This window comes from Triticum aestivum, chromosome 4D, assembly GCF_018294505.1.
Source record: "Triticum aestivum cultivar Chinese Spring chromosome 4D, IWGSC CS RefSeq v2.1, whole genome shotgun sequence".
NCBI classification, from domain to species: domain Eukaryota; kingdom Viridiplantae; phylum Streptophyta; class Magnoliopsida; order Poales; family Poaceae; genus Triticum; species Triticum aestivum.
This window is the reverse complement of record NC_057805.1, coordinates 415152100-415224188: the sequence shown is the minus strand read 5'-3', so window position 1 is coordinate 415224188 and position 72089 is coordinate 415152100. Positions and strand designations below refer to the sequence as shown.

At 45.3% G+C, this 72089-nt stretch overlaps 2 protein-coding genes across 4 annotated transcripts; both read left to right on the top strand.

Moving 5' to 3' along the window:
- Nucleotides 1–46576: 46576 nt before the first annotated feature.
- LOC123098252 (protein RIK) lies at nt 46577–53303 on the top strand. Of its 3 annotated transcripts, XM_044520193.1 has the most exons (12): nt 46577–46773; nt 46970–47186; nt 47289–47387; nt 47488–47522; nt 47603–47678; nt 48412–48540; nt 49577–49660; nt 49865–49958; nt 50032–50149; nt 50483–50942; nt 52489–52888; nt 52982–53303. In XM_044520193.1, the coding sequence occupies exons 1-12, from the start codon at nt 46715–46717 to the stop codon at nt 53035–53037; spliced, it is 1827 nt and encodes a 608-aa protein (XP_044376128.1). In that variant the 5' UTR covers nt 46577–46714; the 3' UTR covers nt 53038–53303. The 3 variants fall into 3 exon arrangements, with proteins under 3 accessions (XP_044376128.1, XP_044376130.1, XP_044376129.1); XM_044520195.1 differs by lacking the exon at nt 52982–53303 and having other exon boundaries at nt 51802–52547; XM_044520194.1 differs by lacking the exon at nt 52982–53303 and having other exon boundaries at nt 51732–52547.
- Nucleotides 53304–53828: 525 nt separating this feature from the next.
- On the top strand, nt 53829–58748 carry LOC123098251 (probable inactive purple acid phosphatase 1). The gene is made up of 12 exons (XM_044520192.1): nt 53829–54155; nt 54425–54516; nt 54675–54741; nt 54831–54953; nt 55274–55366; nt 55837–55966; nt 56171–56252; nt 56364–56496; nt 57342–57547; nt 57653–57778; nt 57908–58217; nt 58300–58748. Exons 1-12 carry the CDS (start codon nt 53994–53996, stop codon nt 58603–58605), a joined length of 1830 nt encoding a protein of 609 aa, XP_044376127.1. The 5' UTR covers nt 53829–53993; the 3' UTR covers nt 58606–58748.
- The last annotated feature ends 13341 nt before the right edge of the window (nt 58749–72089 follow it).

The window sequence follows — 72089 nt, the reverse complement described above, 5'->3', positions numbered from 1 at the left end:
GGATACCCATGTTGGCTCCCACATGTTCCACGATGATCTCATCGGATGAACCACGATGTCGAGGATTCAGTCAATCCCGTATACAATTCCCTTTGTCAATCGGTATGTTACTTGCCCGAGATTCGATCGTCGGTATCCCAATACCTTGTTCAATCTCGTTACCGGCAAGTCTCTTTACTCGTACCGCAATGCATGATCACGTGACTAACGCCTTAGTCACATTGAGCTCATTATGATGATGCATTACCGAGTGGGCCCAGAGATACCTCTCCGTCACACGGAGTGACAAATCCCAGTCTCGATCCGTGCCAACCCAACAGACACTTTCGGAGATACCCGTAGTGCACCTTTATAGTCACCCAGTTACGTTGTGACGTTTGGCACACCCAAAGCACTCCTACGGTATCCGGGAGTTGCACGATCTCATGGTCTAAGGAAAAGATACTTGACATTGGAAAAGCTCTAGCAAACGAAACTACACGATCTTTTATGCTATGCTTAGGATTGGGTCTTGTCCATCACATCATTCTCCTAATGATGTGATCCCGTTATCAATGACATCCAATGTCCATAGTCAGGAAACCATGACTATCTGTTGATCAACGAGCTAGTCAACTAGAGGCTTACTAGGGACACGTTGTGGTCTATGTATTCACACATGTATTACGATTTCCGGACAATACAATTATAGCATGAACAATAGACGATTACCATGAACAAAGAAATATAATAATAACCATTTATTATTGCCTCTAGGGCATATTTCCAACAGGTGAAACCCGTGGAGAAACCTCGGCATCCGCCAGGCCAGCCCACTTAGACATTAACAAAGTAGACTAAGTCGCTCAAGTAATGTCGAGCCTTAGTATTCCTACGCTTTGTAACTGTGTGGTCCTGTATCGCTTTTATTAAATGCTGTCTGCTTGAGCGCCCCTATTTCTGGAGTAGTAGCTATGCATATGTACGTTGGCGTACAGTTGCATTTTTTTTAAATTTCGGGCGCAGCTACCAAGACCAACCTCGACGGCACCCACAGTAACGCGTCACTTTTATGAGAGATGTATATCTGTGGCTTTGACCCAAGAACAGGATCGACAACCAGTTACCCTTCACCACGGTAGATAACCCAGCCCCAATGCTATATAAAAGGCCACCTCGTGACCTTGCCAAGTACCCCTCTCCTTGTGCGCAACACTCACAGCCATTTCTTTGCCATGCCGACCCCCCAGTATTTATCTGAGAACCCCAGACGCAACCCCGGGTAGTTTTGTTAAATTATTGTGGGACTTTACCTGCAGTACCATGAGTGCCATCCATCCACCCCAGTACGAGTTGCTCAAATCGAGGATCACCCCATCCACCTCGAAGTATTGGGCAGTAGTGCACATCCCTCCCTCAAACCCAAACCAAGACCCAACGGAGGTTTCCTTCGTGGGAAAATCCATGCCGACTCCGCATATGGCCATAGAAGCTGCTGCGTACGAGGCGCTCGCTCGTCTTCGATTCGCGGTACCCTATGCCAGCGAACGAGGATACTATTATTTTTCGAGTCGTGCAGCACCCGGAGAACTAGCATCTTTTCCCGGTGGACGTATTGAGAGAGATCCAGTACTGGCCAACCTTGCCCAGTACGTTATCGCTCAGGAGCGTTTGACTCAGCGAGTAATGGGTTATCTCCAGAGCCTCGCTGATTTAAATCCTCGGATCGCTATTGGCAGACCACTGAGGCCTGACCAGGAGAGGCGCATCCATCGACTGGTCAACCGGTTCCCCCGATAGAAGAAGACTGCGCCCCAGTACCAGAGGCGTTTTCTCGGGACCCGGTCCTTTTGCCGTTTTCTTTGTAAATGTCACCGCTGTGTTTATTATCCCAGTATTGATTTATGTGTTGTAACTTGTGCGTGGTATCCAAAAATTTGTGCGGTGGATCCGATTTTTGTTTTTCAATTATGTGAGCAATTTTACTGCTGTTAATTTTGTTTTAACTAATTTGCACTCACGATAAATTTTGTAATGAGATTTCTTTCCCCGAGTTACTGCAGCGTACATATCTTCACGGCATAGATTTTTATTCGCGCAGCACCATAACAGCAGACTCACAACCACAACCACTCGACTTCGTGCACTAATTACAAATCCTCGTACACATTTTTCCGCACACCCGAGGACACCACAGTCCCAGTAAGAGAGATTTGTGAGTAATCCTTCGGGCGCGAGTTGCCCCAGCACACCGACAGCAGTTAGCACTCGATGCCGCACCTAATCCTCGTGATCGCCGCCGCCGCGGAGAGCTAACACTCGAGCGGCAGCATTGCGACGATCATCCAGGATCATCGCGCACAAGAGCACGGACAACCCCAGCAGCATCGCCAAACCTCCACACACCAGGACCACGTACCAGTCCGGCATCGCCTCCGCCATTAGAGCCTCGTCTCGAGCTCCTGCTAACAGCAATGGAGGAGAAGGAAGGAGAAGTAGAAGCGAGGCCAGGTGTGAGGAAGAAGAGAGGAGCACCGCGATCATTTTATAGCTCGAGATCGGTGTACGGTGGGCGAGGTCCACCAGCGCCACCCGTCGCTCGATCGTCGGTGTTCGGAGGCGAGTCCGCGAGCAGTGCCGACAGTGCACTGGCCCGCGAGGTGAGTGCACGCTGCACCGGCAGCTAGCACGCCGCGCACTACCGCAGTACGGCCTAGATGCCCTACGCGCTAGGCGTCGCCGGTGGAGGAAGCGCGGGAGAGCACGCGAGAGAGAAGAGAGAGCCAGAGGTAGAAGAAGAGGCCAACAGTGGGCCCTGGGTCCACTTGTCAGCCAGAGGGAGCACTGTGCTCTCGGGTACGACCAGCGTATTTTAGTAATTTATAATTTATTCTAAATTACTGTATCCGCGTAGAAATATCTCGTTTTCCCCAACCATGGATTTTTCCACGCAATGCCAGTAGACCACACTGTGGTTTTACACCACTAATTGCCCTCTCACTGTAGCCACATTTGTATTGCACAGTAGAATGTTTTCTTTTGATAAAAGCAAGGTTTGTTCAAAACATATTTTAACAAATCTCGAGGACGAGATTTTTCTTAAGGGGGGTAGTGTTGTGACACCCCAAAATTTTGACCTTGTTTTATTAATTAAAATTTTTGCCAGGAAATTAAACTTTTCCATTTGTCAAGATTTGCCCTTTTTATATTGTGGGTTTTACCTCAAGTGGAAACTTTCCAAAGGTATTATTGGATTTGTATACTCTCTCTGTAAAACAATTCTTTATCAGTGGATTAAATTGCAAGGTTTGCCTTTTCTTGAGCTTTACTCTTTTAAGATGATCTTTCATAAATTTGGAGCCTGTTTTGCACTGCAACCATTTGACAAATGCTTTTAAAATTTTCACCAAAATTTGGGGATGTCATGTGATGTTTCCACACCACTTTTATGCAAAAATATCTTTTGGTTATTGGAGATTTTGAGCTCTACATCAACTTTTCAAATCTGGTCCAGTAGGCATTTTTGCACTACAACCTAGTTAAATATTCTTTTAAAAATTCTTCCAAGTGTTTGGAGATGTCAGTAGATGCATATAATTAAACTTTATGCTAAAAACCAGTGTTGTCCTTTGAAACATTTGAGTGAATCAACCTCTTTTTCATTCTGGTCCAGTTTGGTGATTTGTACTGCAACCCTATTTTATTTTGCTCTAGTGCCCATGAGCCTTTTCCTGCTTGTAGCCCTCCCTGCAAAACCTTTAAGTCCAGGAGAGTGGACCCATTGGAGGATTTTAAGTGCATGCAATGAGACCTTTTTCTTTCTGTCCAAAACTGAAGTTTTGCAAAACTTGGACTGGCAAGTTTCTGGTTTTGCCCAGATGATCTTGCCATCATCACCTACACCCAGAGAGACCCTGATCTGGAGATTTTCGCCACTCCAAGAGTTGCCTAAATGCACTTGGCATTCTGTCGAACACTTGGTGTGCACAGTCAGTTTTGGCATGTTTTCTAGTTTGCATTATGATCTTGATCCTCTGACCCAGCAACCTTGTCCACTAAGCTCCTGGCTATCCATAACCCTGCCCTGTTAGTTGCCAGCCTCCCTCTCGCACTCTAGGCTGCCCTGGCATTTCGTCGAGCACGTCCCGTGCGTGCTCTGGGCGCGCCCAGAGCGCACGTTTTGCACGCGCGCGCACCGAGTCGCCGCGTCGCACTGCCGCCCTCGCCGCGTCCCGCCCCTGGCCCTTGCTCACCTGCAGAGCCGCGCACTACGCTCGCCCACTGTCCACGCCACCCCTGGCGCCATACAGCGCCACCGTCAGAGCTTTTGGCGGCACGCCGGCGTCGGCAGCGAGCTCCTGCCATGGACGGCGCCGCCCAAGCCACCCGCGCGCGCCAGCTGCCCCTGTGAACAGCTCGAGCTTATCCTGGAGCCCGTCGGCATGCGCTCGTCGCCGCCACGTCGCCCTGCAGCTACAGCACCGCAGTCGCCGGCGTTCTTATCCACGGCCGCCGCGGGACCAGCCTCGAGCGCCTATAAAAGGAGGCCCCGAGCCCCTCCGAGCGCTCAGGCGACCTCAAGCCTTCCCCCTAGAGTTGCCCAAGCAGTGGATTGACCGGAGGAGGCCATCTCCCCCACCTCCGGTCGGTTCGGCCGCCGCTGTCGTCCGGTGCCAATCGTCGCAACCAGGCTATCCCCCGCCCATCCAGCGCCACCAACCGCTTCCCTTCGTTCTTGCGGAGCTGCCCAGCGCCTCAGCCTCGATCGGAAACCACCGGAGCCCAAAACCCACTTCACTCCCGTAGCCCCCTCCGCCGCGGAGCTCGCCACCGGCGACTCCTCCCACCACCGTCGACCCAACGACCACCGAGAGGACCGCCCTGGTCTGGCGGGTCCATCCCTGCCCTCAGGTGCCCTCGAGGAGCCGCCGTTCGTCGACGGCGACCGCCGGAGTCCCGCTCCCGTTCGGGCAGAGAAGAGGAGGAAGGGGGGAATGGTCAAACCTGACCAGTGGGCCCCCTGGACCCATTGTCAGTGACCCCCGCGCCGCCCACGCTGGCTTAAGTGGTCGCGTAAACGCCTGAGTACGTTTCCTCTGCTTCGAAAGCATATTCTGTATCGAAGCGTTTTCTTTTTCTGGTTTTATTTAAAAACAGAACTTTGACTGGATATATCTTTTAAAATAAAACTCCAAATGAGTTGATTCTTTTTCCTACCTCTCTCAAATTTCATCTAGTTTATTTTAAGATTTATTTCAAAAATATTTGGGACAACTTTTTGTACTGTGTTTGAAATATTTGTTATTTGAATATTTTTCAAAATAGGAAATGGAGAGGGAGGAAAACTTTCAAAAAGTGCACCCCCTTGCATACTCTTGAAGGCAAGCATTCTGAACTCTGGCATAATATTTTCGTGAGGTGTTTTGATACGGTTATAACACCACTTGACTTGGAGCATACGTTATTTTTATGTAACGGTAAAAATCACACGCATGAGTACATAATGGAGATTTCCTTGCTGTTATAAATGGATGTGCTGGTGTTAGTGATCATCCTCGTGAGCTTCTCATGCATACTGGAAGGAAGCCGGGAAAGTCGTGGTCTTGGGTAGACACGAGCTTGTCCATAGTTCCTCGTTGAGACGAGTATGTCCGGTATGGCATGGTGAGGCTTGATGAGTGGTGAGTTTATCTGTTAAATGGAAATATATTGGTTATGCAAATCATTCGGAGAATACTTGGACCCCTGAGTCGGTCATAGGTCGAGTCTTGATTAGTAACTTCCACTACTTGTTTTGTACTACCACTTGTCCCTACCGCAGGTAGGGTACGGTTCAGTAAGTTGTCAACCCCTTACCAAGGCACACACCATACAGAGAGGCCATGGTGGAAGATACCGGATGCATCCGGTAGGCATGACACCTGGTCCGGGGGCATGGGTGTTTCCGGTTGGGACCGAGAGGGGGGCACCCCTTAGAGCGCGCGATATAAATTTGATCCCATGCTACGTCGAGGTTGTAGCCTCCCCACTTAGAGTTTTGCTTGACAGGTGTCGTGGGTTATTCCAGACACCGGTAAGCTAAGTTGGTGTGTGCAGGTCAGGCGTGTTTTCAATTAAAAGGCCGTAGGCGGAATTAGTCCCGATGGGCTAAATAAACCCGTTACTCGTGGGTAAAGAGTACACCCTCTGCAGAGGTTATATCTATTCGGATAGCCATGTTCATGGGTAAGGACTTCAGTCTGAGATGGGTCTAGTGACGGTATTCGGATGGAGACACGGCTAAACTGGACCATAGTAACGGTATTCGGATGGTGACACGGCTAAACTAGAATCTAGTGACGGTCTTCGGATGGAGAAACGGCTAGACTAGATATTGTTTATTGACCTGTAACATATGAGGATTATGTTTATTATTATTATGGACTAACCATTTACATTATTTGAATTATTGAGTATCCCTGGGACAGTTCTACCTCCTGGATATTCACTGTGATTATTCTTATATAAGCCCTCTCTGTGGTGTCGCTCAGACGCCCGACTGTGGCATGTTTGTTATTTAATTATTCTTTATAAGCCCTCTCTGTGGTGTCGCTCAGATGCCCGACTGTGGCATGTTTGTTATTTAATTATTCTTTATAAGCCCTCTCTGTGGTGTCGCTCAGACGCCCGACTGCGGCTTGTTTGTTATTTAATTATTCTTTATAAGCCCTTTATGTGGTGTCGCTCAGACGCCCGACTGCGGCATGCTTGTTATTTATTTATTCTTTATAAGCCCTTTATGTGGTGTCGCTCAGACGCCCAACTGAGGCGTGATTTATCTTATTATCCTTTCGAGGCGTCGCTTCAGACACTCGATCGGTGCATCCTATTTCTACTCCCGTAATGCATTTTACACGAATCTACCTGCATGCGTGCATCATGAAAATTTTGTTTATTTCGTGACTGACGTTATGATCATAAATATTTCGGAGCATGATTGTCTCTTATTATATTATACCCGTGTTCTTAATGTTTGCGAGTACATTCAAACGTACTCACTGGCTTGTCCCTGGCTATTATCTTGGCCAGATTTCGCGCATGGAGATAAGCATCGCGATGACAGCCCCGGAACCTACGCATTGACGATAGCATCCTCGCAAAGATAGGAGTTATCCTGGTCAGCTGTTCTTGTGGGAAATGGAGTCTCATAGACGCAGATGTACCACAAACCGCTTCCGCCATCAACCACTAGAAACCAAGTGTTGTACTCATAGGCCACAATGGTCTTGTACTACATATTTTGTTCTTTGCTCGGAATTCTTGTATCAAGTTGGTGCCTCATCAGCTAACAGTAATCCTGGGGCTGGTGAGCACAAAGGCCGTTCTCTGGGAAATTAATATCCCGGAAATCCGGTCCTGACATCCTCCCTCCGCCAAGCGCCGCCGCCGCCAGATGCCTCACGGTGTCGACTTGTTGCCAGCGCCCTGCGTCCTCTGCTTCATCCAGGACGAGGCGCCCACCTCGCCCGCACCTCGCCTCCACACCATCCCCGTCGCCCTCCTTGCCTTGCTTCGGCCCCTCTTCTGTATGACCCATAGGACCCCGCTGCCTCCTGCATCTCCTCGTCACACGCTGCGACCACCAGGAGCTCTGCCGCGCCTCGAGCCTCCTCTGCTCGAGCTCCTCCTCCTGGCACCCCCGATGGCACTGCTGCCATCTCTGCTGCTTTGTGCCATTGGCCTCCTGCTTGCCTTGGGCCCCGGTGTAGCCTCCCCATGTACCTGCGGTCACCGCTGACCTCCCGAGGATCAGGACCCGAGACCCGGGCGCTCCGCTGCTAGTTCCGTGGACGTCAAGTACATCTACGATGACCCTAGATGTCTACGACCGTGTACCACTACCGTCGCAAGAAGCGAGACCGGCAAGTCCAAAGACCCCAAGTACCACGACACCGATGACTTGAACATCTTCGAACATGTACAACTACTGTTGCCAAGACCGGGCCAACAAGTACCCCGACTACCGTCGACCCCGTGGACGTCAAGTTCCTCGCCGAGACCCCGATCCTCTACGGAGTGTGTACGACTACGAAATGTGAACCACTACTTCCACTATCATCGCCGTGTGCCACTACTTCCACGACGACCGTCCCGAGAACGTCTACTTCCTCTACATCGCACCAACGCGTTCTGCCCCGAATGCACGCTTCAAAGGTATAACCAACGAGACGATCACCCTTGGATCGAATGCTTTGTTGTATGAGATGCTCGCATTTGCACCATGTCCCAGTTGTCGCTTGCGCGTTCCTTGTTTCCATGCCACCGACATGTGGGACACCCGGTAATCGGGATCACCCGGTAATCGGGATCACCCCACCATCTTTTGCATGTTTCGCACATCCGCACACTTGCTCTTTTGCACCGGTATCTCAATGAGTTATCGGATCATCGGAATGTTGCCGTGGCACCATTTTCGTTGTCGTTGCCGTGGCACCCCTTTCGTTCCACCACGGTAACAAATGCTTCATAACATGCGCATGTCAACGTTTTCATAAAATTGCATAAAACTTGCATATGTCATCCGCATCATGATAACAACAATTAAAATGTTTAAAATTGTTGTTTGCGTTACATTGCTAAATAACATATGGGGATTTCCGAAATTGTTGTTTGTTGTTCCGGCCCCATTTAAACTTGCCTAGATAGGTAGATTAATTATGTTTCACCTCTTGCCCATGTTTAACAACATTTGATATTGTTGAGTAGCTTAAATGGGAGTGAACTAAATAATCCGAATGTGGTGTTTCGTCAATATGCAACTCGTTGCATATTGAGCTCCACTTGATTTGTAGTATTGTTTGTGCACTTTGCCATGCCATGCCTCATTAAACAGGACATGCATCATATTTGTTTGTGCATCATTCCATGTTTATGTGATGGTTGTTTACCATGTTGTTTGCTTCTTTCCGGTTTGCTTCTCTCGATAGCTTCGGTTTCGTTCCGGAGTTGTGAGGATTCATTCGACTACGTCCGTTGGTCTTCTTCTTGGACTCGTTCTTCTTCCTTGCGGAATCTCAAGCAAGATGACCATACCCTCGAAATCACTTCTATCTTTGCTTGCTAGTTGTTCGCTCTATTGCTATGCCGCGCTACCTACCACTTGCTATATCATGCCTCCCATATTGCCATGTCAAGCCTCTAACCCACCTTTCCCAGCAAACCGTTGTTTGGCTGTGTTACCGCTTTTGCTCAGCCCCTCTTATAGCGTTGCTAGTTGCAGGTGAAGATGAAGTTTGTTCCATGTTGGAACATGGATATGTTGGGATATCACAATATCTCTTATTTAATTAATGCATCTATATACTTGGTAAAGGGTGGAAGGCTCGGCCTTATGCCTGGCGTTTTGTTCCACTCTTGCCGCCCTAGTTTCCGTCATACCGGTGTTATGTTCCTTGATTTTGCGTTCCTTACGCGGTTGGGTGATTTATGGTACCCCCTTGGCAGTTCGCTTTGAATAAATCTCCTCCATCAAGGCCCAACCTTGGTTTTACCATTTGCCTACCTATGCCTTTTTCCCTTGGGTTCTGCAGACTCAAGGGTCATCTTTATTTACCCCCCGGGCCAGTGCTCCTTCGAGTGCTGGTCCAAACCGAGCGATGTCCGGCGCCCCCTGGGCAACCAGGGTCTATGCCAACCCGACGTCTGGCTCATCCGGTGTGCCCTGAGAACGAGATATTTGCAGCTCCTATCGGGATTTGTCGGCACAGCGGGTGGTCTTACTGGTCTTGTTTTACCATTGTCGAAATGTCTTGTAAACCGGGATTCCGAGTCTGATCGGGTCTTCCCGGGAGAAGGAATATCCTTCGTTGACCGTGAGAGCTTATAATGGGCTAAGTTGGGACACCCCTGCAGGGTTTGAACTTTCGAGAGTCGTGCCCGCGGTTATGTGGCAGATGGGAATTTGTTAATATCCGGTTGTAGAGAACTTGACACTTGACTTAATTAAAATACATCAACCACGTGTGTAGCCGTGATGGTCTCTTTTCGGCGGAGTCCGGGAAGTGAACACGGTTCTTGTGTTATGTATGAACGTAAGTAGTTTCAGGATCACTTCTTGATCACTTCTAGCTTCTCGACCGTTGCGTTGCTTCTCTTCTCGCTCTTATTTGCGTATGTTAGCCACCATACATGCTAGTGCTTGCTGCAGCTCCACCTCACTACCCTTTCCTACCCATAAGCTTAAATAGTCTTGATCTCGCGAGTGTGAGCTTGCTGAGTCCTCATGACTCACAGATACTTCCAAAACAGTTGAAGGTGTCGACGATACCAGTGCAGGTGATGCAACCGAGCTCAAGTGGGAGTTCGACGAGGACCTTGGTCGTTACTATGTTTCGTTTCCTGATGATCAGTAGTGGAGCCCAGTTGGGACGATCGGGGATCTAGCATTTGGGGTTGTCTTCTTTTATTTTGGTTCTGTAGTCGGACCTATGTGTGTACTCTGTTTGATGTATGATTTATTTATGTATTGTGTGAAGTGGCGATTGTAAGCCAACTCTTTATCCCATTCTTGTTCATTACATGGGATTGTGTGAAGATGACCCTTCTTGCGACAAAACCACAATGCGGTTATGCCTCTAAGTCGTGCCTCGACACGTGGGAGATATAGCCGCATCGTGGGTGTTACAAGTTGGTAATCAGAGCCATCCCCGACTTAGGAGCCCCCTACTTGATCGAATCGCTGATGTTGTTGAGTCTAGAAAAAAATGTTTTGAGTCTTAGGATTATATATATCGGAGAGTAGGATTCTTTTTACTCCTCTGCCCCTTCGTCGCTCTGGTGAGGCCTCCCGACGTATATGTTTTGACTTTCCTCTCCTCAAATTTCACTAAAAAAAATTAGGATCACGCGGGTATGTTGGAATCGTTCCGATGGTTTTGTGACGAGAACATTGTTCTTGGTGCCTCCTGACATTTAGGGGTTGTGGCAGTGTCCCGGGGAGTTGAGCTCCGAGGTGTTGTCGTCACAATTTTATCGTTGCAGTTCTGGAATACCTGAGTTTCTTTTCGCCGACATCGAAAATCTCTTTTATGCAGTTGTTGGTGAGATCACCTCGACGCCACCCAGTACTGGGGCGGGAGTTCGGGAGTATTGCCATAACTCGTATAACGGATGCTTTCCGAAGGTTGAGGTAAATGATTTCTGAAGGTTTCTTGGTTATGTGTTGAAGGATGGATACAGCTGGATCTAGGTATTGTTAGTTTGGGTGAGATATATTGCGTCCCCTGTATCCCCAACACCAGATTGCATAACCAGAAAGTTTTGGGAGTTTATAAGTGGGAATTCAAGTATCTCGTAGGATATCTTTCCAACACACACATGATACGATATGGGATCTATCATATGTTTGTTTCCGGCTTATTTCCTAAGTCAATCCTTTGTTTTGTTTTGGTTTGTGGTATTCGAGTTGCTTCAAAGTCAAGTGTTGATTCCATACCTTTCCTAAGCGGTGTTCTCATACTTCTATGTGAATACCAATCCTTCTTGATCATCGAGATCGTCATGCAAATTCTTTTCCAACCGACGTGCTCTTTTTCAAGTGGATCCGATCATTTCAACATTCGCGAGATAAATTCTCAGTTCTTTGCAACGGTGTTTTCTTCATCCGTCCCAAGTTGTATTTGTTTTCCCGCCCTCCCACCCTCTTTCTACAAGGACTCAGATTTCTTAATCATGTATCCATCTTTGGTAATCAGAGCCATCCCCGACTTAGGAGCCCCCTGCTTGATCGAATCGCTGATGTTGTTGAGTCTAGAAAAAAATGTTTTGAGTCTTAGGATTATATATATCGGAGAGTAGGATTCTTTTTACTCCTCTGCCCCTTCGTCGCTCTGGTGAGGCCTCCTGACGTAGATGTTTTGACTTTCCTCTCCTCAAATTTCACTAAAAAAAATTTAGGATCACGCGGGTATCTTGGAATCGTTTCGATGGTTTTGTGACGAGAACATTGTTCTTGGTGCCTCCTGACATTTAGGGGTTGTGGCAGTGTCCCGGGGAGTTGAGCTCCGAGGTGTTGTCGTCACAATTTTATCGTTGCAGTTCTGGAATACCTGAGTTTTTTTTCGCCGACATCGAAAATCTCTTTTATGCAGTTGTTGGTGAGATCACCTCGACGCCACCAGTACTGGGGCGGGAGTTCGGGAGTATTGCCATAACTCGTATAACAGATGCTTTTCGAAGGTTGAGGTAAATGATTTCCGAAGGTTTCTTGGTTATGTGTTGAAGGATGGATACAGCTGGATCTAGGTATTGTTAGTTTGGGTGAGATATATTGCGTCCCCTGTATCCCCAACACCAGATTGCATAACCAGAAAGTTTCGGGAGTTTATAAGTGGGAATTCAAGTATCTCATAGGATATCTTTCCAACACACACATGATACGATATGGGATCTATCATATGTTTGTTTCCGGCTTATTTCCTAAGCCAATCCTTTGTTTTGTTTTGGTTTGTGGTATTCGAGTTGCTTCGAAGTCAAGTGTTGATTCCATACCTTTCCTAAGCGGTGTTCTCATACTTCTATGTGAATACCAATCCTTCTTGATCATCGAGATCGTCATGCAAATTCTTTTCCAACCGACGTGCTCTTTTTCAAGTGGATCCGATCATTTCAACATTCGCGAGATAAATTCTCAGTTCTTTGCAACGGTGTTTGCTTCATCCGTCCCAAGTTGTCTTTGTTTTCCCGCCCTCCCACCCTCTTTCTTCAAGGACTCAGATTTCTTAATCATGTATCCACCTTATGGATGTGAAGTTTCTCCATTCTTTTCCATCAATGTTCTTATCTGGTGATTCTCAGGAAGATGCTCAGGAAGCTTCAAGGTTATCATTCTTCATTCTCGTATTCTTTTCCGGTGGATTCAATTGAAGCTTTTAGTGTTGATTATAGCCCTTTCCTCCTTTCAAATGCTTTCTCATGCCGGTATATCTCTTAATCATTCCCCGCTTGCTATTCAATTGTTCCGGAGTGTCTCAATAATTTTGGTGGTATTTCTCGTCGTCATTCTCGGATGTTGAAGACCGAAGAAGAGTTTTCCTCTAAAGCATTCCTCTAAATCATATCCGTTCTCTTAAAGTTTCATGGATCTAACTTCTTGTCATCCTCATAATTGTTCTCGATTGTGAGAATTCTTCTCATACCCATCCGGAGCATTTCATGAGTTGTTTTCATTTCTTGATCATCCAAAGGCCATCATTTCAGAAGATTTCTTCGTTCTAAGTTTTCAGCTTCGTTCTCCAATTATTCTAAATTGATGTCTCTTCGTTCATATCCATATTCTCCTGGTGCATCGTTCAAGTATCCTCTAGTCAGCTCGTGATCTATTCGTTCTCATGTATCTAAATTCCCTCAAGTATCAACGTCGTTTTCTAATTCCTCCCGGTGATTCGTTCTCTTTTCTTCATTCATTTTCAATTCTTACGGTGGTTCGTTCAAGATTCCTTTTCCTATGTCCTCATATTAATGTATTCGTTGTTTCAATCCTACCGGTGGTTCGTTGAAGACCTTCCCAAGTTGAGCAATATCTCTTTTCAATCCTTTCTACGAGAATAAGTAGTATGACAAATCCATTGCTTGTCATCAATTTATATTGGTGAAGGATACGCATAACATAATTCTTGTTCTTGTTTCATCCAAGTGATTAATTCCTTCTTCCGGAGTTCCAAGTTTTTCCGCATTATCTCGTCGCGAAGCTCCATCTAAATCATCGCAAGGCTTCGCCTTGTGTTTTCAACTTCTCTTCCTTTTATCATCATTTTATTACCGGAGTTCTTCATGGAGGCTCTACATGGTGGTTCGTCAAGGATTCTTTTCATTCTTCAATTGTTCTTCAAGATTTTTCTCGGAGTTAAGATCCGTCAAGCTATACTCTAAAATAAACATGGTGCTCAACACATGTTTGTCTTGAGGAGTTCAAGCATTCTTCATCTCGCATTCCGAAGTGCAATTCTTTCTACCTTATCTTTTCAGGTGGTGCTATGTCATTCTGGATAATTTCCCTTCGGGTTCATGATTCACAAAGTTTTCAAGAGTGACATATTTAAATCCATCATTTTATCTTCGTTCAAGAGATCTTTTCAACCAATCAATCTTTTTGTTGGAGTTATCTTGGGTTATATTTCACCTAAAGCTTGCCCTAAGGATTTTGCTATTTATGGTGCTAATAAATGACCCAAGTTCTTCATTTATCCTCTTGGTGAAATAAATTTCTCGTCTCCTTGTTCATATCCATCCAATCTATTGTTTTCGTTAGTGGCAGGATTTAACCTCATAATTTTGAGAAGTTTTCCATAAGCCCACTACAAGCTTGTTCGTTTCGTTGTTGGTTTTCCAACTACTCCGTTCTTACCTCCATGGAAGGGTATTTTCCAAGCGCATTTGTGGTAGAAGTTGGCATTTTCTTCTCCATTCTGTTATTCCAATGATCTATCTTCTATTCTTTCTTCCGGAGGCATTATGATGTTGCTCTCTTCACCCATCATCTCTAATTGTGAGGATCGTGTTTTTTTCATGCTTATCCATTTAACCGGAGTGTCGTGCCCTCTTTTCAAGTTCTTCTCATCTTATCAAGTCATGCGTCTCTTTTCAACCAGAGTGCTGCCCGAATTCTTTATTCTTATTCCTTGTCCAGCTAATTTTAACCGGAGTGGCTTCAAAATCTACCTTGTCCCCTAAGCTCTTGGTTCTCATCATATTCCTTGTTCCTCTTGTCCAACGGACCGTTTGCAATCTTGGTCATCTCCGTTGTTTTGTTTCTTTCAATTTGTTCAACCTCTCAAGGTTCGTGGTTTCACTCATTTGTCGAAGAAGCAACTTAGTTTTACCTCTTCTCTTCCTCTTTCGTTTCTCTCCGGTGCCATCCTAGATCTTGGGACGAGATCCTCTTATAGTGGTGGAGTGTTGTAACACCCCGGATGTAACTTTCCATAATTATAACTCCAACTCTTGCCATTTCCGGCTATGTGATATGTTATTTCCTTCGTGGTTGGATTTTTGTCTTTCGTTTTGAATTTTGTTCATTTCATACATTTCATCTCATGTCATCATGCAACCCTTTTTAAAAACTCAGATAAATAAATTGTATGGATCTTCGGTCCATTTAAATTGAGGGAAATGCACATGGTGATTTCTCTTTAGAACATATAAAAGTCTCCCAATATTATTAGGGAGCTATATTAAAATATTCCATTAACTTTGGAATCACCATAACACACCTGCAGTTTAAGTTACATGCATTTTCTATCTCAATTCCTTGCCTCAAACTTTGTCAACAATTCTTATCTCTTTTATTGAGGCTCCTCAAGTCTCAATATTTTTGGCCACTCCTAAACCTTGTCCTAGTTCAAACCATTTGAATATAATTCAAATGAGTTTGAATTTTGATCTTGCATTTGTGCCACTTCTATTTTTCCTGGATCAAGCGCATTTTTATAAGTCCGGGAAAATAATCCCCATGCGCAAAATCTTTCCCTAACCCTCTCTTTCTTTTCCTCTCTCTATTTCTTTTCTGCTAGAAAATTAGAGGGAGAGAGACGAGAGCCAGCCCAGCCGTCCTCTTAGGCCCGACCAACTAAGCCGGCCCATTAGCCCAGCCAGCCCACCTAAACCTATAACCCTAGCCTCAACACGATCCATCTCCTCCTCCTCCTCATTCCCACGCGCGCCGCCATCCCTCTCTCGCTCATGCCCGATCCGCTCTCCCCATCGTCCTCCTCCTGCGCTGCGACACGCAGAGAGGAGCAGAGCCCCGCGCCGTCCTCCGCCCGATGGTGTGCCCGCGAGTTCCCCTCCACCGCAGCGCCATCTTGCCTCCTCCTCCTGCGCCCAGGCCGACCCTCCTTCGCCCGGACCTGGTCTGGATCGGCTGCCCGTGACCTCCTCCGCCTTCGATCCGGATGCTCGCCACTGCCTCCTCCCTCCGCCAAGCGCCGCCGCCGCCAGATGCCTCACGGCGTCGACTTGTTGCCAGCGCCCTGCGTCCTCTGCTTCATCCAGGACGAAGCGCCCTGCTCGCCCGCACCTTGCCTCCACGCCGTCCTCGTCGCCCTCCTTGCCTTGCTTCGGCCCCTCTTCTGCATGACCCGTAGGACCCCGCTGCCTCCCGCATCTCCTCGTCGCACGCTGCGACCACCAGGAGCTCCGCCGCGCCTCGAGCCTCCTCTGCTCGAGCTCCTCCTCCTGGCACCCCCGATGGCACTGCTGCCATCTCTGATGCTTTGTGCCATTGGCCGCTTGCTTGCCTTGGGCCCCGGTGCAGCCTCCCCGTGTACCTGCGGTCACCGCTGACCTCCTGAAGATCAGGACCCGAGACCCGGGCGCTCCGCTGCTAGTTCCGTGGACGTCAAGTACATCTATGATGACCCTGGATGTCTACGACCGTGTACCACTACCGTCGCAAGATGACCGTGTACCACTACCGTCGCAAGATGCGAGATCGGCAAGTCCAAAGACCCCAAGTACAACGACACCGATGACTTGAACATCTTCGAACATGTACAACTACTGTTGCCAAGACCAGACCAACAAGTACCCCGACAACGTGTGTACCTCTACCATCGACCCCGTGGACGTCAAGTTCCTCACCGAGACCCCGATCCTCTACGGAGTGTGTACGACTACGAAATGTGAACCACTACCATCGCCGTGTGCCACTACTTCCACGACGACAGTCCCGAGAACGTCTACTTCCTCTACATCGCACCGACGTGTTCTGCCCCGAATGCACGCTTCAAAGGTATAACCAACGAGACGATCACCCGTGGATCGAATGCTTTGTTGTATGAGATGCTCGCGTTTGCACCGTGTCCCAGTTGTCGCTTGTGCGTTCCTTGTTTCCATGCCACCGACATGTGGGACACCCGGTAATCGGGATCACCCCACCATCTTTTGCATGTTTCGCACATCCGCACACTTGCTCTTTTGCACCGGTATCTCAATGAGTTATCGGATCATCGGAATGTTGTCGTGGCACCATTTTCGTTGTCGTTGCCGTGGCACCCCTTTCGTTCCACCACGGTAACAAATGCTTCATAACATGCTCATGTCAACGTTTTCATAAAATTGCATAAAACTTGCATATGTCATCCGCATCATGATAAAAACAATTAAAATGTTTAAAATTGTTGTTTGCGTTACATTGCTAAATAACATATGGGGATTTCCGAAATTGTTGTTTGTTGTTTCGGCCCCATTTAAACTTGCCTAGATAGGTAGATTAATTATGTTTCACCTCTTGCCCATGTTTAACAACATTTAATATTGTTGAGTAGCTTAAATGGGAGTGAACTAAATAATCCGAATGTGGTGTTTCGTCAATATGCAACTCGTTGCATATTGAGCTCCACTTGATTTGTAGTATTGTTTGTGCACTTTGCCATGCCATGCCTCATTAAACCGGACATGCATCATATTTGTTTGTGCATCATGCCATGTTTATGTGATGGTTGTTTACCATGTTGTTTGCTTCTTTCCGGTTTGCTTCTCTCGATAGCTTCAGTTTCGTTCTGGAGTTGTGAGGATTCGTTCGACTACGTCCGTTTGTCTTCTTCTTGGACTCGTTCTTCTTCCTTGCGGAATCTAAGGCAAGATGACCATACCCTCGAAATCACTTCTATCTTTGCTTGCTAGTTGTTCGCTCTATTTCTATGTCGCGCTACCTACCACTTGCTATATCATGCCTCCCATATTGCCATGTCAAGCCTCTAACCCACCTTTCCCAGCAAACCATTGTTTGGCTATGTTACCGCTTTTGCTCAGCCCCTCTTATAGCGTTGCTAGTTGCAGGTGAAGATGAAGTTTGTTCCATGTTGGAACATGGATATGTTGGGATATCACAATATCTCTTATTTAATTAATGCATCTATATACTTGGTAAAGGGTGGAAGGCTCGGCCTTATGCCTGGCATTTTGTTCCACTCTTGCCGCCCTAGTTTCCGAAATACCGGTGTTATGTTCCTTGATTTTGCGTTCCTTACGCGGTTGGGTGATTTATGGGACCCCTTGACAGTTCGCTTTGAATAAAACTCCTCCAGCAAGGCCCAACCTTGGTTTTACCATTTGCCTACCTAAGCCTTTTTCCCTTGGGTTCTACAGACTCAAGGGTCATCTTTATTTACCCCCCCCCCCCCCCGGGCCAGTGCTCCTTCGAGTGCTGGTCCAAACCGAGCGATGTCCGGCGCCCCCTGGGCAACCAGGGTCTATGCCAACCCGACGTTTGGCTCATCCAGTGTGCCCTGAGAACGAGATATGTGCAGCTCCTATCGGGATTTGTTGGCACAGCGGGTGGTCTTGCTGGTCTTGTTTTACCATTGTCGAAATGTCTTGTAAACCGGGATTCCGAGTCTGATCGGGTCTTCCCGGGAGAAGGAATATCCTTCGTTGACCGTGAGAGCTTATAATGGGCTAAGTTGGGACAACCCTGCAGGGTTTGAACTTTCGAGAGCCGTGCCCGCGGTTATGTGGCAGATGGGAATTTGTTAATATCCGGTTGTAGAGAACTTGACACTTGACTTAATTAAAATACATCAACCGTGTATGTAGCTGTGATGGTCTCTTTTCGGCGGAGTCCGGGAAGTGAACACGGTTCTTGTGTTATGTATGAACGTAAGTAGTTTCAGGATCACTTCTTGATCACTTCTAGCTTCTCGACCGTTGCGTTGCTTCTCTTCTCGCTCTTATTTGCATATGTTAGCCACCATACATGCTAGTGCTTGCTGCAGCTCCACCTCACTACCCTTTCCTACCCATAAGCTTAAATAGTCTTGATCTCGCGGGTGTGAGATTGCTGAGTCCTCGTGACTCATAGATACTTCGAAAACAGTTGCAGGTGTCGACGATACTAGTGCAGGTGATGCAACCGAACTCAATTGGGAGTTCGACGAGGACCTTGGTCGTTACTATGTTTCGTTTCCTGATGATCAGTAGTGGAGCCCAGTTGGGACGATCGGGGATCTAGCATTTGGGGTTGTCTTCTTTTATTTTGGTTCCGTAGTCGGACCTATGTGTGTACTCTGTTTGATGTATGATTTATTTATGTATTGTGTGAAGTGGCGATTGTAAGCCAACTCTTTATCCCATTCTTGTTCATTACATGGGATTGTGTGAAGATGACCCTTCTTGCGACAAAACCATAATGCGGTTATGCCTCTAAGTCGTGCCTCGACACGTGGGAGATATAGCCGCATCGTGGGTGTTATAGTTTGCAAGTGCCCTCAAATGTCCTCACAAACACTCGGGCCAACTCTTCCCAACTGAATATACTACCAGGGGCCCATTGATTCAACCAAGCTCTGGCCGAACCCTCCAACATCAGGGGGAGATGTTTCATGGCTACATCATCATTGCCACCGCCAATCTGCACAGCCACTCGGTAATCCTCCAGCCAAGTGTCAGGCTTCGACTCAGCGGTGAACTTGCTCACTCCCGTTGCCAACCTGAAGTTGGGAGGGATCTCAGCAGCTCTGATGGCTCTGCTGAAGCATTCAGGTCCGGAGACATGTACTCTGCTACCAATCGGACGATCTCTGTCCAGTCCTTCTCTATGTGCTTGGTTTCTGTCGACCAGACCTTGTACAAGAATTGACCTCGCACCAAACCCGGGCTCTCTTAGGTCGACTGGGACCCTTCGCTCATCGCTATACGGGCGCCTATCATCATATTGCCGGGGCATGTACGATCCGCCCCTTGGAGGGGGCGTAGGTAGTCGACGGCGGTCATCACGGCCGAGTCGATGATCATACTGCTCGTGGTTCCGACCCAGGTACTGCTCCTGGCGGTGCCCACGACCTTCACGCCGCAGAGGCAATCTTGGGCTGTGAGCCGACTGGACTGTGTCCGCCACCATGGACCTGCTATGGCTCCTGTTGCGAGACTGAGAAACGGCTGTGTTTTGCTCTCCTGCTGCCCGGAGTAGTGCTCGGATCTGCATCAAACCTCTTCCAGCCTCTGATTGGGACGGCTGAATCGACTCTGCTATATGGGCTGCAGCTGTAAGATTCTAGATCGGAGTGCGGTATACCTGGGGTTCAGGCGGAAACAACTGTCATTGTCATCGACTGGATTCGGGGATCTGTCTTCGAGCGCGTCCGTCGAGTGAATGTTGAAGGTTCTCCAGACGTGCGCGCTCAGCCAAAGTGGCCAGGCGCGCAGCCTCCAAGGCCCGAGCCTCGGAGGTCTCTCCAATGATGGGAGTGTGAAGCGCCTCCACATTGCGATGGTGCAGCTCATCCCTCCGCTGCGAAGTGAGGGCTTCGGGACGATATTCCTCATGACCATGCGACGAGCCGCCATCGCCATCGCCGCCGCCACCGCGACAGAAACCAGGAGGGCTGCATGGCATGTCAACCATCAAAACTTCTGCCGCAGGGTCACTGCTGTCGCACTCGGACAGAGTCTCGGTGGAACCAGTCGATAGATCGAATAGTCCATAGAGATATTCGTCGGGATTGATTGCCACGACTTGAGGGGTGGCCAACTGACGGGCCACCGCATGCTTTACCCACCGCTGGAGCCGCGATCGACCAGACCGCTTGCAACGGCGAGCGGTGGGGAGCGAAGATGCTGTGGGAGATGACCGATACTAGGTCGACGTCTGCCGCAGAAGAACGCCGCAGACACATGTGCGAAAGTGCGTCACCCTGCAGACGGGGAGCATCTCGACATCGAGAGGGGCCTCCTGGAGCCAGGCGGAGTCATCGACGATGAACACGAGTGCACCGAGACGGATCTCGCGGCCCTCAGCCAAACCGCCGCCAGAAACCATGATGATGGAGATTGGAGAAATTGCAACCTCACCGGAAGTCGCTAAGACACCTGCCCCACGGTGGGCGCCAACTGTCGTGGTACTAAGTCTGACAGTAAGAGTAGGGGGTACGTATGAGGAGGCAAGATCCTAGCTACGGCAAGGTTGTGCACGCAAGATTTACGAGTTCAGGCCCTTCTCGGAGGAAGTAACAGCCCTACGTCTCGGTGCCCGGAGGCTTGGTCGACTGGATTATGCGTGAGAGTTACAGGGGGTGCGAACCCTTGTACCAGTGGAGGGGGGTGGCTTATATAAAGTGCGCTAGAACCCCAGCAAGCCCATGTTACAAAGTGTTCAATGTACATTAAGGTAGGGCGTTACTGGTAACGCCGGTAATAAAGAGATATAAATGATCTTTAAGGTTACAGAGTGAGTGTCCGACCGTTGCCATCCTGAGTGACGTTAGGTCTTCTATACTCCGAGTGGTTTCTTGTATCGTCGAATGACTTCATATTGGTCGAATGGAATTGGGGTATCTGAGTGAGGTTGAAGGTCGAGTGGATTGCACTCCTCGATGAACTCAGTCGGTTTCTCTTGTGCTTTGAATGTCTTTGAGTCTAGGGCAGTGTCCTTGGGTAGGGCGTCTAGGTCAGGCCTATGACCCTACCCTAGGTACATGTCATCGTCACAAATCCCCTATCTTCTCACCACCACCATTACCATCTACTTCACCATCATCTTCTTCACCACCAAAGGAGAACTGAGTATCGGGTATGGGCACTCCCCTTGGCTTCCGCCAAGCTTGGGGGAGGTGCCCCGGTATCGTATCATCCCACTATCTTTTTGCTTTTATTTATCTTAGTTCAATATTTTGCTTTAGATGAAATAAAGTTTAGTTCGATCCTTTCCTCTTTGAGAGTTTGCTTAGTGATCTATCATTGTAATCGTGTGCAAGTTATATAATAAAGTTTAGTTTGAGTTTTTGCTTTCTTTACTTTCATGTTGCAAATAAAGAAAAGAAATAAGAAAGAAAATGAGAAAGGAAATAAATAAAACAAAGAAAGAAAGAAATAAGATTATATACTAATCCTATGGTAGGTGATAGCACTGAAGGAAATATGCCCTAGAGGCAATAATAAAGTTATTATTTATTACCTTATATCATGATAAATGTTTATTATTCATGATAGAATTGTATTAACCGGAAACATAATACTTGTGTGAATACATAGACAAACAGAGTGTCACTAGTATGCCTCTACTTGACTAGCTCGTTGATCAAAGATGGTTATGTTTCCTAGCCATTGACATGAGTTGTCATTTGATTAACGGGATCACATCATTAGGAGAATGATGTGATTGACTTGACCCATTCTGTTAGCTTAGCACACGATCGTTTAGTATTCTTCTATTGCTTTCTTCATGACTTATACATGTTCCTATGACTATGAGATTATGCAACTCCCGTTTACCGGAGGAACACTTTGTGTGCTAACAAACGTCACAACGTAACTGGGTGATTATAACGGTGCTCTACAGGTGTCTCCGAAGGTACTTGTTGGGTTGGCGTATTTCGAGATTAGGATTTGTCACTTCAATTGTCGGAGAGGTATCTCTGGGCCCACTCGGTAATGCACATCACTATAAGCCTTGCAAGCATTACAACTAATGAGTTAGTTGCGGGATGATGTATTACAGAACGAGTAAAGAGACTTGCCGGTAATGAGATTGAACTAGGTATTGAGATACCGACGATCGAATCTCGAGCAAGTAACATACTGTCACATCCCTAGCTTCTCGTATTGCACTAGGCTAGCTTCATGTGTGCATCATGTTTGAATTTTGCAGAAACTTGAAATGGGGATGACAGAACCCCCAGCACCCCCCCTGAAACCAACTAGGGTTTACTAAAATTGGTTTCAATGAACCCAAAATGCCCTTCACAAAATGTTCATCATTTCTGGATTGGGCTAAAACCCCTGGCAAAAATGGTGCACACTTTTCTAGGACATTCTGGATTTTTGAATTAAATCATAAGTATTTGAATTTGGACATTACATTCTATAAAATATTTTAAATGTCCAAATAATCTTGAAAGCATTTGAGGGCTGTTGGAAATAGTTTCAAAAGTGCCCACAATTATTTTCAGGATCTTACAAAATGAATTAGTATTTTTACTAATTCAAAATAGAGAAATAAAATAGAAAACAGAAACAATTAAGTAAGAGAGAGAGAGAAGGCCACTGGGCCCCTCACCTGGACTTACCAGGCGCCCACCACGGCCCAGGAGCTGGCCCAGCCCACCAGAGCCGCCACCGTCTCCCACCTCGCGCCAGAAGGACGCTAGAGGGACGCCGGGAGTGTGGTCGCCGCGCGCGAGGCCACCTCCTGCTTCCGCCGCTTCTGGACGCCTCCACGAGTGCCACGGCACCTCCCCGACCCCCTCTCACTTCTCCCTCGCTCTCTGGACCCCTCCTCCTCCTCTGCTCTCCCTTCCTCTCGTCACCGAACGCACCTGAGAGCGCCGCTCGCCGTAGCCATGACCACCGGCCACCCCTTGTCCCGTGATCGTGCCCAGCAGCTCCGCAATCGAGCACCACATCCCCAAGCCGAAGGAAACGAGCCGGAGGACTTTGCTTCGTCGCCAACGTCCTCGTCTTCACCGCTGGCGCCCGGAGATCGTCTCTGTCGATTCGTCGGTTTCCGTCCGTCCCCGAGGCCGCTGACCCTCTCTACCGCATCGCTGTGAGCTCCTGCTCCTCCCCCCTTTCTCACCCCCTCCGTTCTCGCCCGTTAGCCGCCGCCCCCGCGAAACCGAGCTCCGGCCATCGCCATGGCCAGCGAGCCCCGCGCTCCCGAGCTCCTCCGCTCGCCCCAGTAGCACCCGCCTGCTAACCATGCTCTCAGGAGCCGAACGCACGCACCAGCTCCTTCTCCCGTGCACCGCAGCGTCGTCCTCACCGACGCCGAACTCCGGCCGCCGCCTTGCTCGCCGCCGGCGCTGCTCCCGGCCACCCCGCTGCCTCCCGTCCGGTCCTTTGGATGCGGACGAGCAAGAGCTACTCCCCGGTGCCCTTAGCTCACCAAACCACCACCCGTAGCTCAAATCCGAGCCGAGCCGCCGTCGTTTTGGTCGCCGCCGGCAAGGCTCCGGCGACCGATGACGTGGCACCGTCATTAGCGCCTAACTAACCCCCCTAGAGTCACTGACGGTGGGCCCCGCCGAGCTAATTATTTTTAGTTAGGATTTAATAAGCCACATAATTAGCACTGTTACACTGACAGATAGGTCCCACCAGTCAGATTTGACTTTGGTCAATGCTGACGTCACCCTGACGTAGTGCTGACGCAGTAATTTAATTACTGGAATTATTCTTATACAGGAAATTCCAGAAAATACTACAAACTTCAAAAATTCATAGAAATTCAACCATAACTCCAAATGAAACAAATTATATATGAAAAATGATCAGAAAAATCCAATCTATCCATCTGTACTGTTTTCATGCATGTTAGAACAACTTATGGCTGCTGTTTAGGCCAAGTCATATAAATGGCATTTAAACCCTCACATATGGAGTTTGAATTTGAACCTAGGGTTCAAACCAACTCCATTTAACATGTTGCTAGTTGCATTAGCTTAAAACACAGCATATTGACATGTCATGATCATGCATCATATTGTGCATTGCATTGATTGTATTTCTTCTCTGTTGCCGGTATTAGTCCCCTCTCGGTAGACGATGTTCCGGCGTTGTGATCGTTGACACTAATGAAGACTCAATGCTATCTTCAGAAGTGCCAGGCAAGCAAACCCCCTTGTTCATTCCGATACAATCCCACTCTCTCGCTCCTGCTCTCTTTTACTGCATTAGGACAACAACGATTCATCTGTTACTTGCTGCGGTAGTTGAACCCCTTATCCTCTGCATGACCTGTCATTGCCACAGTAAATAGATGAAACCCACTAGCATGAGTAGGAGTTGTTTGAGCCCTGATGTGCCTACTCATTCATGCTTGTTTGTCATGCCTGCTATTGCTTAGAGTTGTGTCAGGTCTGATTCATCGGGAATGAATTGGAATGTGGTGAACATGTCCTACTGTTGAGAGCTAAGTGTGTGAACACGATTTGGTAAAGGTAGCGGTGAGAGGCCATGTAGGAGTACATGGTGGGTTGTCTCATTGCAGCCGTCCTCAGGAACTGAGTTCTGTGTTTGTGATCCATGAACAGTTACTACCACGCATTGGAATGCTTAAGTGCCCCTCTCGACTTATTAATCAACCTGATCTCTGTCCAGGAGTTGCAACTAGTTTCTGGTGTTTGTAGGTAGTGTTAGTAGTCTACCAAGTGGCACCCGGTACAGGTGGGCTTGGGACAGACTAGGCACACGTGGCCTGGTGTACCGAGTGGCACCCGGATGGTGGGCTCGGGAACCCTGCACACATCGTTTGGGGCCGTGAGCGACACCCCGGCCGGATCTCCTTGCGGATGGAACCCGAATAGGCGATAAACCTGGACGAGAGACTTGTGTGGTTAGTCAGGTCGTGGCCGACTCCCTCGCCAGGCTTCCGCTTGAAGGTTGCCGAGGTACACGACGTGTACATGGTGGTAAGTGGCGAGAGCGTGTGTGACGAAGTACACCCCTGCAGGGTTAATATGATCTATTCGAATAGCCGTGTCCGCGGTAAAGGACTTCTGGGTTGCCTGTACAGTTCATAGACAAGTGAAAGTGGATACTCTAAAATGCGCAAGATAAGCGTGAGTGCTATGGATGGCGTTCTCGTAGGGAGACGGGAGCGGATCCATAGTGGTGTATTGATATGGTGAATATGTGGACTCGTGTGCGCCACCTCAAAAGAGTTACTTGCAGTCGTAGTTCAGGATAGCCACCGAGTCAAAGCTGGCTTGCTGCAGTTAAACTCCACCACCCCCTTTGTTGATACCGATGCATATGTAGATAGTTCTGATGTAAGTCTTGCTGGGTACATTTGTACTCACGTTTGCTTATTTTATGTTTTGCAGAGAGACGTCAGTCTCGCTAGTAGTTCCGTGTGGACTTCGACGTTTAGCTTGATACCTCAGCTACGATCTTGTGCCCTCGGCAGGATCTGGTAGATAGTCAGGCTTCTCAGCCTTTTTCATTTGTAGATGTCTGTACTCAGACATGTTAAGCTTCCGCATGTGCTTTGACTTGTATGCTCTGAATGTTGGGTCATGAGACCCATGTTTGTAATATCTGGCTCTTCGGAGCCTAATGAATAAATACTCTGAGTCGTAGAGTCTTGTTGTGATGCCATGTTGTATTTGCACATATCGAGCATATTGTGTGTATGATTGAAATGCTTGGTATGTGTGGGATCCGACAATCTAGTTGTCTATCCTTAGCAGCCTCTCTTATGGGGAAATGTAGTCTAGTGCCTCCTTGAGCCATAGTAGTCCGCTACAGCCCGGTTCACCGGAGTCCTGCTAGCCCAGCACTACTGCTCTGGACACTTGACTGGCCGGCATGTGTTTCATTCGTTCCTGTGTCTGTCCCTTCGGGGAAATGTCACGCGGTGACATCCGGAGTCCTGCCTAGCCTGCTACAGCCCGGGTTCCCGGAGTCCTGTTAGCCCAGTGCTACAGCCCGGATTCGCACGCTGCTGACCGACACGTTCGATGTTGATTCATGTATGCCTGTCCCCATACGTTAGTGCCGCTTTGGGTTCACGACTAGCCATGTCGGCCCGGGTTCTCTGTCATATGGATGCTAGCGACATTGTCATATACGTGAGCCAAAAGGCGCAAACGGTCCCGGGCCATGGTAAGGCGACACCCGTGGGAGTACCGTGCGTGAGGCCGCAAAGTGATATGAGGTGTTACAGGCTAGATCGGTGTGACTTGGAATCGGGGTCCTGACAGCTTTGGTATCAGAGCCTGACTGCCTGTAGGATTACCAAGCCAAACTGGTCGAAGTTGAGTCTAGAAATGCTTTAGTTATATAAGGGAATTGATTGTGGAAGGGAACGTAAGGCTCTTTTTACTCCTTTACCTTATGCCTTCTGATCTGAGTCACCCTCTTCTCTTCTACGGGGATTAAGAACTAGGCTTCTCATCTTTCTATCAGGATCACGTGTTACTAATCTGTAGACTCGTAGGATTGTTGGTCTGAAGCCTCAGCTCAGTTTCTACTACTTCCATGTGTTGACAGTTCATCCCAGAACCATGATATGATGTTGTTAAGTGACTATGCAAATCCTTGTGAATGTCTCAAATCCTTTCTGAGCATTTACAGCCGTCATGCTGTCCGAGTCATCCCAGGTTTCTAAACAATCTGATGCATTTGCAAATCCTTTCCCTCTGTTTTTGCGTCCCTTTGGGCCAGATTAAGCACACTACCGGTGCGTTGAGGCACTCTATTGCCTCGACATATATGTTGGAGCTATTATTATGACCCTAGGTGTCTTAGGGAGTCACCTAGTAATCTAGCCATGTTTTGTGTTCCCGGTGTGATGATTCTGGCCACCATTCTCGAAAGCATCTCGTGATGCTATTTAGTAGTAGGTATTCTACCCTTGGGTTCTTGGCCCAAGATTCACTCCACTTACCTCCTGTTGATAGTGTTTGCTCGTTCCTTTAGGTATTAGTAACCTTTGCATGAGTCCTCGAGGTCCGTGGTATTTCATTCTTCCAATACCATGAACCATCATGGCAGAAGTTCTTTTGAACCAAAAGATCACAACCAAGGTGCTCTTGAGGAGTACTCCATTCATATTGTGAATCTTCCAGTCCTACCTTTCTGCATGGATTATCTGGAAGAAATATGTTGAACTTGTTTGACATACTAAATTTATGCATCCGCAACTCAGAAAACCATATGTTCCTTTGAGTTGTCTCTCTTTAGTGTATTCTGACCTCTGTCTATCAATTGATAGTCAGGACTAGTTGTGCGTCTGTGTTACCGATGCCTATTATTCTTGTGGTCCGTCAAGCCATTCTATTCCGGAATGACTAGGAGAAACAAACTCCAGTACCTCGTCCATCTCTAGGATTGGGTCAAAGTAGTTGTTTTCCGCAGATCAAATGCCTAACCAGCTTTTGTTCTGTTCTACCTACGAGTATTACCCTCTTTATGTCAGGAATCTCATGAGGATTGCACCAACCCTTATGAATTCTTGTTGCAGTGATACTTCTGGCCATCGTTATTCATTCCTCGGTCTCCGTGTTATTGCAACCGGAATACTGACAAGTGAATCGTGGTGTGTGAAATCTATACTCCTAGCAACCCCATTGCTTGGTAGATAAAGGACAATAATTTCATCCTTAGCGTGTTGGTTATTGAATCACCATCCTGAGGTTGATCATGCTACCTAGTCCTTATTTCCGGTGCACTCCTCGATGAATGAGTTAGGATTGTGTCAATCCATCACTCTCTTGGTCATATCGTCTTGCCCTGAAAAGCAAGATTGTTCTCGAGCTTAGCAACATATCGGTGGTTCGTGATTTTCCGAATATCTTCTCAGAAGTATCACCAGGTTGTCACCTGACCGCTATGTTAAGCTCGTGATCAAATGGTTTTCCTATAAACCACTCTTTCTCCAAGGATCTGTGTTGGATACCCCTGAGCTAGTTGGTTAAGCCAAACAACAACTTGGAGAGTTGGAAGATAAAAGCTTGCCTGACTTAGTTCTTTCCAAAGGATATCTCTTGTGTGTGTTTGTTGTAGAAAGATGATTTCTTCAACGATTGGTCCTCGTGATCAATTAATGGACCTATCCTCTTAACCGAACTTTGATTTGAGTATGGGCTATTACCAAATCAAATCAGAACCAACGATGTTCGTAATGTTGTCTTACTCGTGGTTGATTCCTCGAGCATACACCATTACATCTTTTGGTCTGACCAATGCTATCATCATGTTCACATGGTGGTGGAAGTCCAGTGATATGGAAATTCCGATGAGTTGTTGTTGAGCCCATCAGCAGCATTTTGTCTCCCCCATGATTCATGTTGAACATCAACCTAGTGTTGAAAACTTTGTAACCATTGCCTTCATGTTGTTCATGAGGTATATGTTTGGTGCAAGAAGTGGCTTTCTCCAAGTTCACGTGCATTAGGTGCAAGTTGCCGTCGTGAATTCGAGAAAGTTAGTTTTGCTTCCTCTGGAATCATCCCAAGTCAGTCATGCACATGCGAAGTATACCATGGCTTGAGAGATTAGCTACCTCCATCCCATCGGTATTTCCTAGCACACAAAGCCACTGATTGATTTGTTCAAAGAAAAGAAGTTCATGCGCTACTCCTGAAGGGCCCGGACGGACATGCACAAGACTTCGTTATCTTAATGATGGTTCCCAACCAGAGCTCGGCAGTGTTTTCTTGTAAGACTACTATGTGGTCATGCTTGTCTGGGACAGCGTGTTCACATGTTGTAGCAGAACCAGCTCATGTTTTGGAGCTTGCTATCGTAGTTCATCCCCTGAGAATCTCGCAACGTCATCTCGTCAGTTGGTGTTGCAAACCTTCATTTTTCTTCCTAGACTCGATGAGTCTGGAATATCCTACCACCAACCAGATCTGAATCTCGGGCAGATGTGATGGTTGGAACTTTTCCCAAGAGCTATAATATTGGTCTCCTCGGTAACCGGTAGAGTGGATGTCGTGGCCAACACACCCAACCGGAAGACCTATTATTATAGTATCTTGATTGAGGAAGTTGGCCACTTCTCCATGAGGATTTCATAAGATTCTACTTCCGTAGATATTCCTTATGGACTCTTGTGCTCCCGAAGTCCGACCTTTTACTTGATGTTCTACGTACCAAACCATTTTAATAAATGGGTTGCACTAGCACATCAAGGAGAACATTAGAAGCGGAGTGCTAAATGTCTCTCGGTCGATCATCCAGATTCTGTTTCCTTAGCCTCGCTAAGGGGAAGTCTGAGAAGGTGTTATCTTCCTTTGTACCCGCATTGTCCATCACTATTCATCATGGTAGTAAGATATGATGCCAGGATCCTCGGCACGGATATTGGTAAAACTTGATGAATATGGAAATGCTCAAGTTCTTGAGAGCACGCGCAAGCATTAGGTGTCATCGTCGGCACTAACCGGGATTGGTCTCAATTTCCTCGGTTATGTTATAACCTTTCCAATAGTGGAATCACTCTCTACTGTTGGGTTTCTCCCCAGTTACTAGAATCATTCCCATCATTTGCATTCTGTTCCCAGCTTGCACCGCCATTGTGCCATCCTTCGTACTCCGCCAAACGATTGTTGTGTTCTGCCTTGGGCTGGTATAAAGAGTTTCAATGATCTTTGAATCAAAAGTAATTCTTTTTGCCACTTAAGGGGATATTCTGCGAGTCATCTTCCCTAATATGTCTCGTTATGGAATCATGGAAATTTTCCTCCCTACTTTGAAACCCTCGTCAAATTGTTTCTTCCGTCCCTCCTATTGCATGTTTTGCCTCTCAGCTCGAGAGGTGTTCTATGCCTCATTCCGTGAGTTGATCGTCAGTTGCTCGATCCTCGAGAAGATCGATTCTTCTAGAGTTTCCATTTCTTCTCGTGGTCGTGTTGAGTGGAGTTCTCAAGCAAGATGTCAAGATCAAGATGATGCAACGAATCAACATCTTCGAGAAGGGAAGTTGACGTGAAGATTGTGTTAGCTTGTGTCCCTCTGTCTTCTTACCTCACGACTTGAATCTCGGGACGAGATTCTTGTTTAGTGGGGGCGATGTTGTCACATCCCTAGCTTCTCGTATTGCACTAGGCTAGCTTCATGTGTGCATCATGTTTGAATTTTGCAGAAACTTGAAATGGGGATGACAGAACCCCCAGCACCCCCCCTGAAACCAACTAGGGTTTACTAAAATTGGTTTCAATGAACCCAAAATGCCCTTCACAAAATGTTCATCATTTCTGGATTGGGCTAAAACCCCTGGCAAAAATGGTGCACACTTTTCTAGGACATTCTGGATTTTTGAATTAAATCATAAGTATTTGAATTTGGACATTTAAATTCTATAAAATATTTTAAATGTCCAAATAATCTTGAAAGCATTTGAGGGCTGTTGGAAATAGTTTCAAAAGTGCCCACAATTATTTTCAGGATCTTACAAAATGAATTAGTATTTTTACTAATTCAAAACAGAGAAATAAAATAGAAAACAGAAACAATTAAGTAAGAGAGAGAGAGAGAGAAGGCCACTGGGCCCCTCACCTGGACTTACCTGGCGCCTACCACGGCCCAGGAGCTGGCCCAGCCCACCAGAGCCGCCACCGTCTCCCACCTCGCGCCAGAAGGACGCCAGAGGGACGCCGGGCGTGTGGTCGCCGCGTGCGAGGCCACCTCCTGCTTCCGCCGCTTCTGGACGCCTCCACGAGTGCCACGGCACCTCCCCGACCCCCTCTCACTTCTTCCTCGCTCTCTGGACCCCTCCTCCTCCTCTGCTCTCCCTTCCTCTCGTCACCGAACGCACCTAAGAGCGCCGCTCGCCGTAGCCATGACCACCGGCCACCCCTTGTCCCGTGATCGTGCCCAGCAGCTCCGCAATCGAGCACCACATCCCCAAGCCGAAGGAAACGAGCCGGAGGACTTTGCTTCGTCGCCAACGTCCTCGTCTTCACCGCTGGCGCCCGGAGATCGTCTCTGTCGATTCGTCGGTTTCCGTCCGTCCCCGAGGCCGCTGACCCTCTCTACCGCATCGCCGTGAGCTCCTGCTCCTCCCCCTTTCTCACCCCCTCCGTTCTCGCCCGTTAGCCGCCGCCCCCGCGAAACCGAGCTCCGGCCATCGCCATGGCCAGCGAGCCCCGCGCTCCCGAGCTCCTCCGCTCGCCCCAGTAGCACCCGCCTGCTAACCATGCTCTCAGGAGCCGAACGCACGCACCAGCTCCTTCTCCCGTGCACCGCAGCGTCGTCCTCACCGACGCCGAACTCCGGCCGCCGCCTTGCTCGCCGCCGGCGCTGCTCCCGGCCACCCCGCTGCCTCCCGTCCGGTCCTTTGGATGCGGACGAGCAAGAGCTACTCCCCGGTGCCCTTAGCTCACCAAACCACCACCCGTAGCTCAAATCCGAGCCGAGCCGCCGTCGTTTTGGTCGCCGCCGGCAAGGCTCCGGCGACCGATGACGTGGCACCGTCATTAGCGCCTAACTAACCCCCCTAGAGTCACTGACGGTGGGCCCCGCCGAGCTAATTATTTTTAGTTAGGATTTAATAAGCCACATAATTAGCACTGTTACACTGACAGATAGGTCCCACCAGTCAGATTTGACTTTGGTCAATGCTGACGTCACCCTGACGTAGTGCTGACGCAGTAATTTAATTACTGGAATTATTCTTATACAGGAAATTCCAGAAAATACTACAAACTTCAAAAATTCATAGAAATTCAACCATAACTCCAAATGAAACAAATTATATATGAAAAATGATCAGAAAAATCCAATCTATCCATCTGTACTGTTTTCATGCATGTTAGAACAACTTATGGCTGCTGTTTAGGCCAAGTCATATAAATGGCATTTAAACCCTCACATATGGAGTTTGAATTTGAACCTAGGGTTCAAACCAACTCCATTTAACATGTTGCTAGTTGCATTAGCTTAAAACACAGCATATTGACATGTCATGATCATGCATCATATTGTGCATTGCATTGATTGTATTTCTTCTCTGTTGCCGGTATTAGTCCCCTCTCGGTAGACGATGTTCCGGCGTTGTGATCGTTGACACTAATGAAGACTCAATGCTATCTTCAGAAGTGCCAGGCAAGCAAACCCCCTTGTTCATTCCGATACAATCCCACTCTCTCGCTCCTGCTCTCTTTTACTGCATTAGGACAACAACGATTCATCTGTTACTTGCTGCGGTAGTTGAACCCCTTATCCTCTGCATGACCTGTCATTGCCACAGTAAATAGATGAAACCCACTAGCATGAGTAGGAGTTGTTTGAGCCCTGATGTGCCTACTCATTCATGCTTGTTTGTCATGCCTGCTATTGCTTAGAGTTGTGTCAGGTCTGATTCATCGGGAATGAATTGGAATGTGGTGAACATGTCCTACTGTTGAGAGCTAAGTGTGTGAACACGATTTGGTAAAGGTAGCGGTGAGAGGCCATGTAGGAGTACATGGTGGGTTGTCTCATTGCAGCCGTCCTCAGGAACTGAGTTCTGTGTTTGTGATCCATGAACAGTTACTACCACGCATTGGAATGCTTAAGTGCCCCTCTCGACTTATTAATCAACCTGATCTCTGTCCAGGAGTTGCAACTAGTTTCTGGTGTTTGTAGGTAGTGTTAGTAGTCTACCAAGTGGCACCCGGTACAGGTGGGCTTGGGACAGACTAGGCACACGTGGCCTGGTGTACCGAGTGGCACCCGGATGGTGGGCTCGGGAACCCTGCACACATCGTTTGGGGCCGTGAGCGACACCCCGGCCGGATCTCCTTGCGGATGGAACCCGAATAGGCGATAAACCTGGACTAGAGACTTGTGTGGTTAGTCAGGTCGTGGCCGACTCCCTCGCCAGGCTTCCGCTTGAAGGTTGCCGAGGTACACGACGTGTACATGGTGGTAAGTGGCGAGAGCGTGTGTGACGAAGTACACCCCTGCAGGGTTAATATGATCTATTCGAATAGCCGTGTCCGCGGTAAAGGACTTCTGGGTTGCCTGTACAGTTCATAGACAAGTGAAAGTGGATACTCTAAAATGCGCAAGATAAGCGTGAGTGCTATGGATGGCGTTCTCGTAGGGAGACGGGAGCGGATCCATAGTGGTGTATTGATATGGTGAATATGTGGACTCGTGTGCGCCACCTCAAAAGAGTTACTTGCAGTCGTAGTTCAGGATAGCCACCGAGTCAAAGCTGGCTTGCTGCAGTTAAACTCCACCACCCCCTTTGTTGATACCGATGCATATGTAGATAGTTCTGATGTAAGTCTTGCTGGGTACATTTGTACTCACGTTTGCTTATTTTATGTTTTGCAGAGAGACGTCAGTCTCGCTAGTAGTTCCGTGTGGACTTCGACGTTTAGCTTGATACCTCAGCTACGATCTTGTGCCCTCGGCAGGATCTGGTAGATAGTCAGGCTTCTCAGCCTTTTTCATTTGTAGATGTCTGTACTCAGACATGTTAAGCTTCCGCATGTGCTTTGACTTGTATGCTCTGAATGTTGGGTCATGAGACCCATGTTTGTAATATCTGGCTCTTCGGAGCCTAATGAATAAATACTCTGAGTCGTAGAGTCTTGTTGTGATGCCATGTTGTATTTGCACATATCGAGCATATTGTGTGTATGATTGAAATGCTTGGTATGTGTGGGATCCGACAATCTAGTTGTCTATCCTTAGCAGCCTCTCTTATGGGGAAATGTAGTCTAGTGCCTCCTTGAGCCATAGTAGTCCGCTACAGCCCGGTTCACCGGAGTCCTGCTAGCCCAGCACTACTGCTCTGGACACTTGACTGGCCGGCATGTGTTTCATATCGTTCCTGTGTCTGTCCCTTCGGGGAAATGTCACGCGGTGACATCCGGAGTCCTGCCTAGCCTGCTACAGCCCGGGTTCCCGGAGTCCTGTTAGCCCAGTGCTACAGCCCGGATTCGCACGCTGCTGACCGACACGTTCGATGTTGATTCATGTATGCCTGTCCCCATACGTTAGTGCCGCTTTGGGTTCACGACTAGCCATGTCGGCCCGGGTTCTCGGTCATATGGATGCTAGCGACATTGTCATATACGTGAGCCAAAAGGCGCAAACGGTCCCGGGCCATGGTAAGGCGACACCCGTGGGAGTACCGTGCGTGAGGCCGCAAAGTGATATGAGGTGTTACAGGCTAGATCGGTGTGACTTGGAATCGGGGTCCTGACACATACCGATGACAAAGGGAATGACGTATGTTGTTATGCGGTCTGACCAATAAAGATCTTCGTAGAATATGTGGGATCCAATATGAGCATCCAGGTTCTGCTATTGGTTATTGACCGGAGACGTGTCTCGGTCATGTCTACATAGTTCTCGAACCCGTAGGGTCCGCACGCTTAAAGTTTGATGACGGTTATATTATGAGTTTATGTGTTTTGATGTACCGAAGATAGTTCGGAGTCTCGGATGTGATCACGGACATGACGAGGAGTCTCGAAATGGTCGAGACATAAAGATTGATATATTGGAAGCCTATATTTGGATATTGGAAGTGTTCCGGGTGAACTCGGGATTTTAACGGAGTACCGGGGGTTACCGGACCCCCCCGGGGGGGTTTAATGGGCCTACATGGGCCTTAGTGGAGAAAAGGAGGGGCGGCCAGGGCAGGCCGCGCGCCCCCTCCCCCTCTAGTCCGAATTGGACAAGGAGGGGGGCGGCGGCCCCCCTTTCCTTCCTCTCTCCCTCCTCCTCCCCCCTTCTCCTACTCCAACTAGGAAAGGAGGGAGTCCTACTCCCGGTGGGAGTTGGACTCCTCCTGGCGCGCCTCCTCCTGGCCGGCCGCCTCTCCCTCCCTTGCTCCTTTATATACGGGGGTAGGGGGCACCCCATAGACACAACAATTGATCTCTTGATCTCTTAGCCATGTGCGGTGCCCCCCTCCACCATAATCCACCTCGATAATATCGTAGCGGTGCTTAGGCGAAGCCCTGCATCGGTAGAACATCATCATCGTCACCACACCGTCGTGCTGACGGAACTCTCCCTCAAAGCTCGGATGGATCGGAGTTCGAGGGACGTCATCGAGCTGAACATGTGCTGAACTCGGAGGTGCCGTGCGTTCGGTACTTGATCGGTCGGATCGTGAAGACGTACGACTACGTCAACCGTGTTGTGCTAACGCTTCCGCTTTCGGTCTACAAGGGTACGTGGACACACTCTCCCCTCTCGTTGCTATGCATCACTATGATCATGTGTGTGCGTAGGAATTTTTTTGAAATTACTACGTTCCCCAACAGTGGCATCCGAGCCAGGTTTTATGCGTAGATGTTATATGCACGAGTAGAACACAAGTGAGTTGTGGGCGATACAAGTCATACTGCTTACCAGCATGTCATACTTTGGTTCGGCGGTATTGTTGGATGAAGCGGCCCGGACCGACATTACGCGTACGCTTACGCGAGACTGGTTCTACCGACGTGCTTTGCACATAGGTGGCTGGCGGGTGTCAGTTTCTCCAACTTTAGTTGAACCGAGTGTGGCTACGCCCGGTCCTTGAGAAGGTTAAAACAGCACTAACTTGACAAACTATCGTTGTGGTTTTGATGCGTAGGTAAGAACGGTTCTTGCTCAGCCCGTAGCAGCCACGTAAAACTTGCAACAACAAAGTAGAGGACGTCTAACTTGTTTTTGCAGGGCATGTTGTGATGTGATATGGTCAAGGCATGATGCTATATTTTATTGTATGAGATGATCATGTTTTGTAACCGAGTTATCGGCAACTGGCAGGAGCCATATGGTTGTCGCTTTATTGTATGCAATGCAAACGCCCTGTAATGCTTTACTTTATCACTAAGCGGTAGCGATAGTCGTAGAAGCATAAGTTGGCGAGACGACAATGATGCTATGATGGAGATCAAGGTGTCGCGCCGGTGACGATGGTGATCATGACGGTGCTTCAGAGATGGAGATCACAAGCACAAGATGATGATGGCCATATCATATCACTTATATTGATTGCATGTGATGTTTATCTTTTATGCATCTTATCTTGCTTTGATTGACGGTAGCATTATAAGATGATCTCTCACTAAATTATCAAGGTATAAGTATTCTCCCTGAGTATGCACCGTTGCGAAAGTTCTTCGTGCTGAGACACCACGTGATGATCGGGTGTGATAGGCTCTACGTTCAAATACAACAAGTGCAAAATAGTTGCACACGCGGAATACTCAGGTTAAACTTGACGAGCCTAGCATATGCAGATATGGCCTTGGAACACTGAGACCGAAAGGTCGAGCGTGAATCATATAGTAGATATGATCAACATAGTGATGTTCACCATTGAAACTACTCCATCTCACGTGATGATCGGATATGGTTTAGTTGATATGGATCACGTGATCACTTAGAGGATTAGAGAGATGTCTATCTAAGTGGGAGTTCTTTAATAATTTGATTAACTGAACTTTAATTTATCATGAACTTAGTCCTGGTAGTATTAGCATATCTATGTTGTAGATCAATAGCTCGCGTTTAGCTCCCTTGTTTTATTTTGATATATTCCTAGAGAAAACTAAGTTGAAAGATGTTAGTAGCAATGATGCGGATTGGATCTGTGATCTGAGGATTATCCTCATTGCTGCACAGAAGAATTATGTCCTTGATGCACCGCTAGGTGACAGACCTATTGCAGGAGCAGATGCAGACGTTATGAATGTTTGACAAAGCTCGGTATGATAACTACTTGATAGTTTAGTGCACCATGCTTTACGGCTTAGAACCGGGACTTCAAAAATGTTTTGAACGCCACGGAGCATATAAGATGTTCCAAGAGTTGAAATTGGTATTTCATACTCATGCCCGTGTCGAGAGGTATGAGACCTCTGGCAGTACTTTGCCTACAAGATGGAGGAGAATTGCTTAGCTAGTGAGCATGTGCTCAGAATGTCTGAGTACTACAATCACTTGAATCAAGTGGGAGTTAATCTTCCAAATGAGATAGTGATTGACATAGTTCTCTAGTCACTATCACCAAGTTACTAGAACTTCGTGATGAACTATAATATGCAAGGGATAACGGAAACGATTCCCAAGCTCTTTGTGATGCTGAAATCGACGAAGGTAGAAATCAAGAAAAACATCAAGTGTTGATGGTTGACAAGACCACTAGTTTCAAGAAAAGGGCAAAGGGAAGAAGGGGAACTTCAAGAAGAACAGCAAGCGAGTTGCTGCTCAAGTGAAGAAGCCCAAGTCTGGACCTAAGCCTGAGACTAAGTACTTCTACTGCAAAGGGACTGGTCACTAGAAGTGGAACTGCCCTAGATACTTGGCGGATAAGAAGGATGGCATAGTGAACAAAGGTATATTTGATATACATGTTATTGATGTGTACTTTACTAGTGTTTATAGCAACCCCTTAGTATTTGATACTAGTTCAGTTGCTAAGATTAGTAACTCGAAACGAGAGTTGCAGAATGAACAGAGACTAGTTAAGGGTGTAGTGACGATGTGTGTTGGAAGTGGTTCCAAGATTGATATGATCATCATCGCACACTCCCTATACTTTCGGGATTAGTGTTGAACCTAAATAAGTGTTATTTGGTGTTTGCATTGAGCATGAATATGATTTGATCATGTTTATTGCAATACGGTTATTCATTTAAGAGAATAATTGTTGTTCTGTTTACATGAATAAAACCTTCTATGGTCATACACCCAATGAAAATGGTTTGTTGGATCTCGATCGTAGTGATACACATATTCATAATACTGAAGCCAAAAGATGCAAAGTTAATAATGCTAGTGCAACTTATTTGTGGCACTGCCGTTTAGGTCATATTGGTGTAAAGCACATGAAGAAACTCCATGCTGATGGGCTTTCGGAATCACTTGATTATGAATCACTTGATGCTTGCGAACCATGCCTTATGGGCAAGATGACTAAGACTCCGTTCTCCGGAACAATGGAGCGAGCAACTAACTTATTGGAAATAATACATACTGATGTATGCGATCCGATAAGCGTTGAGGCTCGCGGCGGGTATTGTTATTTTCTGACCTTCACAGATGATTTGAGCAGATATGGGTATATCTACTTGATGAAATATAAGTCTGAAACATTTGAAAAGTTCATATAATTTCAGAGTGAAGTGGAAAATCATCGTAATAAGAAAATAAAGTTTCTACGATCTGATCGTGGAGGAGAATATTTGAGTTACGAGTTTGGTCTTCATTTGAAACAATGCGGAATATTTTTCGCAACTCACGCCACCTGGAACACCACAACATAATGGTGTGTCCGAACGTCATAACCGTACTTTATTGGACGTACTGCAATCTATGATGTTTCTTACCACTATCATTTTGGGGTTATGCATTAGAGACAGCTGCATTCACGTTAAATAGGGCACCATCTAAATCCGTTGAGACAACACTATATGAACTGAGGTTTGGCAAGAAACCAAAGTTGTCGTTTCTTAAAGTTTGGGGTTGCGATACTTATGTGAAAAAGTTTCATCCTGATAAGCTCAAACCCAAATCGGAAAAATGTGTCTTCATAGGATACCCAAAGGAGACTGTTGGGTACACCTTCTATCACAGATCCGAAGGCAAGACATTCGTTGCTAAGAATGGATCCTTTCTAGAGAAGGAGTTTCTCTCGAAAGAAGTGAGTGGGAGGAAAGTAGAACTTGATGAGGTAGCTGTACCTGCTCCCTTATTGGAAAGTAGTTCATCACATAAATCTGTTCCTGTGACTCCTACACCAATTAGTGAGGAAGCTAATGATGATGATCATGTAACTTCAGATCAAGTTACTACCGAACCTTGTAGGTCAACCAGAGTGAGGTCCACACCAGAGTGGTACGGTAATCCTGTTCTGGAGGTCATGTTACTTGACCATGACGAACCTACGAACTATGAGGAAGCGATGATGAGCCCAGATTCCGCAAAATGGCTTGAGGCCATGAAAACTGAGATGGGATCCATGTATGAAAACAAAGTGTGGACTTTGGTTGATTTGCCCGATGATCGGCAAGCCATTGAGAATAAATGGATCTTCAAGAAGAAGACTGACGCTGACGGTAATGTTACTGTCTATAAAGCTCGACTTGTTGCGAAAGGTTTTCGACAAGTTCAAGGGATTGACTATGATGAGACTTTCTCACCCGTAGCGATGCTTAAGTCAGTCCGAATCATGTTAGCAATTGACGCATTTTATGATTATGAAATTTGGCAAATGGATGTCAAAACTGCATTCCTAAATGGATTTCTGGAAGAAGAGTTGTATATGATGCAGCCGGAAGGTTTTGTCGATCCAAAGGGAGCTAAAAAAGTGTGCAAGCTCCAGCGATCCATTTATGGACTGGTACAAGCCTCTCGGAGTTGGAATATACGCTTTGATGAGTTGATCAAAGCATATAGTTTTATACAGACTTGCGGTGAAGCTTGTATTTACAAGAAAGTGAGTGGGAGCACTACAGCATTTCTGATAAGTATATGTGAATGACATATTGTTGATCGGAAATAATGTAGAAATTTCTAGAAAGCATAAAGGAGTATTTGAAATAAGTTTTTTCAAAGAAAGACCTCGGTGAAGCTGCTTACATATTGAGCATCAAGATCTATAAAGATAGATCAAGACGCTTGATAAGTTTTTTCAATGAGTACATACCTTGACAAGATTTTGAAGTAGTTCAAAATGGAACAGTCAAAGAAATAGTTCTTGCCTGTGTTACAAGGTGTGAAATTGAGTAAGACTCAAAGCCCGACCATGGCAGAAGATAGAAAGAGAATGAAAGTCATTCCCTATGCCTCAGCCATAGGTTCTACAAAGTATGCCATGCTGTGTACCAAATCTATTGTATACCCTACCACTGAGTTTGGCAAGGGAGTACAATAGTAATCTAGGAGTAGATCACTGGACAGCGGTCAAAATTATCCTTAGTGGAATAACGATATGTTTCTCGATTATGGAGGTGACAAAAGGTTCGTCGTAAAGGGTTACGTCTATGCAAGTTTTTGACACTGATCCAGATGAGTCTCAATCTGGATACATATTGAAAGTGGGAGCTATTAGCTAGAGTAGCTCCGTGCAGAGCATTGTAGACATAGAATTTGCAAAATATTTACAAATCTGAATGTGACAGACCCGTTGACTAAAATTATCTCACAAGCAAAACATGATCACATCTTAGTACTCTTTGGGTGTTAATCACATAGCGATGTGAACTAGATTACTGACTCTAGTAAACCCTTTGGGTGTTGGTCACATATCGATGTGAACTATGGGTGTTAACCACATAAAGATGTGAACTATTGATGTTAAATCACATGGCGATGTGAACTAGATTATTGACTCTAGTGCAAGTGGGAGACTGAAGGAAATATGCCCTAGAGGCAATAATAAAGTTATTATTTATTTCCTTATATCATGATAAATGTTTATTATTCATGCTAGAATTGTATTAACCGGAAACATAATACTTGTGTGAATACATAGACAAACAGAGTGTCACTAGTATGCCTCTACTTGACTAGCTCGTTGATCAAAGATGGTTATGTTTCCTAGCCATTGACATGAGTTGTCATTTGATTAACGGGATCACATCATTAGGAGAATGATGTGATTGACTTGACCCATTCCGTTAGCTTAGCACACGATCGTTTAGTATTCTGCTATTGCTTTCTTCATGACTTATACATGTTCCTATGACTATGAGCTTATGCAACTCCCGTTTACCGGAGGAACACTTTGTGTGCTACCAAACGTCACAACATAACTGGTGATTATAAAGGTGCTCTACAGGTGTCTTCGAAGGTACTTGTTGGGTTGGCGTATTTCGAGATTAAGATTTGTCACTCCGATTGTCGGAGAGGTATCTCTGGGCCCACTCGGTAATGCACATCACTATAAGCCTTGCAAGCATTGCAACTAATGAGTTAGTTGCGGGATGATGTATTACAGAACGAGTAAAGAGACTTGCCGGTAACGAGATTGAACTAGGTATTGAGATACCAACGATCGAATCTCGGGCAAGTAACATACCGATGACAAAGGGAACAACGTATGTTGTTATGCGGTCTGACCGATAAAGATCTTCGTAGAATATGTGGGAGCCAATATGAGCATCCAGGTTCCGCTATTGGTTATTGACCGGAGACGTGTCTCGGTCATGTCTACATAGTTCTCGAACCCGTAGGGTCCGCACGCTTAAAGTTTGATGACGGTTATATTATGAGTTTATGTGTTTTGATGTACCAAGATAGTTCGGGGTCCCTGATGTGATCACGGACATGACGAGGAGTCTCGAAATGGACGAGACATAAAGATTGATATATTGGAAGCCTATATTTGGATATCGGAAGTGTTCCGGGTGAAATCGCGATTTTACCGGAGTACCGGGGGTTACCGGAACCCCCCCGGTGGTTTAATGGGCCTATATGGGCCTTAGTGGAGAAGAGGAGGGGCGGCCAGGGCAGGCGGCGCGCCCCCTTTCCCTCTAGTCCGAATTGGACAAGGAGGGGGGCGGCACCCCCCTTTCCTTCCTCTCTCCCTCCTCCTTCCCCCTTCTCCTACTCCAACTAGGAAAGGAGGGAGTCCTACTCCCGATGGGAGTAGGACTCCTCCTGGCGCGCCTCCTCCTGGCCGGCCGCCTCTCCCTCCCTTGCTCCTTTATATACAGGGGCAGGGGGCACCCCATAGACACAACAATTGATCTCTTGATCTCTTAGCCGTGTGCGGTGCCCCCCTCCACCATAATCCACCTCGACAATATCGTAGCGGTGCTTAGGCGAAGCCCTGCGTCGGTAGAACATCATCATCGTCACCACGCCGTCGTGCTGACGGAACACTCCCTCAAAGCTCGGCTGTATCAGAGTTCGAGGGACGTCATCGAGCTGAACGTGTGCTGAACTCGGAGGTGCCGTGCGTTCGGTACTTGATCGGTCGGATCGTGAAGACGTACGACTACATCAACCGCGTTGTGCTAACGCTTCCGCTTTCGGTCTACAAGGGTACGTGGACACACTCTCCCCTCTCGTTGCTATGCATCACCATGATCCTGTGTGTGCGTAGGAATTTTTTTGAAATTACTACGTTCCCCAACAAGCACCACATAAGGAAAAATATAAGTAATAAAATTTTATTAGAAATTTACAAACATAGCATTAGTCAATGATGCAACTCATGAAATAATTAATAAGGGAAGAGAAGATTCACATATAAATATACCATCCTAGAAATCTTTTGTGATTGTGAACCCTCGTCAAAAATATTATATGCCAAAATTGTTGACGTTGGACAAGGAAGACAACTTAATGATTTATGTTTGTTTATATTCACATAGAAGTCATATTGTCATAGATCCTTCAACATGTGGTGCTTGCCCCTATCTTTGCTAGCCAAAAATTCTGCACTAAGTAGAGATACTACTTGTGCATCCAAAAACCCTTAAACCCAAATCTTTTTTCAAGTGTCCACCATACCTACCTATGGATTGAGCAAGATCCCTCAAGTAATTTGTCGTCGGTGCAAAAAGGAAATAAAAATTGCTTCTAAATATGTAAGATCATTTAGTGTAAGAGAAAATTGAGCGTTGTACGAACTTGGATGACAAAGAATAAAAGTGACAGACTGCATAATAAAGGTTGTCATCTTAAGGGGCAATACAACGCGACATTCTCTTGCACTAAGGGATTGAGCATGCAAACAAATAAGCGCATGGCAACCTCTGCTTCCCTCTGCGAAGGGCCTATCTTTTACTTTCATGTATTCACTTTTATGCAAAGAGTCAAAGTTTTCCTTCTATTCCTTTTTATTTATTCTTTTGGCAAGCATCATGTGGTGAGGAAAGATCTAGGCACATACGTCCAGTTGAATATAGATAGCATGAGTTATTATTGTTGACATCACTCTTGAGGTGAGTATGTTGGGAGGAGAAACTATAAGCCCCTATCTTTCGATGTGTCCGGTTGAAACATTTTGCTCATGGGTACGAGGTGAGTGTCAGCAATCATAGAAGACTATATGATGGTTGAGTATGTGGACTTTCTTAAAAAGCTCCGACACGTGACTCTTCCTGAAAAGATGATGAATTGTAGTTGCAAAGTTGACTGAGAACATAGTTCGTTGGTTTGTAATAGAGTTTTTGCTTTATACTTCGATTGTTTGATGAACTGTTACTTATTCATAGGAAGTATATGATGCAAGTTCTATGATCAAAGTCCTATGTTTAATTTTTTTGCTGTTATAATAATCAACATGATGCTTCTATGTCCGTATTTTGTTTTTATCGACACCTCTCTCTCAAAGCATGTGGACATGTTTTTCGATTTCGGTTTTCGCTTGAGGACAAGCGAGGTCTAAGCTTGGGGGAGTTGATACGTCCATTTTGTATCATGTTTTCTTACTATTATTTACAATGTTTTTATCCATAATAATGCTTTTTGGAGTAATTCTAATGCCTTTTATCTCATAATTTGCAAGGAACACACCAAGAGGGAGAATCCTGGCAGCTGGAAATCTGGACTTGGAAAAGCTACGTAGGCCACCTATTATGCACAACTCCAAATGAGCTGAAACTTCACGGAGATTTTTTATGGATTATTTGAGAAATATTGGAGCCAATAAACACCAGAGGGGGCCACCAGGTGGGCACAACCCACCTGGGAGCGCCAGGCCCCCAGGTGCGCCCTGGTGGGTTGTGGCCTCCTCGGCCCACCTCCGGTGCCCACCTTTTGGTATATAAGTCATTTTGACCTAGAAAAAAATGGGAAGGCTTTCGGGACGGAGCGCCGCCGTCTCGAGGCGGAACTTGGGCAGGAGCACTTTTGCCCTCCGGTGGAGCGATTCTGCCGGGGAAACTTCCCTCCCGGAGGGGGAAATCATCGTCATCATCATCACCAACAACTCTCCCATCTTGGGGAGGGCAATCTCCATCAACATCTTCAACAGCACCATCTCATCTCAAACCCTAGTTCATCTCTTGTATTCAATCTTGTTACCGGAACTATAATTGGTGCTTGTGGTGACTAGTAGTGTTGATTACATCTTGTAGTTGATTACTATATGGTTTATTTGGTGGAAGATTATATGTTCAGATCCATTATACTATTTAATACTCCTCTGATCATGAGCATGTTTGTTATTTGTGAGTTGTTATGTTTGTTCTTGAGGTCACGGGAGAAATCATGTTGCAAGTAATCATGTGAACTTGATATGTGTTCGATATTTTGATAGTATGTATGTTGTTATTCCATTAGTGGTGTCATGTGAATGTCGACTACATGACACTTCACCATACTTGGGCCTAAGGGAATGCATTGTGGAGTAGGAAATAGATGGTGGGTTGCGAGAGTGACAGAAACTTAAACCCCAGTTTATGCGCTATTCCGTAAGGGACCGATTGGATCCTGAAGTTTAATGCTATGGTTAGAATTTATTCTTAATACTTTTCTCGTAGTTGTGGATGCTTGTGGGAGGGTTAATCATAAGTAGGAGGTTTGTTCAAGTAAGAACAGCACCTAAGCACCGGTCCACCCACATATCAAATTATCAAAGTAGCGAACACAAATCAAATCAACATGATGAAAGTGACTAGATGAAATTCCCGTGTACCCTCAAGAACACTTTGCTTATCATAAGATACCATTTTGGCCTGTCCTTTGCCTCAAAAGGATTGGGCTACCTTGCTGCATACTTGTTACTCTTATCGTTACTTGCTCGTTACAAACTATCTTGCTATCGAACTACTCGCTACTTACAATTTCAGCACTTGCAGACAACACCTTACTGAAAACTACTTGTCATTTCTTTCTGCTCCTCGTTGGGTTTGACACTCTTACTTATCGAAAAGAGTTACATGATTTTGATAGTGCATGTTAAATATGTCTTGAAGTATATTACCATTGCATATAATTATTTGTTCTTTTCTTTATTATGCTCGAAAACATGGATGCTTAAATTAAGCATTCTAATGTGAGTAGAGGAAACTAATAATAGAAAGAGAGCGAGAGGAAAAGAGAGGGAGAGGGATATGGAGTGTGTGTGTGGGGGGGGGGGGAGAGAGAGAGATGAGCCTACCTTGATGTCAAATATATTTGAACAACATGGTTACATGTTTGAAAATGGAAGGGTGTTGGTGGATGGAGGTGGAAGGAGATTGCAAAATGGATGTTCCATTGGCAGGGGTGGAGTGGATTTTTACCGGGATAGGGATGGGAGGGGCAGATATAGTGGGTGGAGGAGGAGGAGGAGGAAGAATGATTAAAAAGACTGATACTACTACACAAGGATCTAAAAGTATAAGGTAAACACGATTGATATCGAATCCATAGAATATATATACCTCACTACAACAATTAATTAACTAGTGTAGCGAAAAAGAATGAAAGGAAAGATATTGATAGCTAATTACACTCTCATGTGGTGTTATTTGATTGTATAACACTAGGGCTCATAAGGCTATCTCTTTCCTCCTCCACAAGAAAAGCTCTTCTCCTACTGTCGGTGGCGTCGCCGGTCTGCCTTATCTTTGATGACCTCTAGGCCATGGAGGTGCGGAGGATCTCGCCCCCCCCCCCCCCGGCGGGAGGGACCCCATTCTCATTCTTGTTAGGTTGAGCATCTTGGTTGGGGCTGTGTGCCGATGTCCCTTAGTAGGAATAATGTTTCCCACGTTTTATTCTCGTCCCGATGGTGCGTCTAATATCGTCGGAGAGTGTGTGGAGGTGTGTCTCCATCGGATCTCGTGGGATTCAGTCGGTGATGGTCTTCGGTGGATCTGTTTGGGTCCAGTCTTTGTTCGTCTTCGTTCGGTTGTTTACAGGTTTGATCCTTCTGATCTACGACTTTCTTCATCGGCTATGGTTGCTACTCTGGTGTGTTGGTCCTATGGGACCTTCACACGATGACTTTTCGACTACCTATTACAACAAGGTTTCCCCGACTTTGGTGAGGGAGGGGCGATGACGGTGGCGCTCCTTCGGCTCGCTCCAGTGCTTGTAGTCGGTGCTAGGTGGTCCACGGACATGGTTGTAATTTTTATTAGCTTTGTTGTTCTTTGTACTTCCATGATTGAAAATGAGTAGATTGAAAGTTTCTGAAAAACAGAGGAAAGATGAACAAATAATCAAGCGAATCTTTTCGAAGAAAACTTAAAATCCAAATTCGTTGACAAAGGGTCCACTACTGTACGGCCCTACCCAGCCCAAGTCGATTTTCCCCCAATCCAGCCATCTCGTCGGCCGCACGCATCCACCCCACCACCGCCGCCGTCCTCGCGCCCGTCTCGTCCGGTTCGTCTCAACCTAGAGGCCACCCGCCGGCGACCGAGCGTCCATGACGGAGGAACGCATTTCCAGGGCCTCAGGCGAGCCCACCACCGGGACCAAGCAGAGGTATGAGCCTCTTGTCCCCGCTCCTTCTCCGATTCCCGAAGCTCCCGAACCCTGGAGATCCGTCCGGCGCCTAGCGCCGTTCCCCTCCTTCCACCGTTGGCCTAAAAAAAAAATTTCGCGCCGCCCGTATTTCTCCATTGGGGTCATAGTTGCGCGATGTGAGGGCTGGGCTGAAACGTGTGTGGTTGCTTGTCAGGAAGAAGAGGAAGTGGGATCAGCCCGCAGAGGACTTGGTCGCCGCGGCTGCTGCTGCTGCTAAGGCGGCGGGACTGCCCGTGTTGAACGTCGGAGCTCTGGCCGGCGTTCAATTCCCTGGCACTACTGCGTATCCTGCCGCCCCTTATGCTTTGCCCCCGCAGCTCGCTCCATCGGTGCTTCAGAGTGCTGCTGCTGCGATTCAGAAATTAAGTCAGGTCTGTCTTCCATGATACAGTCCCCACCCCCCATATGAGCAATCTAGTCTATGTATTATCTGGGCACACATGTTTACTATCTCGTGTTTCTTGTTGCCTCAGGCAAAACTACCGGATGAGCTTATAGCACGAGAAGTTGTTATAAATGACGCTGATCCATCTGTGCGATATAAGCTCACGAAGCGGCAAACACAGGACGAGGTAAATCTGTAACAGCCAAACAATCGTGACCGTGATGTTCTTCTGTGAAAATCAGTTTTTTGACAATAAAGGTAATAACCGCTTGCTTGATATTCAACAGATTCAACAATGCACATGCACTGTCATCATTACAAGGTATCCTGACATGCACAATTGGTGTCCACTCATTATTGACTTGGTACGTTACCTTTCTGATATTTATTTGACCCGCCCAGGGGAAAATACCATCCTCCTAATGGACAGCCTGATGGTGAGAAGCCACTCTATCTACATATCTCCGCAGGATCTCAGGTAAATAATGCCCACACGATGATATCTTAAAGTTCCACTTCACTTCTTTGATTTTCTGTTATTCCTGGAGTAAACTTCAACTGCTTCGTAGTCATACCTTTCTGTGGGAAAGTGCTCTGGAAGCTGAAGAAATTATCATGTTGCAACCTTTACAGTCCAATACAATACTATTAATCACTGTTTCGAGGGGCTATATAATATCTGTTCAATCTTGTTACAAGTTTGTGACTTATTCTCCACGTTTTGTTATGCCCTTGTCTTTTTTCCGTTTTTTGTCAAATTGGACTCAGCAACACTATCACAGACATGTTGATGGGTTACCATCAAATTCGAAATTGTCAAGTTCAGATTGCCTGTTATTTGTTCAACTGTAACTGCTTTGCAAGGGTCAGGACTTAAGGTCATAAGTGTCTGAATTCTGCTTAGTTAGGGCGCTCATATTATGTCTTTTCGTGTTAATTGTCATGAAGCAGTAGTAGTGCCAATGGTAATATTTGAAGATAATATACAAGTTTTGTAACTTGTGGTGATGTGGGATGCAACATGCCTGTGTTCTTGGCACAGTGCACTCTATCTGTGTAATGACTTCCTCTATTCATTATTTCAGTGCTATTATCATATTTTTCTGTTACTATAGAACTAAACAATTACAATGGCTTACACATAGCAGCATTTTTTAATTACTTTCTAGTTATAGTTAGATAATGACAAACTAACCTTTTTCCCGCTTTAGCTAAAAGATACCGCTGAGCGCATTAAAGCAGTTGATCTTGCAGCGTCAATGATCGAGGACATCTTGAAACATGGCCAAATGCCAGAAGCCACATCAGCCAATTTCCCTTCTATCCAGAGCAACAGACAGGTCTCTCCTTCATATCTCAGTTTGCTTAACTTGATAATTTAGTGGACGGAAAACACCTAATAGAACAGTACATGGTGCGTTCACGGCATTTGTTAGTATCCGGTCTAATTATTTTCTGAATTCATCCTTTGCCCGCATTTATCTCGATTTGTATTGATAGAATGCAAGTGTTGGTATAACATTAAATACTCAGATATATGGATGATGCTTGTTACAATGTTTGCTGAGTACATGTAAGTATGTAATCATTTCCAGTGTTGATTTTTCGGGTATGTACTGATAATAGATCTTCTGATTAGGAAAACACAGCTTAAGAAGTTATGCAGCTAAATACTTACAAAGATTGCATCGTTTGGGGAAATATCGCTCTATGGCCTTTCATTGGCTCCTTTTGCTGGAAAAGGATGCATCGTGCAATGAAAAACATACCGAGAAAAAAATGATTAAGCTGTGAATGTATATGTGATAATAACGGTAGCCATAAAATAAGGAAAAGCATTGATCCTTCATCGAAATTGTGGCACTGCTGTTTAGGTCACATTCAGAGAGGGAGGATGGAAATCTCATTAAGTAATTCTTCATTCATTTGACTTTATGACTTCCAAGCCAATGTATATTGATTGTATAAAGGGAAAATATGTTAGAACATTCGAGAAAGGAGCAACTAGAAGCACAAAACATTTTGAATTAATTCACAATGACATTTGTGAAACTTTTCCTGTGAAATATGTAGATGGATTTGACGCTTTGTCACTTTCATGGATGACTTCATACATTTATCCCGTCCATGATTCTGAAGCACCCGAAAAATTTGATCTATTAAAGGCTTAGGTTAGGATCAGATCCCTAACCTTTACAACTAACATTTTAAACCAGAACTTTCCCATAGCACTGTCCTAAATTTAGGATCTTTTCATGGCACAGTTCCAGTCTTCCCTTCTTTTTTGGAGGCGGGAATCAGCTGTAAAATAGTTACGGTATTACTATGTAATAAAATTTTCCTTACTAGATTAACACCTTCCTTCTTATTTCACAGGCTGTTCCTTTTAGCGCCTCCATCTTTTTGGGTTTTGACGCAGATCCATCATTGAATGTTGCAGCTCGCATCCGTGGACCAAATGTATGTTCTTGGAAAACAATAAGCGACACTGGTTAAATTTAATCATGTTATTCTTGATATCCCTCCTGTTTTATTTGTCAATAGTCTTGTTTTATTTTCCTCTTTGTCGAGAAAAGAACTAATTGTGAATGCTTTCTCTGACATCCCAATCTGGATGGGAAAAACTGTTCTTGTTCTGCTGGTGCTTCTGATTTGTTTATGCAGGATCAGTACATAAATCACATTATGAATGAAACAGGGGTCACTGTTGTACTAAGAGGAAAAGATTCAGGGAATCTTGGCAATTGTCACGCTGAAGGTTGGTGATTTGTAGCAGCTTTTGGAAATTTGTATCTTGCAATCCTGTATTTATCTCGTAATGTCTATTGCAGCATCACAACAACCTCTGCACATGCACCTATCAGGTGTGCATTTGAAGAGCCTAGAAGCTGCAAAGGTTTTAGCAGAAAACCTTCTAGATACAATAGCAGCGGAACTTGGTGCTTCCAGGTCTGTATATTTTGATCAGGTTTAATCCCCTTAATAGTTTTATTTGTTTCTCTGGCTACATCAGAACAATTTTGCATTCTATTTCTACCAAACCAATGGGATCGATTTGCTGACTAGCATAATGCAATATATTCATACTTTACTGTACTTATATGCTATGATTAGTGATTAACTCACTTGTGATTCTGTCAGTTTATCCTTTGAAATACTGTAAGAATATGACTCTATTAATGTACTTGTACCAGTTAACACAGTATCTAGCTTACCACATCAGCGAAGCAAGAAATTAGAAATGTCTTAGCATATATTCTCACTATGTTTTTTGTGTGACAGAATTTCTTCTTCAAAAGTATATGGTGCTGTTCCACCTCCTCAGCAACTGTTGACTGGTGTGCACACCTCGGGAACATCAGACATATGTGTGTCAACTGGAGCATCACATTCCTTTGCCCCTACTGGAGTTACTTCTCCCATATCTGCTCCTTCAGTGACACTTCAATCTGGGGCGCCAACTTATTCTGGGATTCCCCCACCCAGTAACCTGATCTATCCTAGTCAAGCAGCAAATCGTGGGGCTTCTTACAATGGCTATGGAGACATCTATCCCCAGGCAACTCCATTGCAGCAGGTGGCATTAACACTCAAGCATGCTTCATCTTCGACAACTCAGGTTATTCCAGTGGCATCCACATCAGCAAGCATGACGACAAGTGTGAACACAAGTACAAAGTTGGAGGCAGATAAACGCTCACAGAGGAGGAAATTCCAGGAACTGCCAACAGCAGACCTTCAGGTGCGGATTATTTGAACTGATTCAACTGCTACATCTTGGACTTGATATTTGATTACAGCTACATTCTTCCCAAGCCTATCTCTTGCAGCCTTCAGTCTACCCCTCAGAAAAATTCCCCATCCATCATTCACCCCCACTGCTCGCCCCTTCCTCTCCATGTCTATCCCCACATTACCACCCTAGTTGAACTGTTCTCAGTGGCTCACCTTTTCCAGCTTACCTTGTGCCATCTTTGATAAGATCACTATCTGATGTCTTATCTACACGAATTCAAGGCAAATATTGCTAGTGGAGAACCCGTATGAATTTTGTTTGTTGTATATCTTGATTTTATGAAATCTTTAGCAAACGTTTGCATCATTCTAATTTTAAATGTGATTTCAGCATGTTATATTAAGAAAGTGATGGTAACATTGTAGCACCTACAGAGTTTAAACTAGAGACACACTTTTGATTATTAAGGAGTTTCTGGTGCAAAATAGCAATGTTCTGCAGTTTGGATATTGTATCTGATAACACTGACCACACTTGAATAGTTTGAAAACTTTGAAAATAACAATACCACTTCATGTTATATTTGGCTTGTTTTAAACTAGAAAAGGACCACACAAATAGATTTGTGAAATTTGCTTTTTCATTAAGCAATTTCAGTTCCTGCAATGTAGGGGAACTTTACATTTCATCATATAGCTAAAAACTACTGTAACTTGTAAGTTGATGACTGCCAGATTCACATATTGATTTTTTTTGGACTGTCTTATCTGCTTCTAACATATAATTTCATTCCAGGTATTTTCTCTGACCATGTCTGAAGCTCGCAGGGTGGTAATAGATCTATATGTGTTCTTTTTTTCTACAGGGTTTATTCCAAGTTGGAGTTTGCAATCGCGATGGTGTTTAGCTGATAAGATATGCAGGGTTATTCTGCTTGTGAATTGGATGATTGCTTCTATTTTCTTGTTGCTAATGCAAAGTACCCTTGTTTTCAACCTGTTGCTGCCAGCATGCAGACTTCAGTAAATGAGAATTAACATTGCTACCATACGCTTCAACAAATGCTGTTAACATCGCTAGCATACATATGGCATTCTTGGCTGATATAGTTTTCTTAATAGGTATTGGTATTAATCTGGTTAAGCCCCACTTTATTCCTCTGAGAAAATGCCTACAGTTCTGCATTTAGAAAACTTGCTCGCTTAGTCACACTCACCTATAATAACTAGTACAAATGTGCAAAATTATTTTACTATTTTGTTTAGAACAAAATGGCTTTATTAAACACTTAAAAGGAAGCTTTCTTTACTTTCTTAGTTGTACAAACATTGCTGCCCCCAACTTGCTAAGTCGGCATGATTAATGGTTTTCCATATGTCATGTTTACTTGTACTGCAATTCCATATAATTCATGTATTTATGCACTGGTGGTGCTGTTTATGGACAGTAGTTGCCGATTTCATCCTCCTTTTGCGTTTTACCATTAATATGCTTTAATTTAATTCAATGCAAAGGAATTTGATGGGAAAGTGTTTTTGTTTCATGTTTCCAGAACTCACAACAGGGGTCCAAATTTGTTAAGACAGGTTTAGATGATCTAGGTAAAATGAACAGTTCATCGGTTGCACCTACAATGAAAGTTCAGCCTGGATCAAATAGGATACTTCCACAAGATCCACATCCATCTCATCCGTCTGTATACACTAGCATGCCGCCACCACCACCACCCAAGAACATGTCACTGCCATATCCTAATAGCATGCCACCCCCACCACCCAGGAGCATGCCTCCGCCACCACCTAAGTTCCCTTCAAATGAAGTGTTAAGAAATGAGAATAGGCATTCAGCCCTAAAGGAGCCGTTGGCGCCTCTGAGATCGTTGGACGCGAGTTCTGCTGCACCACCTTCGAAGGAGCCTAAAGAGGAAAAGCCAAGTATTGCATCTGTTTCTGGTAATAGAGGAGCACCATGATATAACATTTTGTATATATAGATCTAATCTAACTTCTGTAAGCTTAATATATTATCTTTGCGTCCATTTTCAGATACTCTGCTGAAGCTTATGGACTATGGGGATGATGACGACGACGATGAGGACTAGCGTGCCTGGAGGGAATACAACTCCCAGTTCAGGGCAGAAACCATTTTCGTCGGTGTGAGAATGAGCGTGTAGTGTAACTGTACTGTGGGTAACACTAGTGCTGTGAAATGGAAATGCCGGTAGACAGTCCTGATGCATTTTCTCAACGCAACAAGTCGTTGAGCTTGTCATTTTGTATCAATGTTATCAGGTCAACAGATTCCCCTGATCTGGATACACGTGATTTTCCCATCTGAAGTACAGTAGTAACTAGCATGGTTCCTTAAGTATTCTTTCAATATGTTGATACTCCCTCCGCCCCCAATTACTTGTCGCAGAAATTTTTAGTTCTAGATACATTCAATTCTATCATTTTTGCGACAAGTAATTTAGGACCGAGGGAGTATGTGTTTAGGTGCTGTCAGCATTGTAGTGTACCTTTTTATAAACTGTGCACTCGCTCGGTTCCTAAATATATGACGTTTTGGCAGCTTAAATTGAAATTGCCAAAACCTAGTATATTAGGAACAGAGGGAGTATAATCAATAGTCTTTTTTTTGCATGGTAGTATAATCAATATAGTCTACTCACACACGGTGGCTGCCTTGCACAAAGGTGTGGCAACTTGCAGCCTCTGTTTGCCGTTTGGAATGCGAATTCGACACGGCACGAAACAGTTCAATTCCAAGACGGATAAAGAAAGATTTACGCGACCCTGAACACGTGGCACGGCACCTAAACGATCTCATCTTGACCTCTCTTCCTTCTGTGAACGTCTGAACTTTCTTTGTCTCTGGCTTTTTTTTTCTGACGGGTTCTTTGTCCATGGCTTAGCTTAGACGTCACTCGTTCCTCGGGCCATCTGCTGATATTCTGCTCCATAAAGTATTTGCTCTCGCTTCGCCTATTAGTATCCTATATATACGAATACTGTGCTGCTGTGGTTTGTGAGCTCTGGGGAGTCGCCGGGAACGACGATGGTGGCGGCTCTGGTGCATCTGCTGGTCGCCTTCAGCGCCGCCGTGTTGGCCGCTGCCGGCGGCGAGCAGCCGCTGTCGAAGATCGGCGTCCACCGGGCCACCTTGGCGATCCATCCGGGCGCCTCCGTCGACGTCTCGCCGCTCCTCCTCGGCCTGCAGGTGAGCTTTCCCCACCATCGTTCCTTCTTCCCGCCCCGCGAGCACCATGCGCACGAGGTCCAGAGCTTGAGCATTTTGGTCCCATCTGGAATTAAATTTGGTCAATCAGTGTCAGTACCAGCGCCACTGTAGCTGCTGATAGATACAGTAGATAGATATCCAGTGAAACTCGAATTGGCAGCATGACCTGGAAGAGAACGAAAGGGCCGCATTTGACTGAAGCAGTTGATGCACTGTCAGATTAATCGGCTGTACCACATTTGTTACAGGGGCAGGACCAAGAATGGGTGACCATCGGGTTTAACAACCCCAGGCCATCCAAGGATGACTGGATTGGGGTCTTTTCCCCTGCTAATTTCAGGTAAGATGCACATCTTGACTAGTATGATTTCCCCTGGCATGACAGTTTATTCTTCACTGCTTCTCGTTGCTGAATTTAAAGGCTTCATTAAAAGAGCAGAAAAGAAAGATGGATTGGACACTGGCTTACTCACAGATTCGTTTTGCTGTATTTAACAGTGACTCCATTTGCCCGTCGGAGAACCAATGGGTCGAGGCCCCTCTTTTGTGCACGGCTCCTATTAAGGTTGGTGTCATTCTCCGTGATTCTTCCTCCGTGTGTGACCTCGGAACATTTTTAACATATGCTGAATAATGAGGTATCATTTTTGGCAGTTCCAATATGCAAACTACACGACGGCCGACTATGCCAAGACCGGAAAGGGGTCCTTGAGGCTTCAGATAATTAATCAGAGGAGTGATATATCATTCGCATTGTTTTCTGGAGGCCTCTCAAATGTATGTACAATTGCTCCTTGTTTGTTCATATCGGAGCTCAGCTTACTACGCTGAACCACAGGGTGTTGGAAGTTGAAACTGAACATCGTTCATTTTTTCTGGGGGAGAGAGTTGAAGAGTGATCACTCTGATTTTGTGCATGGTAGATTGATAGCCAATGCTGTTTTTTCTTTTCTGAGACCATGGCAGTTAATGCCATTTCAGCTGAGATACACTGGAGTAATATTTATTTTAGCCTTCTCATTTTTTATCAGTGCGCGACTGTTAAATAGTGCTTGCTCTAACATGGCTATTTGCATCTTTTGTATATAATATAACAGCCGAAGCTTATCACACGTTCAAATAGCATAACTTTCGCAAACCCGAAGGCTCCTGTATACCCACGCTTGGCACAAGGAAAGTCCTGGGATGAAGTAAGTACCATTTCCTTAAATATTTCATTAATGAATGGGTATAAACTGAACGTTGTACATTGTGATCTATGGAGGAAAAAAACGCCAAATGCAAATAGATGAGAAATCAAGCTTATTCCTTTGGCCGTTTCTGTAACAGAAGCTATCGGCTGACCAACAGAAAGGAGCTGGAATTTCAGAGCGACAGAAATAGGAATTTAATGTCTTTCAGATAGTTCTCATTTAGGGCAGTAGTTATAGGTTTTATGTTCAGAATTGTTCTTTGTCCTCAAAGTTTCTTTAAGAACTACTCCCTCCGTTCCAAACTACTCGTCGCAGAAATGGATGTATCTAGAACTAAAATACATCTAGATACATCCATACCTGCGACAAGTAATTCGGAACGGAGGGAGTATGTGCCTAGCGCTTCTGTGAATTATACCGTACCATATTTTCAGGATCTTGATTGATGTTAAATAACTTGATGCTAGATGACAGTGACATGGACAAGTGGATATAGTACCAAGGAGGCTACACCGTTTGTTGAATGGGGCATACAAGGGCAAATCCAAATCCTTTCTCCTGCAGGCACCCTTACGTTCAGTCGCGACACTATGTGTGGTCAGTAATTCTTACCATATATACAGGAACTAACATCTTCATAAGGTCTGAAACAAAACAAAAAATTGTATTGAAAGAAGATTATAATTGCCGAACAGTTCTTATTGTATATAGCATAGTTCTGAATGAAGCATGATTGACGTGTAACTTACGATTAACCCCATAAGGCATATGGCATGGTGTTTTATTATGATTTTACAACAGGTCCGCCTGCTAGGACAGTTGGATGGCGCGATCCTGGTTTCATACATACAAGTTTCTTCAAGGACCTATGGCCTAATCTTAAGTAAATAAGTGTTCATAAGCTTGGCCTATTTGCACATGTGCTCCTAGTATTAGCTATTCAATTGCACAAATGCAAGCACCTCGGAGATTTATAGGTGAGTGCAAATTTCAGGTACACGTACAGGATTGGCCATCGGCTATTCAATGGTCAAATTGTTTGGGGACGTCAGAATAGCTTCAAAGCACCTCCCTATCCTGGGGAGGATTCTTTGCAACGTGTTGTCATATTTGGAGATTTGGGCAAGGTGAGTTCTATGCCACTTCACCAGTATGATTTCTGCGATTTTAAATTAAAATAAAAGCTGTAAGAGCATGGGGCAGAATTATTAGATTACTGATTAGCCTATGGAAGTGTTGGCATGGCAGAAGCCATTTTAGCATATGTTGATTTCTGGTCCGTCTTATCTGCACTCGAGTTGAACTATGAATATATAAGTATATAGCATTTCGATTCGGTGCCCAGGCTCATCTGCACCCGGTCAGAAAACAAATCAAAAAAATTCAAAAAATTCCAATTTTTTTTGCATGGTAGAAAATCTCATGCATGAGGTTCGCTCTAATTTTTAAATCATTTGGACATCTGAGCAGCTCTCGGCAAAAAAGACAAATCGAGTCAGAACAGTGCATGAACAGTAAATTTTTTACAGACCCCGATTTTGTCTTTTTTGCCGAGAGCTGCTCATATGTCCGAATGATTTAAAAATTGGAGCGGACCTCACGCATCAAATTATGTACCATGCAAATTGTTTTTGGAATTTTTTGAATTTTTCTAGTATTTATTTTGATTTTTTCGTCAGGGCAGGTGCAGATGAGCCTGGGCTCAGAAGATGATTATCGCATTTTATTGTTGTTAAGAGTACCAATCCTTTTTGCCACAGCATCCATGTTGTACTTTCAGTTAGGCTTAGCAAAAACCTGTTTTCTTCATAAGTTTTACCATGTTGAGTTAAAGTAACAAGTACTAAAAAGTAAAATAAGAACATTAATTGTGTTCTACTTTTCGTAAATACAAGATACATTGTTAGGAGGAAATTGATGAGCTTATTTTTTCTGCCTGGCTTCAAAACTGGCAATTGAACTCTTTGCTCAGGCCGAGATTGATGGCTCAAACGAATACAATGACTTTGAGCGTGGTTCAATCAACACAACTTACCAGCTAGTTAAGGACTTGAAGAATATCGATATGGTGATGCATATCGGAGACATCTGCTACGCCAGTGGTTATCTGTCACAGTGGGATCAGTTCACTGCACAGGTTGAACCCATTGCCTCTACTGTACCTTACATGGTGGCAAGGTACTCCAACTGAGTGACAATAGAAAATGGGCTGAAAACAAGATGGAGCAAAGTAGGTTCCATTCTTCTCTGATAATAATTATATTGATGATTTGTCATTTACAGCGGTAACCATGAAAGAGACTGGCCTGGATCAGGATCCTTTTATGGGACTTTGGACTCGGGCGGCGAATGCGGCGTGCCAGCTCAGAACATGTTCTATGTGCCGGCAGAGAACCGTGAGCAGTTCTGGTAGGCTGGCATTTCCTGTCCTGAATTTGTTCAGGATATGACATGAAACCTGAACATGTCTCCAATCACATTTGAAGCTCCTCATAGAGTCGGTACTCATGATCATCGATCCTTTGATCTTCTGTATAGGTACTTGACGGACTACGGGATGTTCCGGTTCTGCGTAGCCAACACGGAGCTGGACTGGCGGCCAGGCACCGAGCAGTACAAGTTCATCGAGCACTGCTTGTCATCCGTGGACCGGCAGAAGCAGCCGTGGCTCATCTTCCTCGCCCACCGCGTCCTGGGCTACTCGTCGGCCACCTTCTACGGCGCCGAAGGGACGACGGAGGAGCCCATGGGGAGGGAGAGCCTCCAGCTCCTCTGGCAGAAGTACAGGGTCGACATCGCCATGTACGGCCACGTCCACGGCTACGAGCGAACGTGCCCAGTATACGAGGTACGCAGCTAGCCTCCGTGTCCATGATTGTGGCCGTTGTGTCCTCACGCTAGCTCACGCCCGGGCCTTGTGACAAATGCAGAACGTGTGCGTGGCTAAGGGGTCGGACCGGTACAGCGGCGCGTTCACGGCGACGACGCACGTGGTGGTGGGCGGCGGCGGGGCGAGCCTGGCGGAGTACACGGCGGAGCGGGCGCGGTGGAGCCACGCGCAGGACCTGGACTACGGGTTCGCCAAGCTGACGGCGTTCAACCACACCACGCTGCTCATGGAGTACAAGCGGAGCAGGGACGGCAGCGTGCGCGACAGCTTCACCGTCTCGCGCGACTACCGCGACGTCCTCGCCTGCGGCGTCGACAACTGCGCCGCCACCACCATGGCGTCTTAGAGCACCGCTCCGTTTGATGCGGCTCGGTTCTGCTGTTGTTGAATCGATGGATGCAATTTTGTTCTCTTCATGAAACTTGGATAGATATGCTGTGGTGTTCATCGATGGCCGAGAAACCCATGCAGAGGTGTTTTGAATTTCAATTTTTTTGAAGTGTTTCCATATTTTTTAAAACCCTCATTAAAATGAATTAAAAATAAAAGTGTTCACGAATTAAAAATGATTTTTTGAAGTGTTTTCATATCCCTTATTAAAAAAATCATTAAACATACTCCATCATACAAAACAATGTTCGTGGATTTAAGAAAAGTGCCAAGTTTCAAAACACGTTCATTAATTTAAAAAATTTCCTGAACTATAAAAATGTTCCCAAATAGAGCATTGGCGAATTTTGAAAAATGTTCCCGAATTTAAAACATGTTTACAAATTTGAAAAATATTTCCATATTTCATAAATGTTTCACGTATTTGTAAAATGTCCTTGGATTCCAAAAAATACTCAACATTATAAAAATGGAATAAGAAAAATCCTGTAAAATCAACAAAGAAAAACACACAGTATAATTGTCCATGGAAGGTTCTAGACCATCCGAACACCAGTGGGAAAAGACACAAGAAAAGCCCGCAATGGGCCAGCCCATTGAGAGTGCGCCAGCGCTCGGGGTGCGTTGATGTATCCACCCGAAATCACAAACTAATTATGGTGTACTTTCTGGAAATGTCACTCTCGCCTCCTCAGAATGCGACAAGTGATGCACATATAGTACCCCTTCACGAGAAGGAAATATGTCTCTCGCGTGGAAGAAAAGAAAACTCGTCTTTTTCTTTTTCGAGAGGCATAGTTGAAGTAAATCCGTGTCTTTCGCGAAAACACACACACGTTTTTCCCTTTTTCTCAAGAGGCACAACTCTGCCTCTCACGAAAGAAAATAAAAAATAAAAAACTTTTTCTCCTTTTTCCGAGAGGCACAACTCGCATAAGCAAATTCTTACCTCCACAAGAAGTAAATCTGTGCCTCTCGTGGTTGCAAAAAAAGGCGTTTCTTTTTCTTTTTCTGAGAGGCACTCGCTGGAAAAAGAAAGAAAACATGATTTTTCGTGCAAATTTTTTTTGTCCAGAACCTAAGGAAAACTGGGAGGAAACCGGAAAGCTGAAAAAACAAAAAAAATTATCTAAAAAAGAAAAACACGTACAAAAATAAATAAATTCATAGAGTGCGTCCAGCACGCGACACATGGCGGCGGCTGAGAGCGCCTCAAGTGGCGTGCTCCCAACCCACTAAAAGTGACCCTTACAGGGGCTCCCGATGGAGTACTTGTTGATTAATTGCTCTCATATCCACCGCGCTGTCTCAAAAAACAAAGATGTATCCACCGCGGGCCAATCATATTTGACGGCCGCAGGCAGCAAATAGTGTCATGGCTTCGCTGAAGCTAGCCTTCAGTTGGGCTGGCCCACGTACATATTCACGTGATGTTTTCATTTGCTGCTGTTTCCTGCGGGTTTTTTTTTTTTGCGTTTTGTTCTATGGGTTTTTACTTCCGTTATTTTCACCGTTTTGTCCAGGTTTTAGTCTATTTGTTCCGGTTTTTTTTTTTATATTTTCGTTGCCTTTTATTTTCAGTTTTTTCCTTTTACGTTCCTTACTTTTCTATTTCTGCTTTTTTTCTTCTTCTTTTTCCTTCCTTTTCTTTGCATATTCTCTATCTCTATCTATCTACTATTACTACTTCAGAGACGCATTAGTATGGGCAGGCAAAACACATGCAAACGTACTAAAATATATAAAAAGTTCACCGAGCAATACGAATATATTCATGATAGATTAAAAAATGTTCACGGTATATTATGAAAAACTCCACCCTGCATTGCAAAAATGTTCATCGCGTGCTACAAAAATGTTCATCATATACTACAAAATGTTCATTGTGTATTTGAAATATGTTCATACCATATTATGAAATTTTTCGACCTGTGTTGCAAAATGTTCATTGTGTATTTTAAATTTGTTCAACGTTTTTTTACAAAAGAAGTTCACTGTTTAAAAAAAAACTTTGTTTCCATGAGAATGACAAATTTGCTTCACGTGAAGGCACATATTTGCTTCCACGAAAAGCACAGTTATGCTTCTCAGAAAGGAAAAAGATCTTTGCTTCCACGACAAGCACATATTTGCTTCCGTGAGAAGCACAATGCTTCCAGAAGAAGCACAAATTTGTTTCTCGTGCAGGCAAAGATTTGCTTCCGTGAGTTGTGCTTCTTGAAAAGGGGAAATGGTGGGAAGAAAAATCGTGCTTCTGGCTTTGGCTTTTTCTTCCATTTTTGTCATTCATTGTTTCGGTTGCCCTTTTTTTACCCTTTTTATTGTTTTTCAATTTTTCTTGGTGTTCCTTTTTTGTGATCCTTTTTTGTTGAAACTTATTAACATGAGATCTAATTTCGAAGATCTTGATGCAAGAAATCCAACGGTGAAAACGGTTCGGGATTTGGACGCACGGTTCAGGATATAAAACGTTATGAATGAACGAATCAACCAAAAAAAAGGAGGGCTCCTAGATTGAGACAAATGACTAAAATGCAGTGTATCACTTGTCAACCCCTGAGAAGGTGAGAGTGACATTTGTAAGAGGTAACCCTTAACTAGTGATTGCGGTCCCACAAGGACTCTCTCTACCGCGTTACTCGCGAAATAGGGAGCACATCCTTGCCATACGGTAGGGGCCGTGATGTTGAGCAAACATGCAGCCCGCAACATGAATGGGCCGGCCAAACTCAGCCTCCCCAAGTATTTCCTTTTTTTGTGAGGTTTTGTTGTGATTTTTAGTTTTGATGTTTTTTTCTTTGTCGGTTTTTCACTTTTACCCTTTTAAAACATTTAAAAAAATTAATAATATTTTTAGAATTCGCTAATATTTTTTAAAATTCGTGAACATTCTAAAGTATTTTTTCTAAATCAATGAACACATTTTCAATTTTATGAAATTTTTCAAAAATTCCCCAAAAATCAATTCGATAAGCTTGTATTGTTTTTAGAAAATTAAGGAATTTTTTTTATAAATTCAATATTTATCTAAATTACATGAATGTTTTACATATTGTTTACACTTTTAAATTCCCTATTTGAGAACATTTGTTGAATTTCATTTTTTTAAAACCGGGCTTAAACTTGATTGGCCTAGAAACGAAGGAAATCCTCGTGGTATATGACAGCTGGGTGTTGCTTGTAAAAACCAAAGGAATGGAAGAATTAGAGGAAACCGCTAAAGGGGTCGATCCATTAACACATTGCACCGGCTGGTCCAAGGCGGGAATGTATCTGGTGCACCCACACTTCTGGTGCTACCAGTGCATCGGTTGCCCTAGAACATTTTAAAAAATATTGCAAATTGTCACAACATCAGTGTATATTGTCATAAAATTTGTATCAAAATTTGAAACATTTCTTAAGATACAAAAATGACAGATTAGACATCACTGTGATAATGGGCCAAATCTAAAGTCCAACTTGTGTTATGTCCTATTCAATGTTGAATTTGTCATTTTTGTTTTCCGAGCTAGGTTTCAAATCTTGACTTGAGTTTTTGTGACAACCTACATTAATGTTTTTTTTCAAATGAACCTACATTAATGTTGTGTGAATGTGCTAATGTTTTCAGAAATTTTTGAACATTTAAAAATGTGCAACATGAGTTCGGTGTACCATTCGCACCACAAGCACCAGTGCACCAAATATTTTCCCAGTCCAAGGGAAGAGCGGGCTGCGTCCTGTCTTCCAAACCCTAGAAAAATGGTTTCTATTTTATTTTTCTTCTGGTAGTTTTGTTTCTGAAAGGAGAGTATTTCCTTGGCCCAAGCATCATATGATGGACATATCCATAATCATTAAGCTCAAAGTATCTTCTTCTATCAAAGTGTCACACATTCATAACATCATACAAAATGCACAAATAAATAAAGAGCACTCGGCTCGAAACTATCGGACACTGACAAAATAAAATGATACATTCATAAATCTTATCATTGAACCCGCATCCAACCCGGTTTGTAAAAAAGAAAATGCAGCCATCTCCAAATGGTTCGCCCGAATTCTGGGATCCTTTGTCTTTCACACTAGGCCAGGTACAGTACAAATTAAACTGGTGGCTCTGTAGATAACCTCTAAAAATTTGAAAGCTTAGATGTGCTGAAACAAGGCCATTACGGCAATGCCATAATGCCCGCGCCAAAGCACAAACACCGACACCTAATATGTGACACTGTCAAGTGTCAACGCCAGCCACTAGTCAGTACTGTCAACTTCAGCCATTAGCACTATAGCAGTATGACAGTGTTACTGTTGGGCGAACAAAAACATCACGCGAGTGCATGTGCACGTCGCCAACAGTACCGCCCAATCACAAATAAAAGTAATGATGCATATAATACACTAATCCTTGCATCATTAAGGTATAGAGAAGGGAATCAGTCCGTCTCCACAAGCTTTTTTGGTGGAGAAAGGCAGAGGACGTGGACCTGGAGTGCAGATTAACTATGCGGGCTCGTAATAATAGTACTACTACTAGCACAGTACTAAACTAAGACCAGCCATCACACTGATAACTAGCGACTTCACTCATCTTCCTTGGCAATCGCCATTCTTCCCTTTTCCGGGAAACTAGCCATCACCATCCCGGATCAACTTTTGGTTTATGTTAACCACGTAGGTGCCATCCTAGATCGCCTGATTAGCCAGCGTCGCCATCGGCTGAGGTGGATCCGGCGAGACGAGAAGCTTTTCGGGCTTTATTTCCACGACTGCGACCGTGGATCCAATCAGGCCGGAGCTCGCGCCCCGTTCGTCCATCGCTCCTGCGTGCGAGACATGGACGCGTCGCGGCCCAGCCCCACCGGGATCCTCCTGCCACACCGCATCCGCGCGCTGACGTCGGAGCGATGCGACCCGTGACGGCTCGACACGTCGTCGGCGGCGGCGTCAAGTGGGGCAACTTGCCTCGCCACTTGCCGGCGGGCCACCCTGTAGGCAGGCGCCTTTAACTGTTGGGGAAACGTGGCGCGGTCGGCGCCGGCGGCACACCTGGCGCGTCCGGCAACTTGGAGGGAGGGAGGAGTACCCGGTGGGCCGAAGGGCGGTGGCCTTTTGGCGATCCGGCGTGCGTGGGCCCGCGATGTCCGTGGTTACTGGTGGGGCTGTGCCGTACGGGTGTGAATAGATGGTTTTTTCTTTTGAGAATTCTCGGCACTTTATTGCCACTTTATTGATTCAACAAAAATGTTTCATAGGCACACGGTTTGGGTCATGGGGTTGCCCAACCAAATATGCCTACCTACGCCTAAATTACAAGCAAATTTGACGAAATTACGAGCCTCGAAATTAAAGTTCCTACGCTCATGAATGAAAATACAAGAAGTAAACTAGTACTACGCTGCATGGTTTCTTGTACTATAGCTCCATGAGGGTCCCATTGAAGATGTCATTCACTACATCCAGACAGTCCGAGGCCACCATAATTTTCTGAACCGCAAGATCATCTACTAGAGATAGAGCTTCTCTGCAAGCATATGTTTCCAGGATCAATGGGCCATTTGTTCCCTGATAGACTACAACCGAGGATCCCAAGTATAGACCATCTGCATCCCGGCAAACTGCCGCAATAGCCCCACCATGTGTGTTTCTTGCCACTGCTCCATCCACATTCACCTTCATATGACCAGCTGCCGGGGGTAGCCATCGCCGGGCTTCCGCCGGTGTTGCCATGGGAGCCGCCGGCCGGACTGCCAAACTGGCTAGCTGATCAAGTTCACCAATATAATTATTCACGAAGGAGATGGTGATGTGGACTTTGGAAGATCGACTCATATATTGCTTTACGCCGTGCGTAGTAGACCGACCATAAAGTGACCACCATCCTTGTGAAGCTAGCATGATCTAGGGTATCATATAGGTCAAAAATACAGTTTTTTGCACTTGGGTCCTCATTTGTTGTCATCTATGCTACTAGAGTCCCATCTGATCGTGCCCAGATGCATCTAGACATTGTGCAAGATAGCAGGACGTGTCGCCATGAATGTTCCCCTCCGTAGAGCAGACAAGTATTCTAAGACGCCATGTTTCGCTTCTGCAACACATCAATAGTCTGCAAAGAATGACGAGCCAATCTCCATATGAAAAACCCTAACCTTGGATGGAATAGAGAGTTTCCAGAGTTGGGTCCGGGATTTTTCTTCTCTAACATTGCTAGATGGTCCGCTTCTGCCCTCGAGCCACTCTTCTCTTTGCAATTTTGTTTTGACCAAAAACCTGTACGCGGAACTAACAGAGAATCTTCCCTTGTTGTCCGAGTACCAAGCCCAAAAATCGTCCATGTTTCTTGTCACACTGGTATCTTGAGAATTGCGTCAGCGTCGAAGGGGAGAAACACCGAACGTATGAGTCCCACGTTCCATGCTGCAGCCGCTAGCTGTAGTAGCTCCGAGACCCTCCTAGGAGGAGCCGCAACCAGTGAAGTTATCGGCCTCGGGGTAGTTTCCTTAGGCATCCAATTATCATCCCAAATGTCTGTCGTCTGGCCATTATCAATTCGCCGGATAAGCCCTTGCTTTAGCACGTCCCGACCTTCAATGATTGCACGCCAGATTTGAGAGGGTTGGGATCCCAACTCCGCATCAAGAATTGTTTTATCCGAAAAATATGAAGCTTTAAGAATTCGAGCACTCAAAGTAGTTGGTTCGTGCAGATTCGCCAAGCTTGCCTCGCCAATAATGCCAAAATGAACAGTTCGAGGTCCCTGAAACCAAGCCCACCCAAGTGTTTCGGCCTAGTCATAACATCCCATGGGACCCAAGATGGTGTTCGCTGTCCTTGCATGCATCCCCACCAGAATTTGCAAATGATGGACTTGACATGATCACACAAACCTCTTGGCAGTTTGAAACAAGACAATGAAAAACCGGAATCGCCTGGGCAACAGATTTAATAAGCACCTCTTTGCCTCCCGATAATAAACATTTGCTCATCCAGCCTTTAACTTTATCCCACACATGGTCACTCAAATATTTGAAAGTACCCTTCTTTGAGTGCCCCACATCCGTCGGCATCCCCAAGTACCTGTCACCCAAAGACTCATTAGGAACATGCAAGAAACCCTTGACATCGTTACATACTATCTCCGGTGTCCCCTTGCTGAAAAAGATAGATGACTTCTCTCTGTTAACTCTCTGGCCCGAAGCCATGCAATATGTATTCAATAGGTTTGATACCGCTTCTGCTCCATTTATACTCGCCCTGAAAAACAACAGGCTATCATCCGCGAATAAAAGGTGGTTCACCGGCGGAGGGGCCACCTTGATGCTGTCGAGCTGGTATGACTGGTTTTGAGATTTTAAAAGGCACGAAAGGCCCTTTGCTGCCAACAAGAAGAGATATGGAGAGATAGTATCTCCCTGTCGAATACCTCGTGTAGGTCTGAACTCCTCTGATTTAACTCCATTGAACATAACTGAGAACGAAACTGAGCTCACCATATTCATAATAACATTAACCCATGGTGCAGCAAAACCCAGTTTCTCCATGAACAAAAGAGATCAAAGAATATAGCTATTGTGCACTGAAACTTGACATGATGAAGGCATATGACAAAGTTGAATGGGGTGTGAATAGATTGGTGGTGTACGTTAAAAGGCAGGGTTGGGGATATATCTGGCCATACCTCGAGCCGGGCCAGGATTCGGGCCAGGCCAAAAAAAATGTCTACGGGACAGGCCTGAGCCCGGCCCAGCCCGATAAATTTCTATGTTTTTCAGGCCCAGGCCCGGCCCAACGGCCCGACATGCTGCAACAAAAGATTCTACCAGTACTAAACAACAACACCAGATCATCACTATATCTGGCCATAGCATTGATGACCCACAAGTATAGGGGATCAATCGTAGTCCTTTCGATAAGTAAGAGTGTCGAACCCAGTGAGGAGCAGAAGGAAATGACAAGTGGTTTTCAGCAAGGTAATTTCTGCAAGCACTGAAATAGTCGGTAACAGGTAGTTTGATATCAAGATAATTTGTAACGGACAAGTAACGGTAACGGTAAATAAAGTGCAGCAAGGTAGCTCAATCCTTTTGTGGCAAAGGACGGGACAAAACAGTCTCTTATAATAAGCAAAGTGTTCTTGAGGGCACACGGGAATTTCATCTAGTCACTTTCATCATGTTGGCTTATTTGCGTTCGCTACTTTGATAATTTGATATGTGGGTGGGCCGGTGCTTGGGTGCTGTTCTTACTTGAACAAACCTCCCACTTATGATTAACCCCCTCGCAAGCATCTGCAACTACAAGAAAAGTATTAAGATAAAATCTAACCATAGCATTAAACATTTTGATCCAAATCGGTCCCTTACGAAGTAGTGCATAAACTAGGGTTTAAGCTTCTGTCACTCTAGAAACCCATCATCTAATAACTACTCCACCCCTTAGTACCAAAGATGGTGAAGTGCCTTGTAGTCGACATTCACATGACACCAGTAAGGGAATCACAACATACATATCATCAAAATATCGAACACATATCAAGTTCACATGATTACTTGCAACAAGATTTCTCCCGTGACCTGAAGAACAAAAGTAACTACTCACAAACGATAATCATGCTCAAGATCAGAGGGGTATTAAAATAGCATAATGCATCTGAACATTGTTGGGGAACGTAGCAATTTCAAAAAAATTCCTACGCACACGCAAGATCATGGTGATGCATAGCCACGAGAGGGGAGAGTGTGTCCACGTACCCTCGTAGACCGAAAGAGGAAGTGTTAGCACAACGCGGTTGATGTAGTCGTACGTCTTCACGATCCGACCGATCAAGTACCAAACGCACGGCACCTCCGAGTTCTGCACACGTTCAACTCGATGACGTCCCTCGAACTCCGATCCAGCCGAGTGTTGAGGGAGAGTTTCGTCAGCACGACGGTGTGGTGACGATGATGATGTTCTACCGACGCAGGGCTTCGCCTAAGCACCGCTACGATATTATCGAGGTGGATTATGGTGGAGGGGGGCACCGCACACGGCTAAGAGATCAAGAGATCAATTGTTGTGTCTATGGGGTGCCCCTACCCCTGTATATAAAGGAGCAAGGGGGGGAGAGGCGGCCGGCCAGGAGGAGGCGCGCCAGGGAGGAGTCCTACTCCCACCGGGAGTAGGACTCCCTCCTTTCCTAGTTGGAGTAGGAGAAGGGGGAAGGAGGAGGGAGAGAGGAAGGAAAGGGGGCGCCGCCCCCTCCTTGTCCAATTCGGACTACAGGGGGAGGGGGCGCGCTGGCCGCCCCTCCTCTTCTCCACTAAGGCCCATCTTGGCCCATTAAGCCCCGGGGGGGGGGGGGGGGGGGTTCCGGTAACCCCCGGTACTCCGGTAAAATCCCGATTTCACCCGGAACACTTCCGATATCCAAATATAGGCTTCCAATATATCAATCTTTATGTCTCGACCATTTCAAGACTCCTCGTCATGTCCATGATCACATCCGGGACTCCGAACTATCTTCGGTACATCAACACACATAAACTCATAATATAACCGTCATCGAACTTTAAGCGTGCGGACCCTACGGGTTCGAGAACTATGTAGACATGACTGAGACATGTCTCTGGTCAATAACCAATAGCGGAACCTGGATGCTCATATTGGCTCCCACATATTCTACGAAGATCTTTATCGGTCAAACCGCATAACAACATACGTTGTTCCCTTTGTCATCGGTATGTTACTTGCCCGAGATTCGATCGTCAGTATCTCAATACCTAGTTCAATCTCGTTACCGGCAAGTCTCTTTACTCGTTCCGTAATACATCATCCCGCAACTAACTCATTAGTTGCATTGCTTGCAAGGCTTATAGTGATGTGCATTACCGAGTGGGCCTAGAGATACCTCTCCGACAATCGGAGTGACAAATCCTAATCTCGAAATACGCCAACCCAACAAGTACCTTCGGAGACACCTGTAGAGCACCTTTATAATCACCCAGTTACGTTGTGACGTTTGGTAGCACACAAAGTGTTCCTCCGGTAAACGGGAGTTGCATAATCTCATAGTCATAGGAACATGTATAAGTCATGAAGAAAGCAATAGCAGAATACTAAACGATCGTGTGCTAAGCTAACGGAATGGGTCAAGTCAATCACATCATTCTCCTAATGATGTGATCCCGTTAATCAAATGACAACTCATTGTCTATGGCTAGGAAACATAACCATCTTTGATCAACGAGCTAGTCAAGTAGAGGCATACTAGTGACACTCTGTTTGTCTATGTATTCACACATGTATCATGTTTCCGGTTAATACAATTCTAGCATGAATAATAAACATTTATCATGATATAAGGAAATAAATAATAACTTTATTATTGCCTCTAGGGCATATTTCCTTCAGTCTCCCACTTGCACTAGAGTCAATAATCTAGATTACACAGTAATGATTCTAACACCCATGGAGCCTTGGTGCTGATCATGTTTTGCTCGTGGAAGAGGCTTAGTCAACGGGTCTGCAACATTCAGATCCGTATGTATCTTGCAAATTTCTATGTCTCCCACCTGGACTTGATCCCGGATGGAGTTGAAGCGTCTCTTGATGTGCTTGGTTCTCTTGTGAAATCTGGATTCCTTTGCCAAGGCAATTGCACCAGTATTGTCACAAAAGATTTTCATTGGACCCGATGCACTAGGTATGACACCTAGATCGGATATGAACTCCTTCATCCAGACTCCTTCATTTGCTGCTTCCGAAGCAGCTATGTACTCCGCTTCACACGTAGATCCCGCCACAACGCTTTGTTTAGAACTGCACCAACTGACAGCTCCACCGTTCAATGTAAACACGTATCCGGTTTGCGATTTAGAATCGTCCGGATCAGTGTCAAAGCTTGCATCGACGTAACCATTTACGACTAGCTCTTTGTCACCTCCATAAACGAGAAACATATCCTTAGTCCTTTTCAGGTATTTCAGGATGTTCTTGACCGCTGTCCAGTGATCCACTCCTGGATTACTTTGGTACCTCCCTGCTAAACTTATAGCAAGGCACACATCAGGTCTGGTACACAGCATTGCATACATGATAGAGCCTATGGCTGAAGCATAGGGAACATCTTTCATTTTCTCTCTATCTTCTGCAGTGGTCGGGCATTGAGTCTGACTCAACTTCACACCTTGTAACACAGGCAAGAACCCTTTCTTTGCTTGATCCATTTTGAACTTCTTCAAAACTTTGTCAAGGTATGTGCTTTGTGAAAGTCCAATTAAGCGTCTTGATCTATCTCTATAGATCTTGATGCCCAATATATAAGCAGCTTCACCGAGGTCCTTCATTGAAAAACTCTTATTCAAGTATCCCTTTATGCTATCCAGAAATTCTATATCATTTCCAATCAGCAATATGTCATCCACATATAATATCAGAAATGCTATAGAGCTCCCACTCACTTTCTTGTAAATACAGGCTTCTCCAAAAGTCTGTATAAAACCATATGCTTTGATCACACTATCAAAGCGTTTATTCCAACTCCGAGAGGCTTGCACTAGTCCATAAATGGATCGCTGGAGCTTGCACACTTTGTTAGCTCCCTTTGGATTGACAAAACCTTCCGGTTGCATCATATACAACTCTTCTTCCAGAAATCCATTTAGGAATGCAGTTTTGACATCCATTTGCCAAATTTCATAATCATAAAATGCGGCAATTGCTAACATGATTCGGACAGACTTAAGCATCGCTACGGGTGAGAAAGTCTCATCGTAGTCAACCCCTTGAACTTGTCAAAAACCTTTTGCAACAAGTCGAGCTTTGTAGACAGTAACATTACCGTCGGCGTCAGTCTTCTTCTTGAAGATCCATTTATTCTCAATGGCCTGCCATTCATCGGGCAAGTCAACCAAAGTCCACACTTTGTTCTCATACATGGATCCCATCTCAGATTTCATGGCCTCAAGCCATTTTGCGGAATCTGGGCTCACCATCGCTTCTTCATAGTTCGTAGGTTCGTCATGGTCTAGTAACATAACTTCCAGAACAGGATTACCGTACCACTCTGGTGCGGATCTTACTCTGTTTGACCTACGAGGTTCAGTAACAACTTGATCCGAAATTTCATGATCATTGTCATTAACTTCCTCACTAATTGGTGTAGTTGTCACAGGAACCAGTTTCTGTGATGAACTACTTTCCAATAACGGAGCAGGTACAGTTACCTCATCAAGTTCTACTTTCCTCCCACTCACTTCTTTCGAGAGAAACTCCTTTTCTAGAAAGATTCCAAATTTAGCAACAAAAGTCTTGCCTTCGGATCTGTGATAGAAGGTGTACCCAACAGTCTCTTTGGGTATCCTATGAAGACACATTTCTCGATTTGGGTTCGAGCTTATCAGGTTGAAGCTTTTTCACATAAGCATCGCAGCCCCAAACTTTAAGAAACAACAACTTTGGTTTCTTGCCAAACCATAGTTCATAAGGCGTCATCTCAACGGATTTAGATGGTGCCCTATTTAACGTGAATGCAGCTGTCTCTAGAGCATAACCCCAAAACGATAGCGGTAAATCAGTAAGAGACATCATAGATCGCACCATATCTAGTAAAGTACGATTACGACGTTCGGACACACCATTACGCTGTGGTGTTCCGGGTGGCGTGAGTTGCGAAACTATTCCGCATTGTTTTCAAATGAAGACCAAACTCGTAACTCAAATATTCTCCTCCACGATCAGATCGTAGAAACTTTATTTTCTTGTTACGATGATTTTCAACTTCACTCTGAAATTCTTTGAACTTTTCAAATGTTTCAGACTTATGTTTCATTAAGTAGATATACCCATATCTGCTTAAATCATCTGTGAAGGTGAGAAAATAACGATACCCGCCGCGAGCCTCAACATTCATCGGACCACATACATCTGTATGTATGATTTCCAACAAATCTGTTGCTCGCTCCATAGTTCCGGAGAACGGCGTTTTAGTCATCTTGCCCATGAGGCACGGTTCGCAAGTACCAAGTGATTCATAATCAAGTGGTTCCAAAAGTCCATCAGTATGGAGTTTCTTCATGCGCTTTACACCAATATGACCTAAACGGCAGTGCCACAAATAAGTTGCACTATCATTATCAACTCTGCATCTTTTGGCTTCAACATTATGAATATGTGTATCACTACTATCGAGATTCATCAAAAATAGACCACTCTTCAAGGGTGCATGACCATAAAAGATATTACTCATATAAATAGAACAACCATTATTCTCTGATTTAAATGAATAACCGTCTCGCATCAAACAAGATCCAGATATAATGTTCATGCTCAACGCTGGCACCAAATAACAATTATTCAGGTCTAAAACTAATCCCGAAGGTAGATGTAGAGGTAGCGTGACCGCGATCACATCGACTTTGGAACCATTTCCCACGCGCATCGTCACCTCGTCCTTAGCCAATCTTCACTTAATCC

Coding starts and splice junctions, on each gene's coding strand:
- LOC123098252 (XM_044520193.1), top strand. CDS start 46,715: ATGACGGAGGAACGCATTTCCAGGGCCTCAGGCGAGCCCACCACCGGG. Junction 49,959..50,031: donor TGGCAATTGTCACGCTGAAG/GTTGGTGATTTG, acceptor TGTCTATTGCAG/CATCACAACAACCTCTGCAC. Junction 52,889..52,981: donor AAGTATTGCATCTGTTTCTG/GTAATAGAGGAG, acceptor GTCCATTTTCAG/ATACTCTGCTGAAGCTTATG.
- LOC123098251 (XM_044520192.1), top strand. CDS start 53,994: ATGGTGGCGGCTCTGGTGCATCTGCTGGTCGCCTTCAGCGCCGCCGTG. Junction 54,517..54,674: donor TTTTCCCCTGCTAATTTCAG/GTAAGATGCACA, acceptor TGTATTTAACAG/TGACTCCATTTGCCCGTCGG. Junction 54,742..54,830: donor TGTGCACGGCTCCTATTAAG/GTTGGTGTCATT, acceptor CATTTTTGGCAG/TTCCAATATGCAAACTACAC.